At 38.5% G+C, this 72,089-nt stretch overlaps 1 protein-coding gene across 3 annotated transcripts; it reads right to left on the bottom strand.

Annotated features, from left to right (window-relative positions):
* Positions 1–3,536: 3,536 nt before the first annotated feature.
* LOC116905679 (coiled-coil domain-containing protein 7-like) lies at positions 3,537–55,309 on the bottom strand. Of its 3 annotated transcripts, XM_032908661.1 has the most exons (15): positions 55,037–55,309; positions 51,646–51,747; positions 46,384–46,467; positions 42,829–42,849; positions 42,537–42,569; positions 41,723–41,874; positions 31,531–31,592; positions 30,145–30,201; positions 27,958–28,033; positions 20,624–20,654; positions 20,175–20,264; positions 16,079–16,158; positions 12,980–13,034; positions 5,584–5,769; positions 3,537–3,578 (listed from the first exon to the last, which is right to left on the bottom strand). In XM_032908661.1, the coding sequence occupies exons 1-15, from the start codon at positions 55,307–55,309 to the stop codon at positions 3,537–3,539; spliced, it is 1,344 nt and encodes a 447-aa protein (XP_032764552.1). The 3 variants fall into 3 exon arrangements, with proteins under 3 accessions (XP_032764552.1, XP_032764553.1, XP_032764554.1); XM_032908662.1 differs by lacking the exons at positions 46,384–46,467; positions 51,646–51,747; XM_032908663.1 differs by lacking the exons at positions 3,537–3,578; positions 5,584–5,769; positions 12,980–13,034 and having other exon boundaries at positions 16,075–16,158; positions 41,726–41,874.
* Between the last annotated feature and the right edge of the window lie 16,780 nt (positions 55,310–72,089).

Below are 72,089 nucleotides of genomic sequence, written 5' to 3' on the forward strand. Positions count from 1 at the left end.
CTTCTTGAGCTTCATGTGTTCTGTGAATTTTACCTTGGTAATTCGAGCTTTTGGGCTAATATCCACTTATCAATGAGTGCATACCATGTGTGTTTTTCTGTGATTGGGTTACCTCACTCAGGATGATATTTTCCAGTTCATCCATTTGTCTATGAATTTCATAAAGTCATTGTTTTTGATAGCTGAGTAATATTCCATTGTGTAGATGTACCACATTTTCTGTATCCATTCCTCTGTTGAAGGGCATCTGGGTTCTTTCCAGCTTCTGGCTATTATAAATAAGGCTGCTATGAACATAGTGGAGCACATGTCTTTGTTATATGTTGGAGCATCTTTTGGGTATATGCCCAAGAGAGGTATGGCTGGGTCCTCAGGTAGTTCAATGACCAATTTTCTGAGGAACCTCCAGACTGATTTCCAGAATGGTTGTACCAGTCTGCAATCCCACCAACAATGGAGGAGTGTTCCTCTGGGAGAACTACATTTTAATAGCTTATTTCATAATTATATCTAAATTATCCTTCTATGTTGGTCCCCAGCTGGCTTTGCTGTGCATGAATTTCATAACTAGAGAATATTCAGCATTTGAGAGTAATAAAAAGTACATGTTGAGTGAATGGTAAATTAATGAAGTAAACTTATCAGCTAATAATTCATAGAGAAAAATCAGCATGGAAAACTTTTTCTTTTTTTTGTTTTTGACATTTCGTGATTTATAATGTTTATGTAGTATTTGGTAGCAGAAGTTTCCATGATAATAGCCATAGTGACAAAGGTTGGATGTGTAACTCTTAGAAGTGAAACACAAAGAAGTTGTTTATATTTTCATGTCTTAAACATGTAAATTTCACTGTAAAACATTTAAAAAACTAACAATGCATATATGAGAGGCAATAAGCTATTAAAATATGTTGTCTAATTAATTATTTGTCACTAACTCATTCTCTAAGTCAAAATAAACTGCTAATATTGGCAAGAGCAGAAGAATGTTTTTTTATTGCAAGCAATGCCACATATCTGCTGAGGTGGGAATCTCCTTCTGCTTCTGTTCACTCTGGAAAGGTCGAGGGTCTTCCAAAGTACTTCAAAAATTCTATTTGGCTCTAAGGAGTAACACAAAATGAAAGTTGGTGAATAATACTGTCTGCTGTGTGCTTAAAGGTTTGAATTTTAAACCTATTTAGCAATATTTAAAATGTAGCTGTTAATGGGTAATTCTATAAACTATACTAAGCAAAAACGACCTATTTCATGAATTATTTCTCAGCGTTGCCATTCATTTAGATCCCCAACAAAACAAATTTCTAGACTTTTCCTTGTGCACCTTATGCAGACTCTAAAGAAGTTCATGAAGGCCTCAAGATCTGTCCATACGGAAACATCTATTATAACATTGCCTGGTAAAGGCCAACCCCATTCCCTCTGAAAATAAAGACCATATAACTCTCAGTCTAGCCAAACATGCTGCACCCTCTCTGATGTTCTACACCACACTCACACTTACCTGTTTTACTGCTCATACAGCAAGGACAATAGCTATGTCTCTGTTACCCTTTTACATACCTTGCACCTCAGCAGACTTTTTGCATGACATAGAGTTTCTACATCAAAAACAAACTGAATGAAAAATAATTACAATAATCTTCTTGGAATTATACAATGGATTCTTCCCTGACAATATGCTCCATATTACCTATCAGCCCCAGTGATCTCTTGTTTCATTCACTGGTTTTCATTATGAGTCTCAAATCTGATGAAAATGAATGAGAGTGTAACATTGCCAGGAAAATTATTTAAAGTCATACAATCAGGTGAGTAAATGTTTGCTTTTTTAAAGTAAATTTATTTGAGACAGGATCCCACTCTGTAGCCCTGAATGGCTTGGAACTCCCTATATCGATCAGCCTGACCTTGAGTACACAGAGTTCCTTCTGAGAGCTGGGATTAAAGGCATGGAGAATTGTGCCCAGCCTGGGGCTGCTTTACTAATGCCTTCATTCAGACTAGAGAGCCGCCATATGATACAGTTTTTAAAGTCCACGTCTCTGTTCTCCAAGATGTGCTTTACTAAGGTAGTCAATGGGTTCATTAATAGCACCTCAAGACTCAATGTTAGAACAATATTAAATATTACTAATTTTTTTCAGGTGACATATGCAGACAGTGCCGCATTTCAAAGGCCTGCAGGCTACCATGTTTCCTTAGGGAAACCATAGAGCTAGTTCACTTACCACAATCCAAGCATGAGTATGACAGCCCCCTGCTTTATTTCTCTTTCCACATAGTTCTTAAGCTGGGTAGGAATCCATGAGGAGTTTATTTATCAGTTCTTTTTCTTATGGCATTACAATATTATAATGCTGACCAGAAAATTTTAAATGTAAAAGAATAAATTAGAAACCCTTTCCACAGTTAGATAACAAGAGAAAGGATAAGAACACACACACACACACACACACACACACACACACACACACACACACACACAAAAACATTAAAAACAAGGCCAAATACTTGCAATAAAACATAGAAGCCTATATGGCCAGGCATTCTCTTCTATTTTCTGCAAGGTAAGCAACGTAAAAATTTTATGTGTGAAGTTTTCTATAATTAATGGGGAATAAAGCACTGACAGTGTATTTTGACTCAGTAATATAGTAACCTAACTCCTCTGAAAGAATCTACTTCCCTTAAGCAGTCTGCTGGGAGCACTGCCCCCTACCTGAAACAAGTCTGGTAACAATCACAGTGTGACCATCAAAAGAGACTCAAGAAGGAAAACTGTAATATTTATTTGGGAATCGAACAACTCAACTGGTTTCACGTTCCCCATATGCACCAAGATGTGAACAGCTGGGACAACAAGTTTTATTGAGTTGTTTGTAGATTTATGTCCTGTAGTTTGATAACTAAATTAAAAATAAGACTCAGCTGACCTCAAAAGCAGTATTACAGAGCAATAGAGATAAAACTGCATGGTATTGGTACAGAGACAGACAGATAGACCAATGGAATAGAATTGAAGACCTAGAAATGAATCCACACACCTATGGTCACTTGATCAAAGGAGACCAAGGGAAGCCCTTGGTCCCTGCGAACTGAGGCCCCAGTGAACGTGATTGTTGGGGGAGGGGGTAATGGGGGAGTTTGGGAGGGGCCCATATAGAAGGGAGGGAGGGTGAGGGGGATGTTGGCCTGGAAACTTGGAAAGGGAATAATAGTTGTAATGTAAATAAGAAATACACAAGTTAATAAAGATGGAGAAAAAGAATAAGACTCAGTTATCACTTTAGAAATCTAATCATATTTTAAATCTAACTCTTAATTTAAAGCTATTTTAAACTTTTGAGTTTTTAATCCCCCCTAATTTCCAATTTTTGACATCTAAAGTTTCAAACATTCTGAATTTAAAGTTAGTTGTCCAAAGTAATAGCACAAGAGCAAGTGATGATATAAACAAAGATGCAGTTTGGTATTTCTACACTTAGATATATAACTAATAAAACTATGAAAACACAGAACAAACACAAACTGTTTTACCTTTCACCAACTGACCTTTTACTCTGATCAGATGAGGTCTGTAATAAGATAAAATTAAATTTACATATAACAAATATTTGGACAATGTTTTAAACGAGTCACATAAAGATGTTCAAGGTAATTTTCCTGCCCCACCCCACGTTATTTTTCTTGAGATGGGTTCTCTCTATGAAGCCTTGGTTAGCCTGGAACTCACTATGTGGACCAAACTGTCTTGAATTACAGAACCTATCTGCCTTGGCTTCTCAGGCGATGGCATTAAGCGCGTGCATTATTATGCCAGGCATCAGGATGGTTTTCTTAACATGAGAATCATATAAGACAAATATGTTACAAAGACTGAGAAATTATAGGATGAGATTAAGGAAGAGCTGGCCCTGAAAATGTATTTCTTAATTAAAAGTCTATAGGGTATAATTAATTATATTGTTACAAATATAATAAAATAGATTTTTATGAGATAAAATTATTTAAATTTATCTATATTATTTTAAATACACTTGCTATAGTTTATTATGCTAATGCACTAGCAACATATATTTTATTTATTTTAACAACATATATTTTAAAATATATTAAGAATGTATACTCGAAAATTTATTGAGGTATCTGATTAAACTGAAACCTGTGCCCAACAAGTGTGATTTTATTAATAGACAAATTCCTTTAAACAATAACAGGCGTTTTTCTGTAACACAGATGTTGACACTCAGTGTCGCTGCAGGCCTGAACATCATATAACTTCGCTTCTTTCATACGAACTTTCTTTACCCACAAACAGCAGGACTTTTGGCAGTTCACCAAAACGGTTTCCTTTCTTCGACACTGTGCTAGTCTGCATCTCTAATCTTCCTTCACCTGTTCTAGCAATTCATCGTTTGTTTTCTACATAATTACAGACTTACACATTAGTCCTTAACCTAAAATCTTAATCTTCCACGGCTCCTCCTGATGAGTATTTTAAGCTAAACTGCTCAATCTGTGCTCAGTTTAAGAGTTTTCACAATCTCACTCACTCTGCTTTCAGCATGCAGCCTCTCAACTGATGGGCGTGCTCTCAGCCTGGTATTCATGCCAGGGATGGAACCCTCTTGGGTATAGATTTGCCATAACCAAAATAAATGCAGAAGATACGGTAAGATTGAGGACATGTCACTTCCGAGATCAAGCATGTCTCTGTCTCTTATCTCTCTGACTTTGCCTCTTCATTGTTGCTCTCACAGCTTTTGTAAAATTGTGAACACAGTGTTTTGTGGACAGGCGTCTGTGGTATTTTCTCGTTACTGTTACAAACTTCAGCTGTGTGCACACCTGGATCCTAGATCACAAATCTGAGGTAATCGTGTTTGCTGCCTAGGCCATGAAGTTCCTTGGGAATTTATTATGCAGCCCACAGTAACTGACTGGATTGGTACATTTCATTCTTCATCTCTTTCTATAACCAGAAAACTTTTAGAAAATAGGGGGAAACGAGTATGAGGGACAAACTAGGAAGAGCCTGAACACAGCAGAATACATAGCACTTTCCACTGACTTACAGACGACCGGTGTGGCTACAGGGGAAGGTACACTTTAGTGTGCACTGTGACCATCGCCGTGAGATATGCACAGAGACCTGGGCGCTAATCAAAGAGGTTCAGATCCCTGGAAAGGATCAGACCCTACAAAGCCTGAGTTCATGAAAGCCTTTTTGGGTTAGGGAAGGGTAAAGCTTCTGAATCCACAGTGCTAGGGGAACAAGATGAAACATTCTTTAGGACTCTTCTCTATAATTTTGTGTTTATATTGAATTTTATCCATTTTAAGCAGAATATCTTTAGTTTTAAAACCTTATTTTCTTCCTGTTCTCAAATAAATGCTTAAATCATCACCCAAAATGGACAGCTTCCAGTTGTTATTTAGGATGACAATGAATCCATACATCTAAAGAGTAAAAATTAAAACTCCGAATAAATGGAAAATAACATACAAATAAAGTAAGAACGATAGGAAAAACTTTCCTGTAAATCAGATACTGACTGGTTTGGTCAGTGTCTGCCTCACCTGATCCTGCCTCTGTCCACCGGACTGTGAGTCACTCTTCTTCAGTAGGGAATCTTTTGAATCTTCAACCTTAACCTTTGATTTACTTTGAGCCCGGTCCAGTTTTGTTTTGCTCTTCCCCTCTTTAGGCACCGCTGTCTTTTGATTTAGGGCAAGGTTGAGTTGAGACTTACTTCTTTCAGTTTCCTGATTGTGAGAAATCAGTTTGTCAGTTTTAAGTCACATCTCCCCCTAAAAGCACATACATCAGGAGTCTGTGCACACTGACACCTGCATTCTCTCTAACGGACCTGGTAAAGTTAAACTATACCATCAGATACAACTCAACAGGTTTACAATTAGAGTTATTAAAAGCTTTTGCATGTTGGAAAAATTTTTTTAAAAAAGGCTTCTACTTTTATCTTATTAAAACAAAGCCTAGACATTTTCTCAAGTTGCCATTTTCAAGGCTATGGTAAACAACGGCACCCTAAAAAGATCTTGAAGTGGGGGTGCTTACAAAACCAAGTATCAGAATTTGAAAAAGAAAATTCCCACCAAAAAACCTCTCCTATCAAATAGAAAAATCACTCAATATTCTCTGTTATGTTAACGGATATACATTTTGATGACACATATACTATATTATGCTATACACATATAATATGGTCTTTTTATTCAAGATGTCATATTTTTACAAAAAAATACATAGTCACAAGATAGGTAGCAGAATGTATTTAGTAAAATGACATTTTAAAGTTTTCAAATATTTTACCAGTGAACATTTGGCTATTTTAAGCCTTTTTCTATTAAAATTCATTATACCTTAATGGAAGGTTTTTGTGAATTTTCTTCTTTAGGAAATACTATTAATAGTAAACTTGATAAATGAAATGGTTTCATTTTCCCAAGACTTTCACTGAGTATTTCCTTTCAAATCCTTTCAAAGTCCTTTATTTCCTTTCAAATAAGTAACAATTCATGCTGATATAATAGAAATATGGGAAAGATTACTTTGGCATATACCCACAAGCATTAAATATATCTGTAACTTAGTCTTACAAAATTGTAGGTGAGAAGTACCTATTGTTCTCTAAAATTTAATAATCAATGAGGTATATATATATATATATATATATATATATATATATACATGTCTGTGTTTCATTAAGCATGTTTGTTTTTAATCACAGTTTAGCTGTTTGGGTTTCTTGTGTATCTCAGGGAAGTTTATAAGATATCTTCATATAAAATATTTGATACTAACTATATTGTATATGTACCTGGGCAGGAGTCCCAGACTCACGGCTTTCCTAAGCCATGCAGAGCAGCTAATATTTGTAATAGAAAACCTAGGCCGTTATGACTTGCAAACCAGAGATGGAGGGGGAGGACAACTCAAACCATCATCTACAACTTGAGCACTGATTGCCCTTACCAAAGCCTCAGGATTTACGTTACAGCAGCCACACGGTAGCTCCTGAGTGACTGTGACTCCAGCTCCAGGGGCTCTGGCACCATTTTTATCTTCTGAGCCATTGCATGCACATGACACACAGGCAGACACACAGACAAAACATCCACACACTTAAACTAAATAATGTAAATTAAATTAAAGCTGTAAACTCAAATTTATCTTTTGGGTAATAATCCTCAGGAAGGTTTGCTTTATCAGGATGTCTGGTCTTTTGACATTGTGATATTTAGTTTTTGTCATTTTGACACAAACTAGAGTCACCTGGGGAGAGAGAGCCTCAGCTGAAGAAATGCCTCCATCACATGGGTCCGTGGCCATTCCTGCGGGGCACTTTCTGGATTAATGGTTAATCCAGTAGGCCTCAGCCCATTGAGGGTGGTGCCACCCCTAGGTAGGAGGTTCTAGGAAACTAGCAGAGCAAAAGCAACAATCAAGACAGAAAGCTGTTCCCTCCATGGCTCCTGCCTTTGTCCCTGCTTGAGTTCCTGTCCTGACTTCTCTCAATGGTCAGGACATGTAAGCCAAATAAACCCTTCCCTTCCCAGGTTGCTTTTGGTCAGTGTTTTGTAACAGCAACAGAAAGGAGACTGGAAAGACACTGACATGACATTGTCATCACATTCACAGCTGTCCTGGGGTGCAGACAACTCACACCGGTCACTCTGTGGCCAGAAAATAATACAATTCTCAATTATCACCAATGTTCATTTGTAACTCTGGTGTTCTAAAACAATCAATACTGTATTAGCCTATCTTTTCCATAAATGCTTACTCTGTGTGACTATTTTACCTTCTATAAGAACATTTAGTACTAAAAGTTGTTAAGTACTCTATGTCAGATTAATTTAAAGCTTCCCTGCTTTACATTCAGCACCAGAAGTGGACGTGCTTTCATCACTGAAATCTTACAGTATACCTTCATTTTGGATGAGGATAGCTGCCTTAATTGTACTTCTTTTTACATCACCGAGAGTCTTGTCCTTACATATTACAGGAGTTTTCTTATGCTGAAAAGGAATTGCATTTGCCTTTCTGTGCTGATTTCTTTATACTTATGCATCGACTTGCGAAACATGATAATACAGAACTTTGAAACTGGGAAATTTAAGTTTCTTCACTCTTCATCTATGCACCTTCAAAGAACTACTTGTTAATTCGTTAAATGTTATCCTACATCATTTTAATTTTTTGCATTACATTTTCTCAATAATGTAATCAAATAAACATCTTGGATAAAAAATCTATTGTTTTTCTATTTACTCTTTCAGTGTAAAGTTCAGTTTCTTTGTTCATAGCTTCTCTTTAAAATTATAGAATTAAAGAATTGTCTTATATTTTTAAATAAACTAAAAATAATGTTTTATATAGAGTAAAACAATACTTTTCTATATTCATTCATGAAATGTTTATATCTCATTTTAATTTTTGTTTGGCTGGAAATAGGGAAGGAGCAGAATCAGACAAAATACTCATTGTATTAAATTTAATTGGAAGGACAAGGGCCAGTTCTTCGTTCCTTCTTCCTTATCCATGTGTATGGGCTTCTGAGTGAGGGAATGACTGAGTGTGGCTATGAGCACATCTGTGTGCATTGCCTGTGGAGTGCACTAGAGGGTGGCAGATCCCTGGAGCTGGGGATAAAGGCTGTTGTGAGCCATCTGGCATGAGCTAGGAACCAACCTCCAGCATTTTGCAAGAACATCATTCGCTCTTTGTGTGTGTGTGTGTGTGTGTGTGTGTGTGTGTGTGTTTCTTTTTTAAATTAAGTTATTTATTGCCTCAGACCAGCCATAGGACCAGATTCAATCACAGGCAGCAATGGATGATATTGGTGGGTTCCTGGGCTGGGGGAGGAGGGAGAGGGGGGGAGAGAAGAGGCTAAACTAGGTCATTTTTTTCTCTCTTCAACCCTTTTCTATTCTAAAGCCAAAAGACTCTGGCTTCTGGTAATTAACTCCTGTTGATAGCAAGAGAGGATTAAGAAAAGAAGTCTTATTAGTTTCTCTGAGGGTCCCTTGGTGGGCTTAGGCTAGAGGCTTGGAGTTCATTCATGAGACAGAGAAAAAGTAAAGGAAGAAAGGCAGAATCAAGCACACGCCTAGACGTGTACACACACACACACACACACACACACACACACACACACACACACACACACTTTGTCCAGGCCTGACTGCCTGTCTTAACAGCTCCACAAGTATTAATGCATACTCACATACACATATACCTAGACACAAGTGTATGTGAACACATATAGACTCTCTCTCTCTCTCTCTCTCTCTCTCTCTCTCTCTCTCTCTCTCACACACACACACACACACACACAGCACATATATTTATATATACATTTGGCTAATGGGGAAAAGTTCTACTATAAAATTACCTCATAGATCAATGTTACACAAAAGGGGAGTTACAGAGGATGCTGACAGCAAGTTCAAAGCAGTGTTTCATTCTATAATCTCATTATAAGTTTAAACAGTTTGACATAGCCTTGCTTTACCATAGTGCACAGCTGTGGCTTCATTCTTGGATCTGACCTAGAATGAATGTTTTTTCTCATTACAAATTTGTTTCAGGCCTACTTCCTTATCCTAGTGCAATTGACCTGTGATGCATGAAGATTTACAGAGCTCTATTTACAGCTTTATTCTATAGGGGGCTGGAGATTACTTGTATCAACTTAAGAGTTACTTGTATCAATTTAAGACTTCTATAAAGTCATCAGAAACTGTGAAATCACATATAATCATCTCTATAAGCATTACTGTATGAGAGTACATCTTCATGTTGATCTGCAGGAAATTTGCCCAATGCCCGGGAATCATTGGACTATGAACTAGTGACACGAACAGGTGTATCAGCAGCAAAAAGCAATCCTGGGTTGAAGCCTCTAAGGACCCTATGTCTCAGGGGTCACCCATTGCAGGTCATGCCAAACTGTGGGCCATCTCCAGAAAATTCACTTGCAAGCCTTAGCCTTTCCTAGATGGCTTCTGACAACTTATTTACTTTACATCCTGCTCACATCTTCCCCTCCCTCCTCTCCCTAGTCCCTTCCTATAACCTCCTCTCCCTCCCTTCCCCCTTCTCCCCTTCTCTTCAGGAAAAGAGAGGCCTCCCATGGATATCAACCAGCCTTGGCATATGAAAGTGCAGTAAGACTGGGTGCATCTTCTTCTATACAGGCTAGAGAAGGCACCCCAGTTAGGAAAAGGGGATCCAAAGGCAGGCAATACAGTCAGAGACAGCATTCTTTTTTTCCTGTTCTTACTGTTATTTATTTAACATCCCAATCTGAGCTTCCTCTCCGTCCTGTCCCGTCAGTCCCTTCCCCACCCATCCACCCCTTTTCCCCTTCTCCTTAGGAAAGGGAGGCCTCCCATGGATATCAACCAGCTGGGCATATCAAGTTGAAGTAAGAATTGGTGTCTATTAAAACCAGACAAGGTAGCCCACTCACAGGGCATTTTTGATATGTGCAGAAGCTGCTTTTGAAACCTTTCTAATCCATGGCTGTTACTGAGATTGTATTTATTTCTTCCCTTTTCATGTACCAAGAGCCTCAGTGTGAGACAACACTCTTAATCACTGAGTCAACTCTCCTGCCTCTGATTAGTATTTTTCCTCCCAATAGATTGTGTATCGGCAGTTTGAAAGAGTTTGCTTTCTTCATGAAGACTTATTTTCTTTCTGGATTGCTGTTCTAGATATGAATAAATATTATGTCTATTAATTTATTTGCATGTATAAACGACTATGTGCAACAATGTATTATATGTATATGTGTGTGTGTTGTCATTTGTGTACACACATACACACACACACACACACACACACGTATACAGATAGTCACTCAGTATACAAGAGCAGAGCATTCATTTAGAAATTCCTAACTGGGCATTCTCTTAGCTTGCTGCTAAGACCCTCATCTCTAAAGCTGAGTTCAGTTGTTCCTGAAGGGTTTTATTCTCACTTTCAGGGCTTCTGCTTCTTTCTAGGAGTTAAAGAGCGTGAACAGTATTCATTCTGGTACTTTTCAGATTTAGTTTTTTATGGTCATTTGCATGTCTCAAATATACAGATTGCCAGTATGATGATCTGAACACATCTAACTGCTGAGTTCTCCTATGCAGTGGTGGATACAACTTGAAGCTATATCTTCCTGTTGATTTCCCACACTCAAAATTACCATGAATCTTGCACATTAGAACGACTATAAATGAAACATTTTCATTTCATTTTCCTTGGGTCTGAAATATGTAAGTGGAAATGTTTGAAGTATTGTTAGAGGAATCTCCAATTTTAGCATCTAATATAAATTACACATTAAGGAAATCACAGTGGATGAGAGTTTGAGAACTATATCTAAAGCTCCATGTATGGTTTCTGTTTGTCACAACAAGCTCCTTGAGGACAATCTGTGCCACATGTAACCCTGTGCACTACACAGAACAGAAGCACCAACACTCATGTGTGAACAAGGGTAAGTGGCCCATGGAGGAAAAGAAGGTCTAGATTACTGTTTTTGGGCTTTCATTTTGAGAGTAAGGCTTACTTGAGCCATAGCAGGCTCCCAAAAGCTTACAAAAGCCTCTGTTTCTATAATTTACAAACAAGGGCACTGTTTGGGACAATCCTAACCATGGAAAGGCTAAGTGAAAAATCACATAAAAGAGGTAACTGAAGACAAGAACCCAGTAATCTTGTATAAAATCTGTCCAAGCCTCCCTGTAACCTATGAACCACACACACAAAGTAAAGACTCAAAACAACCTGGCAAAATCTAACAGGATTTAAAAAAGTCTGGATAGGTACATAGTTTCCGCTCACACTCAATCATGTTCATGATATAATAAAGGAAAAATACCAGTCATCAAAGGGACATAGTAGATTCTGGAGTTTCAACACCATATTACAATATCCATGAAAAATTATAGTAAACTAAAAAAATGTACTTACTATTATCAAGTTAAAAGAAACCAAGAAAGATACCCGAAGACAACCCTGATTTTAAAATGATCACAGAACACTTTCAATGCAGCCATCAGACAGTGCCCAATGTCTGTGAAAGAAGTGACAGTGATCTCACCAAACACAAGCTGCAATAAATGTCCCAATGTTTACAACTGTAGCATCCACAATTATATCCTGGTTATAAAACTGAATGTATGGACAGAATAGCAAGTTAGATAGGACAACGAAAAGGTGAAACCACTTAGATCTATCAATGAAAATATGTAAATACAGAAATAAACCTTTTACAAACATATAAAGAATATGTAGAGTGACATCAGATTTCTACCACCCAAGGAAGTGTATTTTCATACAGGAACAGAAAGAAGCAAAAACATGTTTGGCAAAAGTTACATACTCAAGATGCTGAGCACATGTCGACTTAGTGTGCTAAGAACAGTCATGTGCCATGCAACTAAGCCAAACTGTTGACAAGCAATGAAAAGGAGAAAAGAAGAAAGGACTCAAACATCACACAGGAAAATGACAATTTGAAGGCTGTATCTCATGAGAAAAAACAGTAAAAATTAGAAACATCTTTACAGTGTATAACACTTCTAAGTTTTGTTTTAAAAGGTAATTGTTTTAAGAAAACATTTGAAAACTATATTATTCCTATTGAAGTATGAGGGGAAACACTATCTACTAAAACAAAACCAAGTAACAATGAAGAGAAAAAGCAAACCTCTAATCACTACTCATGAATCTCAGTAGGACCTGGAAACTGGAAAAGAAATGCACAGCAAAGAGGCCAGAAATTTAGTTAGGCTTCTGATGGACTCAGCCACCTCTGAGGACAGCAGAGTTCCAAAAGGGCAGGTGAGCCATCGAAATGGAGCATTTATGATTCAAATCAGAATTGGCATGCAGAAGACAATTTTAATGAATTATTACAGAAATAGACTCAGGGAGAATATATCTTACTTGGATTTCAGCCAGTTCTTCAAATGATTGAAGTTCTCCATTTGGAGATATCTTCCTGTAATTAAAAATATTTTAAAAATTTTCATGATATTTGAAAACACATCCATGCGTTACTTTCCCAAAGACTTGAGATCATTTAAAATCTTAAAACATACCGCCACACACAATCAGAGAGACAGAGACAGAGAGACAGAAACAGAGAGCAAGGGGAGAAAGGAAAGAGGAAAAGAGAGAGGGAAAGGGAGAGGAAAAGAGAGGAAGAGGGAGCTCATTACATAGTTTATGCTTGAAGGTCAGAGACAATCTTTTTTTTCTTTTTAAAGAAAAGAAACTATCTTTTTTATTTCTTTTCTTTTTTTTTTTCTTTTTTTTTTTTTTTTTTTTTTTTTTGCTTTGTGTTTGAGGCATTGTCTCTTGTTTCTTCCATTGCACTATATACATGACCTGTTCCTGTCCCCATCTCCCTGTAAGAGCAATGGGATTATAGACACTACATCTGGCTTTTATCCAAGGATCAAACTCAGGTTATCAGGCTTATGCAGCAAGCACTTTTACCTGCTAAGCCACCTCCTCAGCCTCTCGTACACTACTCACTGCTGCTGCTGCTGCCACTATTACTAGTTATTACATCACATACACACTACTTAAAATAGTCACTGGCTCCCTATGGCCTAAGTGATAGACAAATGAATAACTTTTCTTAAGCCAAATTTTCACTGCTATGATTGAAATGTAAAGTGACTGAGATTTTGAAAGTATACTGGTCATTTTTCTTCCCTGAACACTTTTCTTCTTCGAAGGACAAGTTTTGTATCTAATAAAATTCTTTCCAGAAACTAAAGCCCTCTATAAACACTAAATTCATAGGCTTATTTAAAAACTTTATTTTAAATAACATATACCAAACAAATTTAAATTACATGATCAATTTGTACTTATATTTATGTATTAAAACCACTTTATAATAATTTATTCACGTAAATGGGTAATTATTTTTATAAAACTAAACATAGTTAAAGCCTGCAGAAGGAAAAGAATAAATTCTGGAGAACTGACTTAGGGAGTCTGCAAGCTTAGAACATTAGCTGGTAAGGAAGAGTTAACACAAGTCTTTCTCTGCTACATTTGTTTTAAGATTTCAATCTGATATTTTAAAATGATTTTATTTATTTACAATCCAAAAGTTGCCCCCCTTCCTGTCCCTCCATAGCCGAGTACTTCATCCATCTCCTTCCTTTCCAACCAGGCAGCCCTTCCCAGCCCCGCCCTGACATTCCCCTACACTGGGGGGGGGGGCGTCCAGCCTTGGCAGGACCAAGCGCTTCTCTCCCATTGGTGCCCAACAAGGCCATCCTCTGCTACATATGCAGCTGGAGCCATGGGTCTGTCCATCATTGGTTGGTATTGTTGTTCTTATGGGGTTGCAAGCCCCTTCAGTTCCTTCAATCATTTCTCTAATTCCTCTAACGGGGGTTCCGTTCTCAGTTCAATGGTTTGCTGCTAGCATTCGCTTCTGTATTTGTCAAGCTCTGGCAGAGACTCGAAGGAGACAGCTATATCAGGCTCCTGTCAGCATGGACTTCTTGGCATCAACAATATTGTCTGGGTTTGGTGGCTTTTATGTATATGGGCTGGATCCTAGGTGGGGCAGTCTTTGATATTTTCTAGTTCCATCCTTTTGCCTATGAATTTCATGAAGTCATTGTTTTTTGACAGCTAAGTAGTACTCCATTGTGTAGATGTACCACATTTTCTGTATCCATTCCTCTATTGAAGGACATCTGGGTTCTCTCCAGCTTCTGCATATTATAAATAAGGCTGCTATGAACATAGTGGAGCATGTGTCTTTGTTATATGTTTAGGCATCTTTTGGGTATATGCCCAGGAGAGGTATAGCTGGGTTCTCAGGTAGTGCAATGTCCAATTTTCTGAGGAACCTCCAGAGTGATGTCCAGAATGGTTGTACCAGTCTGCAATCCCACCAACAATGGAGGAGTGTTCCGCTTTCTCCCCAGCATCTGCTCTCACCTGAGTTTTTATCTTAACCCTTCTGCCTGATGTGAGGTGAAATCTCAGGGTTGTTTTGATTTGCATTTCCCTTATGACTAAAGATGTTGAACATTTCTTTAGGTGTTTCTCAGCCTCCAGGGACTAAACCACTACTGAAAGACTATACGTGGAATGACCCAGGGCTCCAACTGCATATGTAGCAGAGAATAGTCTTGTTGGGGCACCAGTGGAAGGGGAAGCCCAAGGTTGGTCCCCCAGGCATATGAGGAGGATAGATGGGGAACACCTGTATGGAGGAGTAGGATCGGAGGGGATGGGGGATTATGGACAGGAAACCAGGAAGGGGAATAACATTTGAAATGTAAGTAAAGAAATATATCTAATAAAAAATTAAAAAAAAAGAATTGTGTTGGAATGTTGATGGGGATTGCACTGAATTTGTAGATTGCTTTTGGCCATTTTTACAATGCTAATCCTACTATTCCATGTGCACAAGAGAACTTTCCATCTTCTGAAGTCTTCTTTGATTTCTTTCTTCAGGAATTTCAAGTTCTTGTCACACAGATCTTTCACTTGTTTGGTTAGAGTTACACCAAGATATTTCATATTTTTGACTATTATGAAGGTTGTTGTATTCCTATTTATCATTTGTATAAAGCTAGGCTTCTGATTTGCTTGAGTTAATTTTATATCCAGTCAATTTGTTGAAGTTGTTATCAGCTGTAGAAGTTCTTTGAAGAAGAAAGTTTGTTAGGGAAGAAAAATGACAAGTACATTTTCAAAATCTCAGTCACTTTACATCGAAAAGTTGGCTTCAGAAAGGTTATTCATTTGTTTATCACTTAAGCCATAGGCATTTAATGACTATTTTAAGTAGTATGTAATGTAATAAGTAGTAATAGTAGAACCCGTAAAGGAACTCTTCCAGTTCATTCTCTACCTCTAATCCTGTAACAGTTCCTTGTTCTTTCCTTTTTGACTTTTCTGTCCTGATTTAAAACTATATATTTGTTAATATTATTTAAAACTTCTCTTAGGTACATTTTTACAACCTTAGTAAGGAAAAGATTACATAACTTCTTGCTTTACCTTTCTGAATCTTTATCTTTTTTCTTTTCTGATTTTCCAGTTTTCTTGGTTCGATCTTCTTTGGTTGTAGACTTTAACCTCTGCAATTTTGAACATGTGAAAATAAGTTATAAGAGGTGGCCTGTCTCCATCTGCGCCCTATCGCTAAGGATGTCTTACATCCTTCCACACCCAAATTCTGCCTAGAGAGAGGTGGTCTCCCAGGAGTGCTCTCACTCCAAAGTACAAGGTGAGACCCCACTTTTGTTCCAATGACTGTCCAAAGAGGGACTTCCAGGAACACACAGGGCACAGGGACCAAGGAGCAACCTGGGAGAGAATCCTTCTAGCTTCTATCTCTGTCCAGAGCTAAGACTGTACCACAGCCCTCCACAACCCAAATCCCACCTAGACAGAGCTGGTCTCCCAGGAGTGCTATTACTCCTAAGATCACAGGCTCACAGGCCCACAGGAGAGACAAGCTCCAGTCAGAGAAAGCAAGATGAACAACACCAGGGATAACCAGAAGCTGAGAGTCAAGACCAAGAACCTAAGCGACAGAAATCAAGGCTACTTGATATCATCAGAAACCAGTTCTCCTACCACAGCAAGTCCTGGATAACCAAACACACTGGAAAAGCAAGATTTGGATTTAAAATTCCTTCATGATAATGATAGAAGACTTTAAGAAGAACACAAATGACCCCCTTAAAGAAATACAGGAGAACACAGGTAAACAAGTAGAAGCCCTTAAATATGAAACACAAAAATACCTTAAAGAATTGCAAGAAAACACAATTCAACAGGTAAAGGAATTGAACAAAACCATCCAGGATCTAAAAATGGAAATAGAAACAATAAAGAAATCACAAAGACAGACAACTCTGGAGATAGGAAACCCAGCAAAGAGATTAGGAGTCATAGATGCAAGCATCACCAACCGAATACAAGAGACAGAAGAGAGAATCTCAGGTGCAGAAGATACCATAGATCCTCCTGCCTCAGTTTCTCAAATTGTAGAATTGCAAGTAATATATCACTATGCCTGCACAAAATATTCTTGAACAACTTTGCAGAATCAAATTGCTTTATATATGAATGTAGAGAAATAATTTTAACAATTATTAAAATTATAGATAATAAAGGTAAAGGCAGTATATGATTATTTTATATTAAAAATCTCAATATACAAAATGTACTGTAATGGTAAACTTATCACAAGTTAAACATAAGGTGAAATAATTCCTTGAAAATAAAATGCTGAAGCCAGGAGGTGGTGGTGTGGGTCACACCTATAATCCCAGCATGTGGGAAGCAGGGGCAGGCGAATCTCTGTGACTTCAAAGTCAGCAGGGTCTGCAGAGCAAGTCCTAAGACAGTTATGGCTACACAGAGAAACCTTGAAAGAAAACAAAAAACTAAACTAAAACAAACAAACAAACAAACAAACAAACAAAAAACAGAAACAGTGGTGCACTTAGGAGGCAAAGACAGGACAATCAGGGATTTATAATCATTCTCAACTACACAGTAAGTTTGACACTGTGTCAAAACAGGAACATTAACAATAAAATCACAGCAATGAATTTTAACAGGAACTATTATATCCCCCAAATAATCTAGTACGCTTTTGAAGATGTTTCCTACAAAATTCATACACAGTGTAGGCTAGTAAAATACTTAATAATGAGAGGTTGCCAACAGAAAATAATTTCTGCTTTCTCCTCCAGTATCAAAGAAATATCAAGTAACCAACAAAAGTGGGTTCAAGAGAATTGTGTGGGACACAATGGTCCAGGCATGATATCCCAGCAGTTGGGAGATTAAGTCAGGTGGGTTGAAGTGAGTTCTTGGCTAGCCTGCAGTACAGTATAAGAAAAAGCCTCCAAAATTCCAAAAGAAGAGTGTTTTAACTATACATATAATGATTTAGCTGTTTCATCACAGTTTACCTTGTCTGACTCTTGCCTGTAGTTTGCATTTATAACATGAGTAAAAATGGTAAGAAGACAAAACATAAAGGGAAGCAGATTTTCTTATATCATTGGCACTGTACTAATTTCTACTCACACTGGTTAGTATAGTTAACTAGTTATAATTGTAGTTGATATAATTAACTAGTTATAAAGAACACAGAATGCATTTAAAAGACTTGGGGTTTGCAGATTTAGTGCAGTGGTAGTTTTTGCCTAACAAAAACTTGGTTTCAGTCTTCAAATTCAAGGGTTGGAGGGGGACATGTGACAAAAACTTTGACTCTTTCATTTACTAACAAATTTATAAAGTTAAACATTTGCCATGTGAATGTTTTTCATGAAGTTGAGAAGATATCAGAAGATGAAAAGATGAAAATGGCCATCCTACCAAAAGCCATCTACAGATTCAATACAATCCCCATCAAAATTTCAACACAATTCTTTGTGACCTTGAAAGGAAAATACTCAATTTCAAAAAACAAGAAAACAAAATCAAAAAATTAGAATAGCTAAAACAATTTTGAACAGTAAAAGAACTTCCAGAGTCAACTCACCATCCATTTGAAGCTGTCCTACAGACAATATGATAATAAAAACTGCATGGTGTTAGCATAAAAGCAGTCACATTAATCAACGAAATCAATCCACACACCTATGGACACCTGTTTTCTTTTTAATAAAGAAGCCAGAAATAGGTTCCATTAGAAACATTAGAAACAAAAAGGATTTCCAACAAATGGTGTTGGTCAAACTGGTTGTCTGCATGTAGAGTACTGCAAATAGATACATATTCATCACCTTGTACAAAACTCAAGTTTAATTGGATCAAAGACCTCACTATAAAACCGGACATGCTGAATCTGATAGAATAGAAAGTAGGAAATATTCTTGAATGCATTGGCATTGAAGACAACTTCTTAAACAGAACATGGGTAGCACAGGCACTAAAACCAACAATTAATATATAGGATATCATGAAACTGAAAAGCTTCTATAAGGCAAAGGACACTGTCAGGAGCCATCAAGGAAAAGCTAAGGCTGGCAGGTTACTTCTCAGGAGATGCTCCACCATCTTTTCATGGTCTGCTATGGGTGAGCTCTGAGATGCAAGGTTCCAAGAGACTCCATCTCATCTGAATTACAGAGTAAGAGAATAGTGCTTATTTAAGCACTAGTAATACAATTATAATTAAAATTGTAATAAAATTATAGAATTATCAGTCTTTGGCTTTTGTCCAATGCTTTGTTGGACAAGTACCGTTTAAAAAAATGTCAGGGCAGGGCCCTGGCAGGACAAAACAGCAGCCTATAGAATGGAAAAGATTTTCACCAACTCCACATCCAAGACAGGGCTAATATCCGAAACACATAAAACACTCAAGAAACTAAAACAAACTAAACAATCCAGTTAAAAATGGCATACAGATCTGAACAGATAATTCTCAATTGAGGAATCTTAAATGGCCAAGAAATGTTTAAAGAAATGTTCAATATCCTTATCTATCAGGGAAATGCAAATCAAAATGACTTTGAAATTCTATATAACACCTGTCAGAATGGCTAAGATCAGTAACACAAGTGACAGCTCATGCTGGTGAGGGGCAAGGGAACACTGCTCCATTGCTGGTGTGAGTGCAAACATGTACATCCACTGTGGAAATCAATGTGGTGGTTCCTTATCCAGTCTTGATATGAGGGCTTATGCCTACCCAGTCTTATTGCATCTTGTCATGCCATGTTTGGTTGATATTCCTGAGAGGCCTGCTCTTTTCTGAAGGGAAACAGAAGAGCAGTGGTTCTGGAGAAGAGGGGAGGTGGGGAAGGGAACAGAAGGAGTAGTGGGAGGGGAGGCTGCAGTTGGGATGTATTGTATGGGAGAATAATAAATAAAAAGAAACAGAAGTTAAAATAAAAAATAGATGTTTTTTACAATGATTAAGCTGTTTCTGTTTTATCCTTATGAGTTTGATAGTTAATATGGAGATTTATATCATTAATTTATGCTATTTAAATCAGAGCATCTATGAATTATGACCATAAAACATGTCATAGAACAAATAAATATCACTTTGATTCCCATCTCTATGATACTAAGCTTTATTTGATACTGCATGTCATTTTTATGTGTTACATGTACCAACCTCTATTTCCTTCAGCTGTTGTATTTCACTTTCCAGCAGGCTTTTTTCTGATAATAATATTTGGTAATTAGTTTCCACCATTTTATATTTCTAAAGACAAATGTAAATATTCCAATTAAAATTGAAGTAATTCAATACTTAGATATTAATTTAAGACTAACCTCACTAGAGCATTAAAAGAGAATGGGCCAACAGGATTCATTTCTAAGCTGCCATTGGTATTGATATATCTAAATACAACATAGATTCCAGCTTAATATTTCAGAAGTGTTTCTGAATGACCATGATGTTGATAAAGTGAAAAGAACATGCGATCCCTTCTAGTTCACAACCTGGGTAAACTGAGTGAGTGCTTATCTCTAATTGCAATGAGAGAAAATGGCCATTTCTAGAGTGTCTTCAAAATTCAAGGGCAAGGTACAATACCAAATTAAGAATGTTATACTTACAGCCTCAGCTTCAGTCTGATCATTTAAAGCTCTGAAAAACAGACCAAAAGTAACTATGCTATATTAAATATATACATTTTCAAGTTATAGAACACATTTACATTTTTTAAAAAGATTTTTACCAAGTGTCCTTTTCCTAGTCTCGCAACCTACTGCAAAATCTAGACTCCTGCGAGGATTCTTCCTACACATATCCACCAACAGTGCCCTGTAATTAACATCCCTTCAGTCCCAGCACACATGAGACAGAGACAAACAGATCTCTGAGTTCAAGGCCAGCCTGGTCTACAGAGCAAGTTCCATGACAGCCAAGCTTAGGCAGGGAAGGAAACCATGGAAAACAGAATGTTGGTGAAGATGTAATTGAATGAGGGCGCTATATTCCAGCCCCAGCAAGCAGCAGAACTTGGCAGCTTCAGCCACGTGATTCTGTCTTTAGAACCAAAGGTAGGAGAAAGCAGTTATGGAATCTCAGCAACTAAGGAAAGCCAGTAAGGTCAGGCATGTAGCATGGATGTCCCCACATGGAGGCCCAGAGAGAACATTGTTTGAAGCTCTGGAGGTGAAGGCTTGATTGTCTTGGACACCCGAAGAGGTTAGATTTGCCAGTGCCAGGACATACCTGCCAAGGAAAGCTGCTAACAAGGAGGGAGAACAGCCTAAGAGGAAAAAATGTTGTTGCATTCAACAAAGCTGAAAGGTGTCAACGAGGGTGCAGAGGGTACCTGGAAGAGAATGGGGGACAAGAGGTGCGAAGAAGGACGCCAAGACAAGAGTCTGATCAAGGTGACAATTTTATTTTTCCCCAAGGCTGAATTTATATCAGGGGTAACGGGGGGGGGGAGTGGGAAACATTTACGCAGGCCAAGGGCACAGTATTCGTGTGGTCAACTGATGTCAACAGGATGTCAGAAAGGTCACAGGTTTGTTATATCATTAGTCAGCAGGATGTTGGTTTTTCAGAAAGGTTACAGGTCATCACATTGGGCATCTTGACATCAGATGTATTTCTCGGCAAGGTCAGAACTTTATCATATCATTATTCATCCTGACCACCAGATTTGTATTAGTCTTCTGCAGCTGGCTGGGGATTTTCCATGAACCCAGTCATACTTAACTCTAACCATAATATTAACATCAAAAATGGAGGGTTTCAAGGGCATCACTCCCAACAGAAAGGAGTTGGAGATCTGGAGAGAATTTTGACATCAGACATGGAGATGCAGAGTTTGGAATTTCTCTAGTTGGTTTTCAGTCTTGCTTTGGTCCAGTATTTCCTCACTATGCTCCTTTGCCTACAGTTTGGAATGATTATGTACACTTTGTATCCTCTGTATATTGTATGTGATTTATTTTTATTTTTATATTAAGGGGGTTACAGAAACTTTGAACTTTGGACTTTTAAATATTGTTGTGGTCATGATAGACCATGGGGACTTTTGAAGTTGGACTAAATGAATTTTGCATTATGTTATGGCTACAAGTTCATGGGGACCAGGGAGTGTAATGTGGTGGTTTGATTAGATATTCCTCTCCACCCCCTGCCCCAGACTCATGAGGTTGACTCCTTGGTCTATAGGAAAAGGTACTATTAGGAGGTATGGCCTTTATGGAAGAAGTATGTCACTGTGGGGGTGGGCTTTGAAGTTTCTTGTGCCCAAGCTATGCTCAGTATGACACACAGTTCCTTTCTGCTGCCTGCAGATCAAGATGTAGAACACTCTGCTTTTTCTCCAGCACCATTTCTGCCTCAATGTTGCCATGCTTCTTGCTATGACAATAATGGAATAAACCTTTGAAACTTAAGCCAGATCCAAAGTACTGTTGTCCTATATAAGAGATGCACGGTCATGATGTCTCTTCATAGCAATAAAATCCAAATTAAGACAAATACATGTATAAAGTCAGCTGTTTTATCTTTAAATTACATTTTTATTATTTAAACAATTTTTATTTATTTAAAAAATTTTTTAAAATCTTTATTAACTTGAGTATTTCTTATTTACATTTCTTTTTTTTTTCATTTTTTTTTTATTAACGAGTATTTCTTATGTACATTTCAGTGTTATTCCTTTCCCGGTTTCGGGCAAACATCCTTCCTCCCCCCTTTCCTTATAGGTGTTCCCCCCCACCTCCCCTATTGCCGCCCTCCCCCAACTGTCTAGTTCACTGGGGGTTCAGTCTTAACAGGACAGGGCTTCCCCTTCCCTGGTGCTCTTACTAGGATATTCATTTTACCCTATGAGGTCAGGTCCAGGGTCAGTCCCATGTATAGTCTTTGGGTGGCTTAGTCCCTAGAGCTCTGGTTGCTTGGCATTGTTGTACATATGGGGTCTCAAGCCTTCAAGCTCTTCAGTTCTTTCTCTGATTCCTTCAAGGGGTCCTGTTCTCAGTTCAGTGGTTTGCTGCTGGCATTCGCCTCTGTATTTGCTGTATTCTGGCTGTGTCTCTCAGGATCGATCTACATCGGCTCCTGTCGGTCTGCACTTCTTTGCTTCATCCATCTTGTCTAATTGGATGGCTGTATATGTATGGGCCACATGTGGGGCAGGCTCTGAATGGGTGTTCCTTCAGTCTCTGTTTTAATCTTGCCTCTCTATTCCCTGCCAAGGGTATTCTTGTTCCCCTTTTAAACAAGGAGTGAAGCATTCACATTTTGATCATCCGTCTTGAGTTTCATTTTGTTATAGGAATCTAGGGTAATTAAAGCATTTGGGCTAATAGCAAATTATAAATGAGTGCATAACATGTATGTATTTCTGTGATTGGGTTAGCTCAATAAGGATGATATTTTCCAGGTCAACCATTTGCCCTGAATTTCATAAAGTCGTTGTATTTGATAGCTGAGTAACATTCCATTGTGTAGATGTACCACATTTTCTGTATCCATTCCTCTGTTGAAGGGCATCTGGGTTCTTTCCAGCTTCTGGCCATTATAAATAAGGCTGCGATGAACATAGTGGACACGTGTCTTTTTATATGTTGGGGCATCTTTGGTATATGCCCAAGAGAGGTATAGCTGGATCCTCAGGCAGTTCAATGTCCAATTTTCTGAGGAACCTCCAGACTGATTTCCAGAATGGTTGTACCAGTCTGCAACCCACCAACAATGGAGGAGTGTTCCTCTTTCTCGCATCCTCGCCAGCATTTGCTGTCACCTGAGTTTTTGATCTGAGCCATTCTCACTGGTGTTAGGTGAAATCTCAGGGTTGTTTTGATTTGCATTTCCCTGATGACTAAAGATGTTGAACATTTCTTTAGGTGTTTCTCAGCCATTCGGCATTCCTCAGCTGTGAATTCTTTGTTTAGCTCTGAGCCCCATTTTTTAATAGGGTTATTTGTCTCCCTGCGGTCTAACTTTTTGAGTTCTTTGTATATTTTAGATATAAGGCCTCTATCTGTTGTAGGATTGGTAAAGATCTTTTCCCAATCTGTTGGTTGCCGTTTTGTCCTAACCACAGTGTCCTTTGCCTTACAGAAGCTTTGTAGTTTTATGAGATCCCATTTGTCGATTCTTGATCTTAGAGCATAAGCCATTGGTGTTTTGTTCAGGAAATTTTTTCCAGTGCCCATGTGTTCCAGATGCTTCCCTAGTTTTTCTTCTATTAGTTTGAGTGTGTCTGGTTTGACGTGGAGGTCCTTGATCCACTTGGACTTAAGCTTTGTACAGGGTGATAAGCATGGATCGATCTGCATTCTTCTACATGTTGACCTCCAGTTGAACCAGCACCATTTGCTGAAAATGCTATCTTTTTTCCATTGGATGGTTTTGGCTCCTTTGTCAAAAATCAAGTGCCCATAGGTGTGTGGGTTCATTTCTGGGTCTTCAATTCTATTCCATTGGTTTATCTGTCTGTCTCTGTACCAATACCATGCAGTTTTTATCACTATTGCTCTGTAATACTGCTTGAGTTCAGGGATAGTGATTCCCCCAGAAGTCCTTTTATTGTTGAGGATAGTTTTAGCTATCCTGGGTTTTTTGTTATTCCAGATGAATTTGCAAATTGTTCTGTCTAACTCTTTGAAGAATTGGATTGGTATTTTGATGGGGATTGTATTGAATCTGTAGATCGCTTTTGGTAAAATGGCCATTTTTACTATATTAATCCTGCCAATCCATGAGCATGGGAGATCTTTCCATCTTCTGAGGTCTTCTTCAATTTCTTTCTTCAGAGTCTTGAAGTTCTTGTTGTACAAATCTTTTACTTGCTTGGTTAAAGTCACACTGAGGTACTTTATACTATTTGGGTCTATTATGAAAGGTGTCGTTTCCCTAATTTCTTTCTCGGCTTGTTTCTCTTTTGTGTAGAGGAAGGCTACTGATTTATTTGAGTTAATTTTATACCCAGCCACTTTGCTGAAGTTGTTTATCAGCTTTAGTAGTTCTCTGGTGGAACTTTTGGGATCACTTAAATATACTATCATATCATCTGCAAATAGTGATATTTTGACTTCTTCTTTTCCCATCTGTATCCCCTTGATCTCCTTTTTGTTGTCTGATTGCTCTGGCTAGAACTTCAAGAACTATATTGAATAAGTAGGGAGAGAGTGGGCAGCCTTGTCTAGTCCCTGATTTTAGTGGGATTGCTTCAAGTTTCTCTCCATTTAGTTTAATGTTAGCCACTGGTTTGCTGTATATGGCTTTACTATGTTTAGATATGGGCCTTGGATTCCTATTCTTTCCAGGACTTTTATCATGAAGGGGTGTTGAATTTTGTCAAATGCTTTCTCAGCATCTAATGAAATGATCATGTGGTTTTGTTCTTTCAGTTTGTTTATATAATGGATCACGTTGATGGTTTTCCGTATATTAAACCATCCCTGCATGCCTGGGATGAAGCCTACTTGATCATGGTGGATGATTGTTTTGATGTGCTCTTGGATTCGGTTTGCCAGAATTTTTGTTGAGTATTTTTAAGGTCGATGTTCATAAGGGAAATTGGTCTGAAGTTCTCTTTCTTTGTTGGGTCTTTGTGTGGTTTAGGTATAAGAGTAATTGTGGCTTCATAGAAGGAGTTCGGTAGTGCTCCATCTGTTTCAATTTTGTGGAATAGTTTAGATAATATTGGTATGAGGTCTTCTATGAAGGTCTGATAGAATTCTGCACTAACCCCGTCTGGACCTGGGCTCTTTTTGGTTGGGAGACCTTTAATGACTGCTTCTATTTCCTTAGGAGTTATGGGGTTGTTTAACTGGTTTATCTGTTCCTGATTTAACTTCGGTACCTGGTATCTGTCTAGGAAATTGTCCATTTCCTGTAGATTTTCAAGTTTTGTTGAATATAGGCTTTTATAGTAAGATCTGATGATTTTTTGAATTTCCTCTGAATCTGTAGTTATGTCTCCCTTTTCATTTCTGATTTTGTTAATTTGGACACACTCTCTGTTTTTCTCGTTAGTCTGGCTAAGGGTTTATCTATCTTGTTGATTTTCTCAAAGAACCAACTTTTGGTTCTGTTGATTCTTTCTATGGTCCTTTTTGTTTCTACTTGGTTGATTTCAGCTCTGAGTTTGATTATTTCCTGCCTTCTACACCTCCTGGGTGTATTTGCTTCTTTTTGTTCTAGAGCTTTTAGGTGTGCTGTCAAGCTGCTGACATATGCTCTTTCCTGTTTCTTTCTGCAGGCACTTCTTATTTACATTTGATTGTTATTCCTTTCCCGGTTTCGGCAAACACCCCTAACCCTCCCCTCCCCTTCTATATCGGCTTCCCCTCCCCATCCACCCCCCATTACCGCCCTCCCCCCAACAATCCCGTTCACTGGGGGTTCAGTCTTGGCAGGACCAAGGGCTTCCCCTTCCACTGGTGCTCTTACTAGGCTATTCATTGCTACCTATGAGGTTGGAGCCCAGGGTCAGTCCATGTATAGTCTTTGGGTAGTGGCTTAGTCCCTGGAAGCTCCAGTTGCTTGGCATTGTTGTTCATATGGGGTCTTGAGCCCCTTTAAATAATTTTTAAATTGAAATATATTTGACCATATTCTTCTCCTCCCCCAAATCCTTTCAGACCTACCTGACTGAACTTTAAGTTCTTGTTGAAAAAAACAAACAAAAAATTAATACAGCAAAACTTGAAAACTAAGAAAACAAAATAAAACACCACTGAAAATAAAAATAAAAACAAAACAAATGAACAAAATTAAATCAAATTGTAACCAATTATAAGCACAAACAAAAAGCTGTGGAGTTCATTATATACTGGAAGACTACTCCTGAATATGAGACCTGCCATGGAGTGGTTGATATACCCTGTGTTACTCTATTGGAGATAGTTCCTCAAATACCCTTTGATTTTAGCCATCTCTAACCATATTACCTCCAATAATTCCTTCTCCTTACTATCTCCTGACTTGATCCTTCCATTCCAGCTGCCCACATCCATACAACAGAAATCAGTGGGAGGGCATCTCAGGGATATGGGAGGTATCCAGGAGTCTATGGAGGTGACCTTAGATGAGCCCTCTACCAGCTGGGGATATGGAGCCTTAAGACTCCATCTTCTGTAGCCAGTTTGGACTTGCAGTTGGAAGGAAGAAGGTACTAGCTCCATCCACAAAACCTTTGACTCAAAGTTTGTCCTGCCTATAATAAGTGCAGGGATAAAGATGGGGCAGAGATCCAGGGAATGTCCAACTAATGACTGCCCAACGTGAGACCCACCCCATAGGACAGAGCCAACTCCTAATATTATTTATGGTAATGATGTGCAGACAAGGAGTTAGCATAGCTGTCTTCTGAGAACCTTCATCCAGCAGCTCAACAAAACAGATGCAGAGACCCACAGTCAAACAGTAGATGGAACTCAGGGTGTGGAAGAGTTGGGGAAAGGATTGAGGGAGCCTGATGGATTAAGGACAGCACAAAAAGACTTAAAGACTAAACAAACTTGGGCCTGTGGGGGCTCACAGAGACTGAACTTCCAACCAACTAGCACTCTGTACATTTGTAACTTGTTCTTCATGTTGGTTCCCTAACAATTAGAGTGGGGAACTGTCTCTGACTCTGTTGCCTGCTTTGGATTCCTTTCCCATAGCTGGACTGCCTTCTCTGGCCTCCTTAGTCCTGCTGGGACTTGATGTATCAGGGTAGGTTGGTACCAATGTATGCCTCCTCTCTTCTTTGAAGAAAAGGGGGTAGGGAAAATGGGGGAGGGAGAGAAGAGGAAGGAGAGCTTTGATCAGGCCATCAGGCCCTAAAGTTAATTAATTAATTAATGAGTTAAAAAAGGTTAGCTTATGATGAAGACCTTATTTTTTTATCTATGTTCTCAATGTTTCTATTCTATGCACTCAATTTGATAAGGTGAAAATAAGAAATAATATTTCTAAAGCTTACTTCTGTAACATAGTTGTCTGATTTTCAAATACTTTCATCATCACAGATACCCGATTACTCATTGAAGAAGGAGTACCTATTACAGAATATATAAAGGTGTTATAATGACTGAAGTTATATGACCACACAATTCACTGATATGCATAAGAAAACTAAATAATCACAGGAGGAGACATGATTATTTCAATCAGATTTACATTATTTTACTTTTTTCCATTTACCATTTCTGGCTTTCAATACAAAATTTCAATTTTCTATTTGAAATAAAGAAATATCAATAGAAAATACCTGTGATACAAGGCATACCCAGAGTATGGGGGGCGGGGTAGGCAAGTATGAGCACAGGATTTCAGATATAGTATATATATTTAAGTTATCAGGCAGGAATTTTTAAAAAAATTATTGGATATTTTTATTTACATTTCAAATGTTATTCCCTTTCTTGGATTACAATCCCTCTCCCCTTTTTATAAGTATGTTCCCCCTCCCAAACTACACCCCTTCCTGCCTCCCAGCCCTGACATTCCCCTACACGGGGTGGGGGGTGTCCGGCCTTGGCAGGACCAAGGGCTTCTCTTCCCATTGGTGCCCAACAAGGCCATCCTCTGCTGCATATGAAGCTGAATCATGGGTCTGTCCATCATTGGTTGGTATTGTAGTTCTTATGGGATTGCAAACCCCTTCAGCTCCTTCAATCCTTTTTCTAACTCCTCCAATGGGAACCCTATTCTCAGTTCAACGGTGGGCTGCCAGTATCTGCCTCTGTATTTGTCACGCTCTGATTGAGCCTCTCAGGAGACAGCTATATCAGACACCAAACCCAGACCCTACTGCTGATGCCAAGAAGTGCTTGCTGACAGGATTCTGATATAGCTGTCTCCTGAGCTGCTCTGCCAGAGCCTCACCAACACAGAGGTAGATGCTCACAGCCAACCATTGAATTGAGCATGGGGTCCCCATCAGAGGAATTAGAGAAAGGACTGAGGTAGCTGAGGGAATTTGCAACCTATAGGAAGAACAACAATATCAACCAAACAGACCCTAAAGATCTCCCAGGGATTATACCACCAACCAAAGAGTATACATGGAGCAACCCATGTCTCCAGCCACATATATAGCTGAGGATGCCATTGTCAGATACCAGTGGTAGGAGAAGCCCTTGGTCCTGTGAAGGCTGGTTGCCCAATGTAGGGGAATGCCAGGGCAGGGAGGCTGGAGTGGGTCGGTGGGTGTGTATGGGAGCATCCTCATTGAAGAAGGGGAGGGAGGATGGAATTTCCAGAGGAGAAATCGGGAAAGGGGATAACATTTGAAAAGTAAGATATAAAATTTCAAATAAAAAAAGAAGTCTCCAGGACCTCAGAACTGTATTGTTTGCACATAACACTGCAACCCAAGCTTCAATGCCACTACCACATCACTGAAGTTTACAGCCCAAGGATCTGATGCAATTTTTGTTGCATGTGTGCTTGTATACAAGAGCCCAGATTTGGGGCCAGTCTGACAAAACCTGCAATGCAGACATCAGATGCAGCAGGAAGATCTCCACTGAGGTTGCTGAGAAAGCAGTAGCTAGAATACAGCAGCAGCTGGATCTCACAGACCCAGCTAGCCCATAAGAACATGTGGTACAGAAGCCAAATCTGTGTAAATGTCATAGATGCTTCAATGCTGGTGCTACTGTCATTATGTTCATATTGCAAGTTATATTTCTTACCAACACCTATCTTCCTGCTACAATTTCCCTTGGGTGAGAAATACACACACACACACACACACACACACACACACAAACACACACACACACACACAAACACACACACACACACACACAAATTCAAACAGACTTTGCTACCAAAAAACACAATAGGTCCCCATGCAGGTGCTTATATACTGCATATGAAGACTCCTGAAATCATCACTAGTACAGACTACAAAAAGAGCTCCAAAGACAGTGAGCTGTTGTTTGAAGCCAACCTGGGATACCTGACACTCTCTCTTAAACACAAACAAATAAACAAACAGAACAGACAAAACCTTGAAAAAAAGCATCAAGAATGCAGAGGTTTCTTAACTATGGTGGTCTGAAGGAGAATGTTCCCACAGGCTCATGCACACTTGGTCCTCGGTTGGTGGTAGTAACTGGGAGGTGTTAATGTGATGAGATTTAAATGAATGGCTGCTTACCTGACTCAGTTTCAGAAAAAGTTTGAAGTTCTATATCTGAATGGGATTTTATGAACTCTGAAATAAATACAAGAATTCACCATTTTATATTTTATATACAATTCTATCCACTAATTGGGTTCATAGTCTACATTATTAATTTTAATGTGTCACCCAAAGGAAAGACAAAAACAACAGCTTCTAATACCAAACACTTGCAATCAGGCACATTGGCTGTGATGTCTGAATGAACGCGGATAATAGCCACCCACTGATACATCATTTTCCCTCTAAAACATGCTTTTCTCTTTCTTGTGTGACACCAGGGATCAGGCCCAGGTCTTGGGGGATAGGCAGGTGCTCCACAACTGTGCCACACCCCCCCACTACTTGTTTTTCCTTCTATTCATCCCTATTGGTTGAAAGTAACGTGAGTATCCCATCACCTTTCCTTTGCCTTCAACAATCAAGTTTTGTCAATTGTATGAGGTAAAAAGATTCTAAACTGTGCATTTCACTTTCTTTCATTAGCGATCTAAGTTGTATTGATTACACATTTAAGCTGCATTGTCATTTCAGTATAAAAGATCTTTAACAATTCCCTGTTTAATACTAAAAGTGTCCAAAGACTTTCGTCCTCCAAGCATGGCCTGTCAAATTAGTGCTGCTTATCTTCTCACATTCTATTTTTCCAGTTTTAATTCTCAAGTCAATGCTGGTTTTTCATCTTATTGCCATCTCAAATGGCCAATATTTTCCTCCTTCACTCAAATAAGCCCTATTCATCTTTTAAGGTTGCACAGTATTTCTAACTTTCCTGAGATGAAACGATTTGTAGGCTACATCAACTTCAGGTATTACCACACATTTGAATGGTCCATAATGTGTTCTTTCCTTGAAATCTCTAAACTTTATGGAAGCAACAACCAAGTCATAACAACATTCATCTTTTACAAATATTTGTTTTATGTGTTTGAATGTTTTGCCTGCTTGTGCCCTCTATGTGTGCAATGCCTGTGTTAGGGTTGGTCTGTGGCTGTTGTGTATTCAAATGTTAAAAACTGACTCCCAAGACCTGGTTGCCCACAACAAGGAGAGCCTCACATATACTAAGCGATGCTATGTCATCTTGCTTCATGAGTTAATAAGTCAATAAAAGTCTAAGTCCTGTGATTGGGCAGTAGACAAAGGTACGTGGGTTTTCAATTACCTCAGTCAGGGTGGCAGATAGAGAAGAGAGAGGAAGAAAGTACACACAAAAGGGGGAAATCACTATGAGAGGAGATGGACCATGAGCAAGTGGCCAGGGGAAACAGCAAGTAATAAGGGATTTATTGAAGGGATGTAAGTTAAAATTAAAAAATATATTTATGAAACTATGAAAATTAAGCACTTATAAAATATTACCTTCAATTTCCTTTTCTATAAGTTCATAAGTTTTCGTTGGTTCAGCTACAGCCTCTTTTTCCCTGTTAAAAGAAACATATCTTCATATACATTCAGAGTTAAGTTACATGCTTAAAGAACTGTAATTTACAGACTAGACATACGAAGTTTGTTAATTAAAAGTTAGCATATCAGTTATCTGTCACTCAGTACTAAGATAAATTCTGTCCTATAATAAAAAGCACAAATTCTATAAGTTGTGTATTCCAAGAATGTAACTAAGTACACCAATAACATTTAGAACTAGAATAACTAAAACAAATCAGTAGAAACTGCTAGTACATTATCACTTGGTCTAGAGCTAAGACCACAAGCCCGAGAGTGAGACAACCTGCTCCAAACCTGTAACTATGTGGCCTGGAGCCACCTTCTGTGCCTCTCTCTGCTCCAGGGTCCTCATCTGTTAAAACTTACACATACTAATGCCTTTCTCATAAGGTAGCTACAGGTCTCCCAGGATTTTCTAGAAAAATACCTTGTATAAGAAGACACTTAAATATCAAATATAAATATTAATATGTGGTTCTAAAATATTCCTGCCTACAAACAAGAAGCTCAAATACATTTATAGAAGCCTCTACACTGGCATATTTTATTATGTACATTATTAAGTAGTGACACAGTAATATTCTCTCCATTCCTGTAAGTCAAGTCAACAATATATAAAAAGCACATGAAGAGATTGCATACTGAGTATTATCTTCTTCCCAGTATAAGTAGTTTTTCTTTTAATAATACAAAAGTGCTGTATTCATACTTGATGAAAACAAGTATAAGTACAATTCTAGATGTGGTTTGATAACTTTTAAATAAGTATTGAGTTTGCAACTATGACCCATTTGAACAAACTCAGACATACCAGACCCAGAAACACAATGTTCTGTCTCATGTGTGGTTTCTAGCTACAAATCTTCATATGTGAGCAGACAGCGTGGAGTAACAACTAACACGAGAAGAGTCTAAAAGAACCCTAGGCATGGTAGGAAGGGAGTGAGAAGAAATAGCAGGACACAGGTGATATGAAACAGGAAATGAGAAAACACTAAAGGGCTTCAACTAGGGTGGAGGGGCAGGAGGGAAATGCAGATGGAGAAAGACAGATGCAGAACTATTACCCGTAAGATTGTTTGATAAAGCCTCAAGGAATCATTATTTTATATTTATCTAAAATCTTACAAAACTCATATAAGTATATATGTATACACTATCTATCAATCATCTATTTATTTAACTACCTTCCAATCTACCTATCAGGAAGTTATGCCACTTGGGTGACAATGATCCCCACAAAACCATCGACTAATGGAGATCCCAGTAACCAGGCATGAAAAATCACTTGTTAAATAGTTGCTCAGGGTAGTTTGAGTGACTCCTAAAGCAATAGAGACTGTCTATAGCCTTTGGTTACTTCTTGGAGTTGACGGTAGACACCTATTGCTGAAGAAATGCCATACTACAGACAGACACAGGTCTCAAATGGTTTGAGCTGTATCTGATCTGAAAGCTTCCTTCTTGCAATCTAGCTTATAGTACCAGAAAATACTTTACAAGCTTCCCAGCAAAAAAAAGCAATTGAACAATTGAACCACAACAATGAAAAATATACCAAGAAATCTGTAACAATGCATTAATGATACCCACGTGTTGGTAACCAGCAGCTGTCTAACTCAGCATAAAGCCCATTCAACAGTAAGGAAATCAAGCCCTGTCAAAGACCAGCTTTAACATCCAGCAGAACAGAGAGAACCAGAAAAATGGCTGGACTGAAAGCTGGTAGTAATTAACACTCTTAAACTATTCTGGGACCACTCGCACACGCACACACACACACACACACACTCACTCACACACACTCACAATCACACACGCGCGCGCACACACGTGCACGCATATGCATGCACACACAAGGACATGCTCATGCATGCTGGATGAAAAGAAAAGAGCTCCACTTCTCTTTTATTTTTCTTTCAGCCATTTATAGCTTCCCAAACAAAAGTTCTCTATGTAAGAAATAATTTGTCTCACAGATAAAATGTTCCACAAGAGGAAGTCACAGCAGAAAAATTGATTACATGGTTTTCTAAACATCTTTATTTTTCATAAGTTCATGGTAAGTTTAAAGTAATAGCCCATGTCATAGGTTGATAAGCTTTAAAGGAGTTACAGCAGAATTGCTTACATGTCTTTTCACTAAGAGGCATTTCTGACTACTCATCCCTTATCATTTTTTAAGCTTCATAAGTTCATTATAAATTTAAAGTTGATCATCTCTGCTCCAAATGCAAGGGCACCCACATTCATAAAAGAAACTTTACTAAAGCTCAAAATACACACTAAACCCCACACAATAATAGTGGGAGACATCAACGCTTCACTCTCACCAAAGGACAGGTCACTGAAACAGAAAATAAACAGAGACACAGTGAAACTAATAAAGGTTATGAACCAAATGGATTTAACATATCTACAGAGCATTTTATCCTGAAACAAAAGAATATACCTTCTTTTCAGCATCTCATGGTACCTTCTCCAAAATTGACCATATAATTAGTCATACATAAAACAACCCTCAACAGATACAAGAAGATTGAAATAATCCCACGCACCCTATCAGACCACCATGGCCTAAAGCTGGTCTTCAATAAGAGCAAAAGCAACAGAAAACCCACATACATGTAGAAACTGAACAACTCTTTACTCAATGATAATTTGGTCAAGGATGAAATAAAGAAAGCAATTAAAGACTTCTTGGAATTTAATGAAAATGTTGATTCATCATACCCAAACCTAGGGACACAATGAAAGCAGTGCTAAGAGGAAAATTCATAGCACTAAGTGCACTGGTAAAAAAAACGGGAGAGATCTTACACTAGCAACTCTTTTTTAAAATTTCTTGTTAATTTTAATGAAATCATTTAAAATATATGACAGATCTATGAAAATGGCTTTTTAAATTACAATTGTTACAAAGACACAAATAGTATATGCGCTCATAAAATATATGAATAAAACCTTCTGAGTTCATTTACAACCTCTCTATATATTATGGAAAAAATAACCATAACCAGTTAAGGCCTCATTTGCTCAGTAAGCTAATTCTCCAGATCTAAGCAATCATTAATTTCTTGTAGTTATTTTTCTTGGCATGGGACCTAGCAAGATTGCTCCTTCACACATTGCCTATCTTTTACTGTTGTTATTGTTTGGATCTTTTTTTCACAGAAATCACATTAAAGAACAATGAGTACAACTTTGCTATTGTTTCTAGGAACTATAATCTCACAGTAGACTTCCCAGACCTATGGCTTAGAACAGTATTACTGTGTCCTCTTGATGATGCTCCATGATCTTTAGATGCAGAAGCTATGTTGAAGATACAGTCAAAGAGATCTGACAATCCATGACTAATTGTTTGCTCTCTGTATTTGACTGTTATTTTTTATTTTTTCATTTATAACTTCCCTTTTCTTTTTCTTTCATTGGATATTTTTAAATTTACATTTCAAATGTTATTCCCTTTCCTCGGTTTCTCAGACATAAGCCCCCTATCCCATCCCAGTCCCTTCTTCTATAAGGGTGTTTCCCTCTCCATCCACCCCCTTTCCTGCCCACCGACATTCCCCTACACTGGGGGGTCCAACCTTGGCAGGACCAAGGGCTTCTCCTTCCACTGGTGCCCCAACAAGGCTAACCTCTGCTAAATATGCAGCCGGAACCATGGGTCAGTCCATGCATACTCTTTGGGTAGTGGTTTAGTCCCTGGGATCTCTGGTTGGTTGGCTTTGTTGTTCTTATGGGGTTGCAAGCCCCCTCAGCTCCTTCAATTCTTTCTCTAATTCCTCCAACGGGGATCCTGCTCTCAGTTCAGTGGTTTGCTGCTAGCATTCGCCTCTGTATTTGACATGCTCTGGCTGTGCCTCTCAGGAGACTGCTATATAATAATCCTGTCAGCATGCACTTCTTAGCTTCATATCAATCTTATCTAGTTTTTGTGGCTGTATATATATATATATATATATATATATATATATACCCATGTGGGGCAGGCCCTGAATGGCCATTCCTTCAGTCTCTGCTCCAAACATGCCACCATATCCCCTCCTATGAGTACTTTTGTTCCTGCCTTTCAAGAAGGAGTGACGCATCTGCACTTTGGTCATCCTTCTTGAGCTTCATGTGGTCTGTGGATTGTACCCTGGGTAATTCAAGTTTTTGGGCTAATATCCACTTATCGGTGAGTGCTTACTATATGTGTTTTTCTGTGATTGAGTTATCTCATTCAGGATGATATTATCTAGTTCAATCTATATGCCTATAAATTTCATAAAGTCACTGTTTTTGATAGCTGAGTAACATTCCATTGTGTAGATGTACCACATTTTCTGTATCCATTCCTCTGTTGAAGGGCATCTGGGTTCTTTCCAGCTTCTGGCTATTATAAATAAGGCTGCTATGAACATAGTGGAGCACGTGTCTTTGTTATATGTTGGGGCATCTTTTGGGTATATGCCCAGGAGAGGTATAGCTGGGTCCTCAGGTAGTGCAATGTCCAATTTTCTGAGGAACATCCAGACTGATTTCCAGAATGGTTGTACCAGTCTGCAATCCCACCAACAATGGAGGAGTGTTCCTCTTTCTCCACATCCTCGCCAGCGTCTGCTGTCACCTGAGTTTTTGATCTTAGCCATTCTGACTGGTGTGAGGTGAAATCTCAGGGTTGTTTTGATTTGCATTTCCCTTATGACTAAAGATGTTGAACATTTCTTTAGGTGTTTCTCAGCCATTCGGCATTCCTCAGCTGTGAATTCTTTGTTTAGCTCTGAGCCCCATTTTTTTAATAGGGTTATTTGTCTCCCTGCAGTTTAACTTCATGAGTTCTTTGTATATTTTGGATATAAGGCCTCTATCAGTTGTAGGATTGGGTAAAGATCTTTTCCCAATCTGTTGGTTGTTGTTTTGTCCTAACCACAGTGTTCTTTGCCTTACAGAAGCTTTGCAGTTTTATGAGATCCCATTTGTCGATTCTTGATCTTAAAGCATAAGCCATTGGTGTTTTGTTCCGGAAAATTTCCCCAGTGCACATGTGATCGAGATGCTTCCCTACTTTTTCTTCTATTAGTTTGAATGCATCTGGTTTTATGTGGAGGTCCTTGATCCACTTGGACTTAAGCTTTGCACAGGGTGATAAGCATGGATCGATCTGCATTCTTCTACATGCTGACCTCCAGTTGAACCAGCACCATTGCTGAAAATGCTATCTTTTTTCCATTTGATGGTTTTGGCTCCTTTGTCAAAAATCAAGTGACCATAGGTGTGTGGGTTCATTTCTGGGTCTTCAATTCTATTCCACTGGTCTATCTGCCTGTCTCTGTACCAATACCATACAGTTTTTATCACTATTGCTCTGTAATACTGCTTGAGGTCAGGGACGGTGATTCCCCCAGAAGTCCATTTATTGTTGAGGATAGTTTTAGCTATACTGGGGTTTTTGTTATTCCCAATGAATTTGTGAATTGTTCTTTTTAACTGTGTGAATAATTGGGTTGGAATTTTGATGGGGATTGTATTGAATCTGTAGATTGCTTTTGACAAAATGGCCCTTTTTTACTCTTTTAGTCCTGCCAATCCATGAGCATGGGAGATCTTTCCATCTTCTGAGGTCTTCTTCAATTTCTTTCTTCAGAGGCTTGAAGTTCTTATCATATAGATCTTTTACTTGCTTGGTTAAAGTCACACCGAGGTATTTTATATTATTTGGGACTATTATGAATGGTGTCATTTCCCTAGTTTCTTTCTCGGCTGGTTTCTCTTTTGTGTAGAGGAAGGCTACTGATTTGTTTGAGTTAATTTTATACCCAGCCACTTTGCTGAAGTTGTTTATCAGGCTTAGTAGTTCTCTGGTGGAACTTCTCTGGGATCACTTAAATATACTATCATATCATCTGCAAATAGTGATATTTTGACTTCTTCTTTTCCGATCTGTATCCCCTTGACCTCCTTTTGTTGTCTGATTGCTCTGGCTAGAACTTCAAGAACTATATTGAATAAGTAGGGAGAGAGTGGGCAGCCTTGTCTAGTCCCTGATTTTAGTGCGATTGCTTCAAGTTTCTCTCCACTTAGTTTAATATTAGCTACTGGTTTGCTGTATATGGCTTTTACTATGTTTAGGTATGGGCCTTGAATTCCTATTCTTTCCAGGCCTTTTACCATGAAGGGGTGTTGAATTTTGTCAAATGCTTTCTCAGCATCTAATGAAATGATCATGTGGTTTTTTTCTTTCAGTTTGTTTATATAGTGGATTATGTTGATGGTTTTCCATATATTAAACCATCCCTGCATGCCTGGGATGAAGCCTACTTGATCATGGTGGATGATTTTTTTGATGTGCTCTTGTATTTGGTTTGCAAGAATTTTATTGAGTATTTTTGCGTCGATATTCATAAGGGAAATTGGTCTGAAGTTCTCTTTCTTTGTTGGGTCTTTGTGTGGTTTAGGTATAAGAGTAATTGTGGCTTCATAGAAGGAGTTCGGTAGTGCTCCAATTGTTTCAACTTTGTGGAATAGTTTGGATAGTATTGGTGTGAGGTCTTATATGAAGGTCTCATAAAATTCTGCACTAAACCCATCTGGACCTGGGCTTTTTGGTTGGGAGAACTTTAATGACTGCTTCTATTTCTTTAGGAGTTATGGGGTTGTTTAACTGGTTTATCTGTTCCTGATTTAACTTCGGTACCTGGTATCTGTCTAGGAAATTGTCCATTTCCTGCAGATTTTCAAGTTTTGTTGAATATAGGCTTTTGTAGTAGGATCTGATGATTTTTTTTTTTTTTTCTTTTTTTGGAGCTGGGGACTGAACCCAGGGCCTTGTGATTGCTAGGCAAGCGCTCTACCAGTGAGCTAAATCCCCAACCCCCTGATGATTTTTTGAATTTCCTCTGATTCTGTAGTCATGTCTCCCTTTTCATTTCAGATTTTGTTAATTTGGACACACTCTCTGTGTCCTCTCGTTAGTCTGGCTAGGGGTTTATCTATCTTGTTGATTTTCTCAAAGAACCAACTTTTGGTTCTGTTGATTCTTTCTATGGTCCTTTTTGTTTCTACTTGGTTGATTTCAGCTCCGAGTTTGACTATTTCCTTTATTCTACTCCTCCTGGGTGTATTTGCTTCTTTTTTGTTCTAGAGCTTTTAGGTGTGCTGTCAAGCTGCTGATATATGATCTTTCCTGTTTCTTTCTGCAGGAACTCAGAGCTATGAGTTTTCCTCTTAGCACAGCTTTCACTGTGTCCCATAAGTTTGGGTATGTTGTACCTTCATTTCCATTAAATTCTAAGAAGTCTTTAATTTCTTTATTTCTTCCTTGACAAAGTTATCATTGAGTAGAACATTGTTCAACTTCCATGTATATGTGGACATTCTTTCCTAATTGTTGTTATTGAAGACCAGCCTTAGTCGGTGGTGGTCTGATAGGATGCATGGGACTATTTCTATCTTCCTGTATCTGTTGAGGCCTGTTTTGCGACTGACTATATGGTCAATTTTGGAGAAGGTGCCATAAGGTCCTGAGAAGATAAATCCTTTCTTTTTAGGATGGAATGTTCTATAAGTATCTGTTAAGTCCATTTGGTTCATAACGTGTTAGTTTCTCTATGTCTATGTTTAATTTCTGTTTCCATGATCTGTCCATTGATGAGAGTGGGGTGTTGAAATCTCCTACTATTATTGTGTGAGGTGCAATCTGTGCTTTGAGCTTTAGTAAGGTTTCTTTTATGTATATAGTTGCCCTCGTATTTGTGTGCTTCTCTTCTTTTGGTTTTGATGCAAAAATATTACTTTCTTGCTTTTTCTAAGGTGTAGCTTGCCTCCTTGTGTTGGGCCTTACCATTTCTTTTTGTAGGGCTGGATTTGTAGAAAGATATTGTGTAAATTTGGTTTTGCCCTGGAACATCTTGGTTTCTCCCTCTATGTTAATTGACTGTTTTGCTGGATACAGTAGCCTGGGCTGGCATTTGTGTTCTCTTAGGGTTTGTATGGCATCTGCCCAGGATCTTCTGGCTTTCATAGTCTCTGGTGAGAAGTCTGGTGTAATTCTGATAGGTCTGCCTTTATATGTCACTTGACCTTTTTCCCTTACTGCTTTTATTATTCTTTCTTTGTTTTGTGCATTTGGTGTTTTGACTATTATGTGATGGGAGGATTTTCTTTTCTGGTTCAATCTATTTGGAGTTCTGTAGGATCCTTGTATGTTTATAGGTATCTCTTTCTTTAGGTTAGGGAAGTTTTCTTTTATGATTTTGCTGAAGATATTTATTGGCCTTTTAAGTTGGGAGTCTTCACTTTCTTCTATACCTATTATCCTTAGGTTTGATCTCCTCATTGTGTCCTGGATTTCCTATATGTTTTGGGCTAGGAGCTTTTCCCATTTTGCATTATCTTTGACAGTTGTGTCGATGTTTTCTATGGTATCTTCTGCTCCTGAGTTTCTCTCTTCAATGTTTTGTATTCTATTGGTGATGCTCGCATTTTTGACTCCTGATCTCTTCCCTAGGTTTTCTATCTCCAGGGTTGTCTCCCTTTGTTCTTCCTTTATTGTTTCTATTTCCATTTTTAACTCCTGGACGATTTTGTTCATTTCCTTCTCCTGTTAATTTTTTCCCAGTAGTTCTTTAAGGGATTTTTGTGTTTCCTCTTTAAGGCTTCTAGTTGTTTACTTGTGTTGTCCTGCATTTCCTTAAGGGAGTTATTTATGAACTTCTTAAAGTCTTCCATCATCATGATAAAATGTGATTTTATATCTAGATTTTGCTTTTCTGGTGTGTTTGGATATCCATTGTTTGCTTTGGTGGGTGAATTGCGCTCTGATGATAACAAGTAGTCTTGGTTTCTGTTTTTTCAGTTCTTGCACTTGCCTTTTGCCATCAAGTTGTTTCTGGTGTTAGATTGTCTTTCTGTTTCTGATGGTAGCTTGACCCTCCTGTGGGCCTCTGTGTCACCACTCCTGGAGACCTGTTTTCCTGTTTTCTTTCAGCCAGTTATGGGAACAGAGTGTTCTGCTCTCAGGGATATAGTTGCTCCTGGCAGCTGCCTTTCAGCTCTCTGTGAGGGCAGCAACCAGAAGGGTCCTGCTCTTACTGCTCCTAGACCCCTGTGCTCAGGGGTCACAGATGGCGCTTGCTAACTACATTCTAAATCTTATCTTTATACTCATAGATAAATATAACTATACTTCTTGTCAAAGAAGCCATTTTTAATAGCAAATGGAAACCATCACAGTAATCCACAAGTGGACAAAATGTGTAGATCAACAGATCATGGGCAGCCTATCCCCAACAGATACATCTGCATTGTAGCTCTTGCATCAATTGCTCAAAGAACTTCTCAGGAAAGGGGGTGGAAAGATTGCAAGAACCATAATAGCTGGAAGTCTGCTGTGAAACAGTGTATCCTAGAAATGGCTGCATAAACAAGACTGGAGAACAAGGGCAATAACAACAGACATGCTAATGTGGAAGGTGGAAATGTTTGCAGGGTCCCACCCTTAGACAAAGAATTACAATTTTTGACTGCTCAGAAAAGAGATAAACCCCCTTTATTAGCTGTCCAATGAGAAATGGTCAGTCCTGAAATTCTGTGTAGACAAAAACAAACTCAGCAGGTTGTAATTATGAATTTGTGCATACATATACATACACATATATATGCGTGTAAAAATAATAAAGGGAAAGAGGCTATTAACTTGAGGGGGTGCATGGGAGGGCTTCTCAGAGGGACTGGAGGGAAGAAAGGGGGATGTGATTTAATTCTATTTTAATTAAAGTATTTTTAAAGTACTCAGAAACAAAATTATAATCCAGATGTTTTAAAGATAGGACTATGCAACAGAAGTTTTAAATAATATCTATGTACAACTATTGAGTACTTAAAATGTGTTTAGTGTCACCAAAAAGCCAATTTGCTTTACTAAATTGATTTTGAATCGCCACATGTGACGATTGTCCACTGCACCAAACGACACCATCTTACACACTATTAAAACTTTAAATCAGAAAAACTGTAACTAAGCATTCAGATACCGTTTAGAAGTTCTTTGTAAAGGAGTAACATTCATTTAGTTTATATCTGATTTTAATTCAATTAATTATTATAATTCACTCACGGCTCATTAGACTTCTCAGACACCTTACGCTCCCTTAGGCGATTTCTAATTTCTTCAAATTTACGTAAGAGCTTCGCAATTTGTGTAATGCCCAATTTGACGAACTTATCTGATGGAATATCTCTTTGTAAATTACTTTGGTCTTTACTTATCTAAAGTAGAAAAATTAATCAGTTACTAAATATCCATTTTAATCTCATGCCTTAAGAGCATTTCATTATTTTCTTTATCAATTTGAATAAGTTTATCAAATCAGAATAATTCTGAACCATCCCTGAAGCTACCTTGGAAACTATTCTTTCATGCTTAAGGGAATACATATATTCTATCCCAAAGCAGAATTGAAAGTCTTCACAGAGACCAGTTATTCTAATCTAGTTTTTAAAGTATTTAAAAATCCAAAATGCAAAAGATATCATTAAAAAACAGAATACAGTTTGAAAAAAATCAATATAGTTTTATTTCTTCTTATATTACAGACAATTTTTAAAAACAGGAGAAATTTTAAGTTGATAAATTCCCACCACTTTTATGTAAATTAGCAAAAAATGAATGAAGTTTACATTATTCTTCAGGAGAAAAAATGATTTAACAAATCTGTTCTTTCCTGGATTCATACAGAAAACTCATTTGCATATTACTGATAAACATTTTGCTACCAACTAATTATTTTTCAACCTAAATCAAAATATTACTTTATAATCAATGATTATGGACATCATTATTGAAAGTTGATTTATACATATTTTACACTGATTTTCAAATGAGTCAAATATTTACTAATATAATTAACAGTTAAGAAGTTATATTTTACCTCCTCCATTTGGTTGACTTGTTGCTGAAACCACTTCATAGAAAAAAAAAAAAGGAGAAAGTTAATGAACATGTGTCTGTGACCCTGTATCTGCCAAGCACCAGTCCTAACTCACATGCATCACACAGGGTTCAGAAGTGGGTAGAGTAACATACAACTGTGAGATAAACTTAAAAATATCTAGCAGCAACCAGGGAATGCTGTGATCTCAAAACCTAGATCATCTTTGCTTGATATGCATTCTTCTTTTTACTTTTAGTTACTTTAAGCTGCAATGAATTGAAATACATACCTTGTAAAGAGACTCTAAAATCTGGAAAACAAAGTTTTAGAAAATATATTTAAAGATAAAATAAGTATCATGTAATACTTATAATTTACAATAATAAATTTGCTAAAATTACTGTGATTCATAAATCTGTAGTTCCAAAGTTATAAAAATTTAGTGGTTATGGAGTTTAGTCCATCTTGAATATACAACTACATCCAGAATTAAAAAAAATAGTTTTTCACTCCCTATGACTATTTTGAGAAATCCCCAAATGATTCACATCTAATAGTTTGTTCATGAAAAGAAGTTTCCAGAAGAGAGTCATGCCTGTGTTATATATTGTAGAAGAGAGTTTTAACTGATTGAAACATAAATGACAGTTGAGATGTGCAATTTCAGAGGGAAATCACCTTGGGCTATCTCAGCCTCCAAATTGCCATTTATTGTCCACCTCTGTGTGACCTAATGTTCTTGTGATTATTAGATCAATCAGTTTCCAATGTACAGACAAGATCCATAAATTCCAGCACCTGAAACGCTAAGAATATATCAGTTAGCATCTGAGGGCTACAGCAGAGGGCTACACTGTGCCATAATCTGCCAACCTGATTTTCCTAGAAGAGTATTTGAAAATTGCTTGATTTATAATTTTCTTTGTTCTGTTAGTATAAAAAGTTCATGCATTATTCCAAGACTGTTTTTGAGGCCATTGTAAATACTGTTCTCCTGTTTTCTTTCTATGTATGTTTGTCATTTGTATACAAGACAACAAGCTACTGATTTCTGTGTCTAAATTTTGTGTCCATTTATTTTACTGAACATGTTTATGAGTAGAGGTTTATTGGTGGAATGCATGGTTTTTTTTATATACAGAGTTGTATCATCTGCAAATAAGGACGCTTTGACTTCTTCCTTCCCTCGGCTACTGAATCAGATATTTAGTGGGGCCAGCATTCAGCTTGTGACTTTAAATGACTGCTTTTCATGCTGAAGTCTGAGTTGAGCTAAATTGTGCTTCATGGAGCTGGAGCTTCAAGCAACCGTATGAAAAGCTTCCTGAAGAGAGGATTGCATGTTTACCCTAATTACCATTACGTTGTGTGACAACACATCATGAAGAAGACAACTTATCAAGGAAAGGGTTAGAATACAAGATGACGGAGCAAAGGCATTGTGTCAGGAACAGCCTAGAGTGCACATCTTGATCTGAAAGCAACAAGAAGAGAAATCACACTGGGAATGGCCTGAGGTTTTTAAGTTTCAAAGCCACCCCTGTGACATGCTTTCTCCAACAGGGCCATAACTCCTAATGGTTCCACCAACTGCGAACCAACTTTTTAAACATGGCCTCTATGGGAGCCACTTTCATTCAAATCACCACATTCCACTTCAAGGCCCTGAAAGATGTGTGTTCATATCATAATGCAATATTTGTTTATTTTTCAGTTTCAACACTGTTGAATAAACTCAGACTTTAATTTTAATATAGTTAAGTTAAGTAGACTTTTCTATTGTGGTTTGTATTTCCCTCTCGTTATGACTTCTATTTTGATGACCCTGGAGCTTACCAATTGGCTAGAGCAGCAAGCTCCATGGATCCATCCATCTCCATCCCTCATCCCAGTATAAGGCTTATAGATGTGCACCAACCAGATATTATGTAGATGTTGGGGATCTACCTCAGATCCTCATGCTTATGCAATAGGCAGGCACTTTACTTCTGGGTTCTCTGCTTGTTCTACAGGTCTATAGTTCCATGTTCATATGGTAAAATATTGTTTGGATTAATGAAAACTTTGAGAAAAGTTTTGAAATATTTTTCTCCCATTAGAAACGGACCCAAAATAATGTTAGAGGTATTTAAAAAGGTAAATATTTAATTGGAAAATATAAACAAAAAGCAGTAAGTACATTTGTATCAGATAAAGTAACATGCAAAGCAGAAGCACAGAATAGAAGCCACTGAGACAAAACAGTCATTAGGAATTATGAAACACACGACTAAAGGAGGAAAAGGGAGATGGGGAAAAGGCAAAGACAAATTGAAGTGGAATTTAGTGGTTTCTTTAAAAACTCAGTTGTGTCACCTGATGTTTTTCTGGAAGCTGTCTTGTGGGAAAGCATGCAATATTTTACTGAAAACAGACATGTGATGCTTAGAAAGAATATAAATAAAACACCACAGTGAGAGAGGCTCTTGCATCACTAACAAAATCAATGCTTTCCTGGTCTTCCCTGATCTTTACTGGTCTTGAGTTTATAGAGAGAAGCACACCAACTTCTCCTGTTACTCTGGCTGACTCTGGTCACTTCTGGGAGGCCTTGCTGTTTCTGCTGGATTGTCCTGTTGCTATTGATTCCTGTTTGGCATTTACTATTGGGCTAGATTGCTGTTATCTTGATAGGGAAGGGTGGAATTGCCCCAGAACCTATTTCTAAACAGACCACCATCCCTTTTCCTAATAATCTTCTATTTCCTCTACCTTTGTTCAGTGAGGTAGAAGGAAGGTTGAAGCGTTTAAGAACCATAAATAGATTTTGAAAAGTCTAAGCCTACAACAAATGATGTCAATTAAAGAACATTACAAATGAAGTTGGACATATCTATATATTACAGGATAAAAAGTACATGATGTTATGTATTATTAACTATATAGTGTATATTGAACACACACTAAATGTTGACCAGTCCAAAATGTCTTGTAAATATAATGACCATGGTATGTTTTAAAACTTAAAGTACACTTGGAAATAAGGAAAATGTGATATTATTTAAAAAATTTAAAAAGTTTCATTTTTATTTTCTGTGGTTTTCTCTTAAGAATGTTTGCGTGTATATATTACATGTATCCCTGCAGAGGCCAGAAGAGTGTGTTGAAGCTCCTGGAACTAGAGTTACACATGAGTGTGAGTGACCATGTACCTACTGGGAACCAAGTCTGACTCTTCTGCAAGAGCAACAAATACTCTTTTTTTTTTTTTTTTTTTCGGAGCTGGGGACCGAACCCAGGGCCTTGCACTTCCTAGGTAAGCGCTCTACCGCTGAGCTAAATCCCCAGCCCGCAACAAATACTCTTAACCACTGAGCTGTCTATCATGCCACACATTATTTAATTTTTTTTGGAAAATTATACATATATATATATATATATATATATATCAACAAGGGGAAAATTATAATATGTAAGGAAAAGCAGAAAGTCAACCATATCTATGCTAATAGTATTTTTACATACTGGGAATTAGTACTATGATGATCCTTTTTTAAAAAAATATTTTATTAATGATAAATTAGCATTAATCCTAACATGATTTTGATAATACAGGTTTATTTTAAAAATAAAAATATAGTATAGAGATCATATTTGAAAATACTGTATTAATATTGTATTTAAAGAAAAATCCACAGATATGTCTGCATTGAGAAAAAAATAAAATAAAATATTTTCTAATGACTTTTTAAATTCCCTAAAGGACTGATTTTAGGCTAATATTGCTTACTGGACATCACATCACAGTTTCTACAATCAATACAAGCTCTCATAGTTTTCACCGGGCAAGACTTGGAATACATACATTACGTTCTTCCTTAACTGCTTCCTCCAGCTGAGCGGCAAATTGTGAACAGCACAACAAGAATGAATTCATATCATCACCAACCTTCCAAAAAGAACCACAAAACAGAGTTACTTTCAACTTTAAAGCTCACTTGTATATCCACTTATTTCTTAATCTATTTAAATGTATTTGGAAAATATTTTGGTTCTGTGTAATTTCTGCTGCTTCAAACTTGGGTAGCAAGAAGCCATGTTTTAAATGTTATCCCAACAAACCCTACTAGAAATTAATTGTGGAAAGAAGTATATCCTGAGAGTGATGACACAGTATGTTTTCCTTTTCTCATATATACAACTGCAGAGACTCGAGCAGCCCAACCTTACTCTACTGCTTTTAGGATGGTCTAAAGAAAAGATCTCCTGTGTTATAGTATATAGAATTGCACACGTTAGAATGTAATGTACAATATGGATGAAACTAAGTGGTAGAGAAGTCTGGCAAACCCCAACATCACAAAAGTAGAAAAGAATGTGAACTACAATTTTTGTCTGTGAATATACTTGCAAAATCTGTAGCCTTTCAGTGTTATCTTCTAGTAGCCAATCATCAATACAGTGTGATGATTAAATATCTTCTGGTAGATATTTCTATATCAGAACCCAACCCATGTTAAAGCAATCTTACACACTTATTTCCAGTTAAGATTCTCACAGAAGAAGGTGCCCACTAAAGAATAACCATTAATATATTCATAGGAACAAAACTGATGAGACATATGCATTATTCCAGCACTTGGAAAGATGAGGCAGTCGGTTTCAAGTTTCAGGCCATATTGAACTCCAGAGAATATTCAAGGGAACTTAGCTTGTCTCAAAAAAATTTAAGGATTATTTGTGTATTTGTGTATATATGCATGCCATATTATCCAGTGGAGATCCAAGAACAGGAATGGATGTTCATGTGAGTACCAAAGATTAAACTCAGATCATCAGGCTTAATGGTAAGCATCTTTACCCACTGACCACCTCAAAAAGTTAAAGAAGTCATAGAGTGCTTCTCACTCATACTTTTGGCTGAGATTTCAACCATTAGTATTCAAACAAACACTGGAAGAATCATCCTAGAGAGTTAAAAAATAGATAGAGAAGATTAACCAGTCACAAACATAAAGACAGTTCATTCCATTCCACTATTGCATTTAATTGCCACATACTAAAGATCAATTTGACAAGGTTTATAGTTTACCCAAATACATTACAACTAAATATCCAAAGACCACTACAATAGACAAAAGAAGCCAACAGAATTTACCAGATATGCTGAGGAGTGATAACGATAACTTCTGTACTATGCAATTTAAGCTAGTAGAGAGAGGATACAAGGATAATTTGGGATACATAATTGGCAGGACCAATAGTTTTCATGCCCTAGGGAGACTGAAGAACTGCTATCATAATATGAAATAGGCTACAGGAAAACAAAGGAGGTTGTAGGCAGAGGCCAGGGTCACTGAAATAAGTTCAGGAACTGACATCTATACAGATAAGGAAATCAGTAAGAATTATGACAATAGATGTAAGAAAAGCTGATTACCACATGCATACTACTAGTTCATATTACACAGTTTCTTTAAGACTAACAGAACTTCATTTTTGGTGCAAATAGTAACATTTATCTACTACTACTAATGATTATGATAGTAGTTAAAAATTTCCAGTTCCATAACAATGACTAAAATGTGTAGATATCCTGAAAGATGCACTAGTGGGACTTATATGCTATGGTAACCCAACACTATCTCATTTGACTTAAGGTCTGCTAAGTAGGACAGAATTTATTACCAGTACTGTAAATGTGGTCAACTCCCTGTGACTGGAGAGTTCATGGACTTAAAGGAGAACCATTCTAATCTCTGACTGCATCTAATCCATCTTCTTACATACACAAAGAGATAAAGCTCTTATTCCTCCTCAAAGAAGCTTATTTTGCAGCATGTAGGAGACCATCATAAAAGCCCACAACTGACTATAATGGAAATAACAACTGACTATGGGGTCTCACCTCCAGTCAATACATCTACAAAACAACCCTGATAAATAAAGCTTGAGGATCATTACAGAAGAGGGAGCAAAAATACTCTAAGGGCAAGAGTACCAGGATATCTGCTGTGAAATATCTTCCATATTGACAGGAAGTTGTGCCACATAAAATCTCAACAATATAGTCACCTAAACAAGACATGAAAAATGCCAACACCAGCTAATATGACAATGTAGATGAGGAAAATCTCACAGGGCCCTAATCCTAAATGAAGAGATACAGGCAATGAATAGATCCTGAGTGAGGGAAACTAATTTTTCTCCAGGGATGAGCCCTCTGAGAGGTTATTCTATTCCAAGTGATCTGCTCTAAAATCATTTACAAATGAGCAGTATTAAAGGAATTCAATGGGCTGTGTACAGGCCATTGTAGGTTTATTGTGTATACAAACATTTACATGTATACATACACATATACTATAAAATATTAACTAAAGATTAAGAAGCCATGAATTTCAGGGAGGGTAGAGTAGGAGTTGAAGGGAGAAGAAGGGAAAAATGTTGCCATTATGATAGTTACATATAAAATTCTAACAAAATTAATATAAAAAGAAATGACACCAAGTAAAAGGTACTGAAATAAATATGCCAAAAAGATAAAATAAAATTCCCTGCCTATAAGATAGGCATGCGTCCCAATGAGTTCAGTGAAATAAAACCACACTGCTGAAGAACACTGGTATGAATACCCCAAGAAAGGAGTCACAGGTCTCATTTAGCACTGAAATGTAAAAAGAAATGAGACACCTAACTCCAGTGCTACTGTCACAAAAGAAAAGAAAAGAAAAACTAAAAATTAACTTCCATAATCTTCAGTGAGGAAACAGAAAATGTGACAACATAAAATTTGAGGAACTGAATTCCACAGAACAAGTTCAAAAGAAACAAAGACCCAAAGCCCAACCTATCTAAAGTGGGCATGGGAGAAGCAGGATGGTCTTACCTACATACAATCTCAAAGCACTCTGGTATGGACAACAGAATTTGTGAGATGAAGAAAAACCAGCTGAGCATTCATCAGTCTTTTCAGGCTGTTGCACAGATTGCCTCAGATTTGAAAAGTTCCCTCCAGGAAGGAAGAAGGCAGCGCCTTAGACTCAGGAAGTAAGCAAAATTTAAACACTCAAGTGTCCCCTGAAACTTGGAAGATTGATCTTTCCTCAATGTTAGATACGCTCTAAGTATTTCTGGGGTGAGGGGATCTAATCCATAAGCTAAGTCTAGTTATGTGTGTAAGTCATGCAGTGACCAATGCTCTAACCACTACCTGATAGTACAGCACAGCTGTGTGACAGTGAAAAGTGGTTTTCCACTTCTCACACCAAGGGCAAATCACTAGGCTAAATGTTTCATAGAAGTATCTGGCCCTTTTTTTCTTTTTCACTGTGTTTTTAGGGCTAAGCCTGAATTGTACTTTTAGCCTTCTCTGAGCACAGCTACTGGAATGCAACAAGGTCCTCATTTTTACCACTATTATTTACTACAATGCCCAAACCATTGTGAGTCCAAATAAGGAACTGAAAAGCATTCAGACTGGAAGTCTGAATGAAAGAAATTAGAGTATCTGGTGAGGACAACATAATTATCCCTTCAATAAATCAGCATAAAGTTCTGAGAGTTAAATGATACAATGACTAATAACACAAGATCAAAGATCATCACAAACAACCACCATATGCCTGTCACTAATGTCAAATGTGTAGAAACTAAAGTTTTAAACATGTCATTAACAATTCTTTCAAACTGTAGGACAAACAAATCATGTAAAAGATCTATACAGTGTGCAAATTTAAATTGTGGTGAACAAGATTAAATACAATATAAATAAGTACAGTTATTAAACATATTTATGGGAAGGTTCACCCCAGGTGTAATATTATATAGCCCAAATCAATCCATTAAAAAACTAATTATAAAAAAGGGTAATATTTTATGTTTGAAGAGTAAAACTGGGGGCTGGCAATATGGTTAAGAGATGGTAAGAGGCAGGCCTGGCAATCTGAATTTGACCCTTGGAACCCATGTAAATGTGAAAGAAGAAAACTAACTCCACAAAGTTGTCCTCTGACCTTTATACATATGCTGCACATGCAGCTGTTCATACACACAATGTAAGAATGAGAAAATAAAGGTTAAAAACTCAACTGCAAACGTTTGGATGAGTCAGGTATATAAAACAGGGCTTGTGAGGTGGCTCAACTCTTAAGGGTCCCCAATGCCCTCTCAACAGACTGTTATTCAGTTCCCAGGACCCACATTGGATGTCTTCAACTTCCTGTCACTTTAACCTGATGTCTTTTTCTGAAATCTGTAGGCATCATCACATATGTGTACATTCATACATTCAGACATGCACACATTCACCTAAAGAAAAATTTAAGAACACCTTAAAAGATTAAAACAGGGGGCTGGAGAGATGGTTCAGTGGTTAAGAGCAGTGACTGCTCTTCCAAAGGTCCTGAGTTCAATTCCCAGCAACCACATGGTGGCTCACAACCATCTGTAAAAGGGCATGTCTGAAGTCAGTGACGGTGTACTCACATACATGAAATAAATAAATAAATAAATAAATCTTTTAAAAAAGATGAAAACATACAGGAAAAACAAATAAAACAACCAACCTAAGGAGAAACATACTGTGGTATTAATAGGTGAATTACAACAATTTACTAAATCTCAAAACCCTTTTTATTTCCTACATTAAAGTTTAGAAAAGAATTCTTTTTAAAACTTACATTTTATTATTTATCTGTAGGTGGGGCTCATGTTTGGTTGCTAAAGTATACACTTGGAGGTCAGAATACCACTTGCAAGAGTTGGCCCTCTCCCTCCATCATGTAGGTCCCAAGGACTGAACTCAAGTTGTCGGGCTTAATAGCAGGCATCTTTATCCACTGAACCATTTTGCTAGTGCAATGATCTTTCTTATAACCAAGGCAATCAAAATAACCAAGCTCATATTTAAAACTCACCATAGAAGCAAGACTATAAAGAGTAGATTACAGAGAGTTAAGACAGAAGGAATTGGCTGAGACTGAAAACATTAGCATTCTTCTGTCAAATGACACAAGAGAATCTTTGTCTAGATAGTGATCCATTCAAACAGTGTGTGTGGATTCCGAAGAAAAGAGTTAACCCCTTCCAGCACTTAATTTATTTCATTAACATTGAATACACCTACAGATACGTATTCTTCTTCTTCTTCTTCTTCTTCAGGTTTTTCTTCTTCTTTTTCTCCATCATCACTGTGAACTCCATAGGTGTTTTCCAAGGAAGAAACAACCTAAGAAAATGGAAAACAAGTTGCATTTCTTTATAGTCAAAATACTAAAGTAGTTACACTAAAATCTTACAGATGTCACTTTATTGCCAGTGGAACATAAGCTTTCTACTCTTTGACTCACCAGACATTGTCAGGTAGATACCCTGCTCAGTGGTGTTTAAGCCTGCTACCTCATCATGAGAACATTCCAAGGGTGTATCTTCTCTATGTGGATAAATAGCTAAAAGAGGTATGTGTCTGTGAATGGTGGAAGAAAGCAGAGTTTCATCAAAGTTCGATTTTCCTCTGAATATCACATTGAATAAAATAAATGTAAAGAGCTATACCACTCCTGGGCATATACAAGAAGGATGCCTATCATACTACAAGGGCAGTTGCTCAGCTATGTTTATAGCAGCCCTATCCATAATAGCCAGAAACTGGAAACAACCTAGAGGGCCATCAACTGAGGAATGGATAAAGAAAATATATAGCAGAAAAGGGCCTTGTCTGGCATCAATGGGAGGGGAGGCCCTTGGTCCTGTGAAGGCTTGGTGCCCAAGCGTAGGGGAATGCTAGGGTGGTAGGGCGGGAGTGGTTGGGTGAATGAGGGAGCACCCTCGTGGAGGAAGGGGGAAGAAGAGATGGAATAGGGAGTTTTCCAAGAGGAAACCAGGAAGGTTTGTAAATAAACAAAGTAACTAATTCCAAATTTTTTGAAAAAAGAAAAGAAAATGTGGTACACCTACAATATGAAATATTGTTCAATGATTAAAAGCAAAGGCATCAGGTTGGATGACTACAGAAATGACTCCGTGGTTAAGAACATAGACTGCTCTTCTAAAGGCCCTGAGTTCAATTCCCAGTAACCACCTGGTGGATCACAACCATCTGTAGTGGAATCTGATGCCCTCTTCTGGTCTGTCTGAAGACAGCCAGTGTGTACTCATAACATAAAATAATAAATAAATTTAAAATATTTAAAAAATACTTAAAAAATAAAAACAAAGGCATCATGAAATTGGCAGGCAAATGGATGGAACCTGAGAATATATATCATCCTGAGTGAGGTAACCCAGAGTCAAAAAGACACATATGGTAATTATTCACTTAGAAGTGGACATTAGTGATAAAGTACAGGATAACCATGCAACAATACACAGACCCAAAGATACTGGGTAATAAGGAGGACCCAAGGGAGGATTAATGATTCACACTCAAAAGTGGAAACTAAATAGTCATCTGAGGTGAACTGAGAAAGGGAACTGGGTAGGAGAAGACATGAGGAGGGGAAAGGTGATGGTGGTCAGGTATGGGATAAAGTGGGTGATAGATGCCTAGGAGTGAGAATGGAAATCAGGTTACGGAACATTTTTGGTGACTAGCTGGAGTCCTATGATGGGAGAGAATATGGGGAGTCTATGGGGATGACATGCTTAGATTCCTACAAGAGGGGAATATAGAGACTGAAATAACTACCTTCTATAGCCAGACAGGATTTCTAGAAGAAGGAGGGAGAACCTCAAACAACTCACAGACTCTTTACCCCAAAATATGTCTTGTCCACAAGATGTGCAAGGACAAAGATCGATCAGAGACTGAGGGAACAACTAACTAATACCTGCCCCAACTTGGAGACCATCCCATGTGAGAGAGCCAACCCCTGGCACTATTAATTATACTCTGCTGTGCTTGCAAACAGGAACCTAGCATAACTGTCTCCTGAGAGGCTTCATCCAGCAGCAGACTGAAGCCAATGCAGAGATCCAGCCAAACATCAGGCTGAGTCCAGGGAGTCCTGTAGAAGAGTGAGGCATAGAAGTGAGAATGTCAGAGGGGACAAGGACAGCCCCAGGAAGTCCTACAGAGTCAAGTAACCTAGTACCATGGAGGCTCACAGAGCTTGGGACACTAAGTAGGAAGAATGGAGGAATTTGATCTAGACACCCTACAAATTTGTAGCAAATGTACAGTCTTGATGTTCATGTGGTTGCCCTAACATTGGAACAGGGGCTGTCACAGTCCTTGATCTCCACCATTGATCCTCTTCTCCACTATTTGGACTGCCTGGTTGGACCTCAGTGGAAGACGATGTCCCTAGACTTGCTGGCACTAGATAACCCAGGGGAGGGCACAATGGGGCAGGGATTTCTAAAGGTGGGATTGTGAGAAGAGAAGGGAAGAGGCTGCAATCATGCTGTAAAATGAACATTTAAAATATTTTTAAAAAGAAATTTAAAGAGTAAAAAGCAAAATATTTCAAAAGACATTCTCCACAAAAGCAAACTGTGATCTAACAGGTGTCTTAGAAGTATGATAAACTATAATATCTTTAATTTGGTGTCTTCCCTCCTTGTGCCACTTAAAACCTATTTACAACTTGATTGTCAATCCTTATGTAAAAAAAAAAACTTGGGGAAATATCAAGTGCTATAGTCTGTCTTGCCCTTCTTGCTTGAAGTGCAGACAAGCATCACTACAGCTGGAATGGGATTTCAGATGCTCATACTCACAAGGTCCTACTTGGAATGGTGGCTTTAGTCTGACATTTAGAAATTTCATTTTCAGGAAGCTAGAAAGAGTGGTTTTTATCCCAGATAGTATGCTGTATGTTGAACTCCTGCTTTCCTTGGATTCTCAAATTCTAGTATGTGGTTGTCAGGGACCATGTGATGGTTTGTATAGGCTTGATCCAGGGAATGGCACTATTAACAGGAATGACCTTGTTGGAGTATATGTGTCACTGTGGACATAGGCTTTAAAACCTTTACCATAGCTTCCTGGAAGCCAGTCTTCTCCTAGATGCCGTTGGAATAAGAGGTGAAACTCTCAGTTCCTCCAGCCCCATGTCTTCCTGGATGATGCCATCTTTCTGCCTTGATGGTAATGGACTGAACATCTGAACCTGTAAGCCAGTCCTAATTAAATGTTGTCCTTTATATTGAGTTGTCTTGGTCATGGTGTCTGTTCATAGCAGTAAAGCCATAGACAGACCACTTTAAGGTATCATCACTCTGGATATTGTCTAATGACTTCCTCTGGAACACATTCTATATGAGTTTTCATGATTCACTGCCAGAGGAACTAAGAATGTCTCAGATAACTTGGGTCAGATAACAATCTATAGCCTTGGTTCCATTTTTCTTCTGATTTCTCTTCATGTGCAGGATGTAATAAATCTTAACATGGGAATAATGATATACGGAGTCCATTATAAATATAGCTGATTCTCCTGCTGCCTAACAGCAAGTCCCCCAGCTAGTGACCATAGTGGGAACTCTACCAGTAGAAGATCCAACAAATATCTTACCATCTTCAGGTTTTTGGCAATCCTCCTGACCATTTCAGCATCTGATACTAAGTCTTTCGTCATAGTTGATGGTATTGGCAAGGCATACCGTACAATTGACTCTCCTGTGGGTGGAGACCTGAGGACCATTGGTTCAATTTTTTCATATGTAGGCTTGGCATTATGTTTTTCTTTTGTCTTGTGTGATGAATTCAGTTTTCCTTTCTTATGAGGTAATTCTGGAACACCTGTTGACTTCTTACTAGTGGTCGAGAGATGATTTGCTCTCTTCATTTTTGTGGCTAATTTAGCTTCCAAGTTATATGCGAAAAATTCAGTACCTCCCTGTGAATAAAATGTTAGGACATTCAAAGGAAAACCCCACACTGTTCATTTAGTATATCAACAAAATTATTGATATTCAAGAAATTCATATACTATGTTGTTTTATCATTATGGTACTGTAGCAGGCTCTTCAGATGACATTGTTATGGTGTGAATACAACCAGTTCTGTACAGGCTCAAGTATCGGCTACTTGTTTTCCAAATTATGATTCTATTTTGTAGGATGAAAAGCTTTAGTGGGTATGGCTTAGCTGAAAGAAGCTGATAGATGAATGCTGACTTGAAGTTTTATGCCTAGTCCCCAATTTCCTCTGTTTTCTGCTTCCTATCATAAAGCTTTGCTTTACCATCGCCCAGAAGCATAAAGCCAAGTAACTACCTGCTGAACCCTCTGAAACCGTTATCCAGGTAGATAATTACCTCCAGTAGACACTCATCGTGAGATGATTTGTCACAGAAATATAAAAATAATTGAAATATACACCAAACCTCTTCTGGGAGGAGCTGACATTATATTTTTGGCCATTTTGAATGGCAAGCTAAATAAAAACGAAGTATTTAAACTCAAGCATGACAACAGAGTACTGAAACTCCCATTATTAAGTTTAAACACACCCTCTCCACACACTGTCATTCCCATTTTGCAAATGATTTCTCATCTCAGAGAAAGCAGTCACAGGAAAACTCAAAAGCTAGGAGGTATTATAGTTGGAAATTCAATAAAGACCAATTTCTCTGTATATCTTGCTTCTTTTCTATACTATTTGCTCCAAATGTTATAATTTTTGTGTTTAAATTTTATAACATTTTGTATGAGTAAGTGATGAAATAAGTGAAAATACTTAGGACTTGAAATTTTAGCACATGTATCCATTACTGTTCAGATAGATAATATTCTGGAAATAAGGCATGATACGTTTTGAAAAGCTGTTCAAGTCTTATTTGTGTGTGGGAGATTCAGGAAGAAGAAAGAAGGCAGAGGCAATAAATAAGGCAATGTTTTCAAAAAAGAAAAATTCGGTTTTTCTCCCTACAATGGATGTCTCAATATGTAACATTATTTTAAAAGTTACGGTGTGGTAAAGAAAATAGACCAGAAAGGTTTAAGCTTTCATTCATGAACGTTTTTCTTCTTTGCTACATGATTAAGACTAAGAACAATATCTCCTCCCACAGAATGTGAAAACCTGTGTCAGACCATGCTGATTGTGGATATGGTGACCTAATTAAGATATAATAATGTGGCTTTGTGGTCTTACACTCAACACAAATAGGCTAGTGATTATACATTATAAACAGATATATTTGGTGCTTTAAAAGATCCAAATGAAAATAGCACAAATAAAAATGGATCACATAATTGACTATTCCCCAAGATAGGTTAGTAAGATAGGAGATGAGATGGAAGGATATGATACACAGCACCAGGAACACAAAAGCAAAGCAATGCAGAGAAAATACGAAAGAAATGAAGAGCAAAACTAAGAGATAAACGAATTCTGTAAATACTGACAGACTGATAGGAAGAGATCCAAAGGAAAAGAAAGATGAAACAGATAGGGAAAACACTCCAAATAAAAATAAAGATGAATGTCTGAGACATAAAGTGTACCGGAATATACACTTTAAAAAGAACAGATAAGGGGCTGGAGAGATGGTTCAGCAGTTAAGAGCACTGACTGCTCTTCCAGAGGTCCTGAGTTCAATTCCCAGCAACCACATGGTGGCTCACAACCATCTGTAATGGGATCTGATGCCCTGTTCTGCTGTGTCTGAAGATAACTACAGTTTACTCATACAAATAAAAATAAATAAATACATCTTTAAAGAAAAGAACAGATAAAATATTCTCAGAAAACTAATAGAAAAGAAAACACAAAACAAAAGAGAAAGTACAAAATCTTACAGAAAATGGAGCATATCATTGAGACAATATGGGAAAATCAATAGTATCATTGAATATTTCTCTCTTATATTTTATGTAATTGAGTACACTGTCACTGTTTTCAGACCCATCAGAAGAGGGCATGAGATCCCATTACAGATGATTGTGAGCCACCATGTGGTTGATGGGCATTGAACTCAGGACATCAGGAAGAGCAGTCAGTGCTCTTAACCACTGAGCCACCTCCCCTACCCTGATTTAATATTTCTTCTCATAAGATTTTAAATGTTATCTAAATTTCAAACTCATTAAGGACCAACAAATAAACGTGGTTTAAAGAATAAACCAGCTAAGGAGCTGTGACTAGGTTCAGTGGTCCTAAGCTAAGAATGAACCAGCTAAGGTCTGGGACTAGAGTCCAAGCACCCTGCCATGACCAACTTAGTCAGAGCTCGTGCTGAAGGAACAAAGCCTGAATGAAGGCTCTAGTGGAGGTGGCTGTATAGGTTGTGCAGTTTGTCAGGGCTAGGATGCCCCAAACTAGGAACACATTAAGTTGGCCATGTGGTGGTCACCTCTCATCATCAAGAGTCAAAGCCTGGCCAGCAAGGTTGTAGTTTCTCCAGTCACAGGGTTGTTCATCTTAGCTTGGTGTTCTAAACTGGGCTCTTCCAAACGCAGGAGAGTGGCCACAAAAAGATGATCAATCCCAATCAGCTTCCTAACCTCAGCATTTTCTGGGCATTCAGGCAGTGTGAGGATTGTAGCAGCTGGGAGTTCTCTCCTGCTGTCTCTCAGGCCAGGGACCAGGGTGTTACCACTGCTTGCTCTGCAACCCCTCCTATATCTTATTCAAAAGCAAGCTTCTTTCCCTTCTCCATTGAGAGCTCTGTCTCAGCAATCCAAAGTGTGTCCTCCCCAGCTCCTACAGCGCTCCCAGTAGTAAAAGCCTGAGACATTCATTCTTGGCTTAGTTCTTTTCCCCTTTGGTAGATAACAACTGATCCTATCCTCTTAATTTAAAACAAAGGGATTTATCCATTCAGATCACCAACTCCTTGATCATGTCTGTGTGACTTCCCCACCCATCTGCGGTCCAGTTTCCCTGGGCTCCATTTTCCAGCTTCCAGGGAATCTAGTCAGTCTCACCCCTGAATGGGAGTTCAGACAGATCCAGTTCAGGATTTTCCCTCCTGAAAGGCAGCTCCAAGTCAACCAGACAACTGGATGTGAGGTAAGAACCTGGTATCTCTACTCAATTCTCCAAGAAGATGAAAAAGAATCACACAAAGCTCACTGCGATAAGCTACCCCACAGATGGTTCCTCTCTCTTTAATCCTGAGCCTCTGGAGTTGGCCACAGAACAACTCAAGAGAGGAAGAAGATTCATTCCCATGCAACTAGGAGCCATTCTTTTGTCAAGGAGGACTACTTACAGTTGTGCTGCAGGATCTGTTATCCCTTCTGTGCCTTCATCATCTTGAAGGTAAGTTGTGAATTGTATGCCATGTTGGGTTTGTGTGAATGCACTGTGCTCTTAAGGAGGATCTGGATGCTGTCAAGGAAGAGTAGAACAAAAAACAAATCTAAACGGGAAACCTCACCTTAGCAAACCCCAAACATAATACAGGAGTATTGAGCAAATGAAATCAACTTTAGAAATGAATGATGATCTGGGCTCTAATACAGTCAGGACCAGCATCGCAGAGATGAGTATGCAGATATTTCTGTTGAGTCTCAGTTAAGCATCTCAAAAACAGTGCTAATTTAGGTGCTTGCCCACCACTGGAGAGGGACTTCAAAAGAGTGCCATTTCCATTAGGAATGCCTTAAACAGTGTTCATCGTATTTTGGAGACAATATGGAAGACTAGATGTCCAGAATGGAATTTTGGCACAGTGATATGGAGAGTAACCTAAGTAACTAGGTTATTCCATTAACTTCGGCCACACCTCAACCTGACGAAAAAAATTTACCCACACAACAAAGTAATCTTGGCCTGAGAGTCTTGAATAACTCTGAGTGTAAAGTAGGATTTCTAAGATCTGAATTGTCAGCTTCTGCTTCTTTGTTCCTAGTCCCCATTTAATCCCAATTTCAAACTACATAACTCCTGTTGGGGATTTTTCTCAAATCTCCTTCAGGATTTATACACATGAAAAGTATTCAGCAGAGAACTACATTTCCCTTTAAATGTGCTCCAGTGGTTCTCAACCTTCCTAATGTTGCAATGCTTCAATACAGTTGCTCATATTGTGGTGACCCCCAAACTTAGAATTATTTTCATGGCTATTTCATAACTATAATTTTGCTTCTATTGTGAATTGTAAATATTTGATATACAGGATATCTGATAGGCAACTCCTATGAAAGGGTCATTCTATCCCCAAAAGTAGGATCTTGGGCTTTTTTTTTCTGTTTGTTTTGTCCTGTTCTGTCTTTTTATTATTCTATGTTGTTATCTTCTAGTTTTAGATGCAGGTTCATTTTTTTTTTTTATTAACTTGAGTATTTCTTATATACATTTCGAACGTTATTGCCTTTCCCGGTTTCCGGGCAAACATCCCCCTAATCCCTCCCCCTCCCCTTCTTTATGGGTGTTCCCCTCCCCATCTTCCCCCCATTGCCGCCCTCCCCCCAACAATCTAGTTCACTGGGGGTTCAGTCTTAGCAGGACCCAGGGCTTCCCCTTCCACTGGTGCTCTTACTAGGATATTCATTGCTACCTATGAGGTCAGAGTTCAGGGTCAGTCCATGTATAGTCTTTAGGTAGTGGCTTAGTCCCTGGAAGCTCTGGTTGCTGGGCATTGTTGTACATATGGGGTCTCGAGCACCTTCAAGCTCTTCCAGTTCTTTCTCTGATTCCTTCAACGGGGGTCCTATTCTCAGTTCAGTGGTTTGCTGCTGGCATTCGCCTCTGTGTTTGCTGTATTCTGGCTGTGTCTCTCAGGAGCGATCTACATCTGGCTCCTGTCGGCCTGCACTTCTTTGCTTCATCCATCTTGTCTAATTGGATGGCTTTATATGTATGGGCCACATGTTGGGCAGGCTCTGAATGGGTGTTCCTTCTGTATCTGTTTTATTCTTTGCCTCTTTCTTCCCTGCCAAGGGTATTCTTGTTCCCCTTTTAAAGAAGGAGTGAAGCATTCACATTTTGATCATCCATCTTGAGTTTCATTTGTTCTAGGCATCTAGGGTAATTCAAGCATTTGGGCTAATAGCCACTTATCAATGAATGCATACCATGTGTATTTTTCTGTGATTGGGTTACCTCACTCAGGATGATATTTTCCAGTTCCAACCATTTGCCTACGAATTTCATAAAGTCATTGTTTTTGATAGCTGAGTAATATTTCATTGTGTAGATGTACCACATTTTCTGTATCCATTCTTCTGTTGAAGGGCATCTGGGTTCTTTCCAGCTTCTGGCTATTATAAATAAGGCTGCTATGAACATAGTGGAGCACGTGTCTTTTTTATATGTTGGGGCATCTTTTGGGTATATGCCCAAGAGAGGTATAGCTGGGTCCTCAGGTAATTCAATGTCCAATTTTCTGAGGAACCTCCAGACTGATTTCCAGAATGGCTGTACCAGTCTGCAACCCCACCAACAATGGAGGAGTGTTCCTCTTTCTCCACATCCTCGCCAGCATCTGCTGTCACCTGAGTTTTTGATCTTAGCCATTCTCACTGGTGTGAGGTGAAATCTCAGGGTTGTTTTGATTTGCATTTCCCTTATGACTAAAGGTGTTTAACATTTCTTTAGGTGTTTCTCAGCCATTCGGCATTCCTCAGCTGTGAATTCTTTGTTTAGCTCTGAACCCCATTTTTAATAGGGTTATTTATCTCCCTCAGGTCTAACTTCTTGAGTTCTTTGTATATTTTGGATATAAGCCCTCTATCTGTTGTAGGATTGGTAAAGATCTTTTCCCAATCTGTTGGTTGCCGTTTTGTCCTAACCACAGTGTCCTTTGCCTTACAGAAGCTTTTGCAGTTTTATGAGATCCCATTTGTAGATTCTTGATCTTAGAGCGTAAGCCATTGGTGTTTTGTTCAGGAAATTTTTTTCCAGTGCCCATGTGTTCGAGATGCTGCCCTAGTTTTTCTTCTATTAGTTTGAGTGTATCTGGTTTGATGTGGAGGTCCTTGATCCACTTGGACTTAAGCTTTGTACAGGGTGATAAGCATGGATCGATCTGCATTCTTCTACATGTTGCCCTCCAGTTGAACCAGCACCATTTGCTGAAAATGCTATCTTTTTTCCATTTGATGGTTTTGGTTCCTTTGTCAAAAATCAAGTGACCATAGGTGTGTGGGTTCATTTCTGGGTCTTCAATTCTATTCCACTGGGTCTATCTGTCTGTCTCTGTACCAATACCATGCAGTTTTTTATCACTATTGCTCTGTAATACTGCTTGAGTTCAGGGATAGTGATTCCCCCTGAAGTCCTTTTATTGTTGAGGATAGTTTTAGCTATCCTGGGTTTTTTCTTATTCCAGATGAATTTGCAAATTGTTCTGTCTAACTCTTTGAAGAATTGGATTGGTATTTTGATGGGGATTGCATTGAATCTGTAGATTGCTTTTGGTAAAATGGCCATTTTTACTATATTAATCCTGCCAATCCATGAGCATGGGAGATCTTTCCATCTTCTGAGGTCTTCTTCAATTTCTTTCTTCAGAGTCTTGAAGTTCTTATTGTACAAATCTTTTACTTGCTTGGTTAAAGTCACACTGAGGTACTTTATATTATTTGGGTCTATTATGAAAGGTGTCGTTTCCCTAATTTCTTTCTCGGCTTGTTTTTCTTTTGTGTAGAGGAAGGCTACTGATTTATTTGAGTTAATTTTATACCCATCCACTTTGCTGAAGTTGTTTATCTGCTTTAGTTATTCTCTGGTGGAACTTTTGGTATAACTTAAATATACTATCATATCATCTGCAAATAGTGATATTTTGACTTCTTCTTTACCGATCTGTATCCCCTTGACCTCCTTTTGTTGTCTGATTGCTCTGGCTAGAACTTCAAGAACTATATTGAATAAGTAGGCAGAGAGTGGGCAGCCTTGTCTAGTCCCTGATTTTAGTGGGATTGCTTCAAGTTTCTCTCCATTTAGTTTAATGTTAGCCACTGATTTGCTGTATATGGCTTTTACTATGTTTAGGTATGGGCCTTGTATTCCTATTCTTTCCAGGACTTTTATCATGAAGGGGTGTTGAATTTTGTCAAATGCTTTCTCAGCATCTAATGAAATGATCATGTGGTTTTGTTCTTTCAGTTTGTTTATATAATGGATCACGTTGATGGTTTTCCGTATATTAAACCATCCCTGCATGCCTGGGATGAAGCCTACTTGATCATGGTGGATGATTGTTTTGATGTGCTCTTGGATTCGGTTTGCCAGAATTTTGTTGAGTATTTTTGCATCGATATTCATAAGGGAAATTGGTCTGAAGTTCTCTTTCTTTGTTGGGTCTTTGTGTGGTTTAGGTATAAGAGTAATTGTGGCTTCATAGAAGGAATTCGGTAGTGCTCCATCTGTTTCAATTTTGTGGAATAGTTTGGATAATATTGGTATGAGGTCTTCTATGAAGGTCTGATAGAATTCTGCACTAAACCCATCTGGACCTGGGCTCTTTTTGGTTGGGAGACCTTTAATGACTGCTTCTATTTCCTTAGGAGTTATGGGGTTGTTTAACTGGTTTATCTGTTCCTGATTTAACTTTTGGTACCTGGTATCTGTCTAGGAAATTGTCCATTTCCTGCAGATTTTCAAGTTTTGTTGAATATAGGCTTTTATAGTAAGATCTGATGATTTTTTGAATTTCCTCTGAATCTGTAGTTATGTCTCCCTTTTCATTTCTGATTTTGTTAATTTGGACACACTCTCTGTGTCCTCTTGTTAGTCTGGCTAAGGGTTTATCTATCTTGTTGATTTTCTCAAAGACCCAACTTTTTGTTCTGTTGATTCTTTCTATGGTCCTTTTTGTTTCTACTTGGTTGATTTCAGCTCTGAGTTTGATTATTTCCTGCCTTCTACTCCTCCTGGGTGTATTTGCTTCTTTTTGTTCTAGAGCTTTTAGGTGTGCTGTCAAGCTGCTGATATATGATCTTTCCTGTTTCTTTCTGCAGGCACTCAGCACTATGAGTTTTCCTCTTAGCACAGCTTTCATTGTGTCCCATAAGTTTGGGTATGTTGTACCTTCATTTTCATTAAATTCTAAAAAGTCTTTAATTTCTTTCTTTATTTCTTCCTTGACCAGGTTATCATTGAGTAGAGCATTGTTCAATTTCCAGGTATATGTGGGCATTCTTCCCTTATTGTTATTGAAGACCAGTTTTAGGCCGGTGGGTGGTGGTCTGATAATATGGGATTATTTCTATCTTTCTGTACCTGTTGAGGCCGTTTTTGACCAATTATATGGTCAATTTTGGAGAAAGTACCATGAGGAGCTGAGAAGAAGGTATATCCTTTTGCTTTAGGATAGAATGTTCTATAAATATCTGTTAAGTCCATTTGGCTCATGACTTCTCTTAGTCTGTCTACGTTTCTGTTTAATTTCTGTTTCCATGATCTGTCCATTGATGAGAGTGGGGTGTTGAAATATCCTACTATTATTGTGTGAGGTGCAATGTGTGTTTTGAGCTTTAGTAAGGTTTCTTTTACGTATGTAGGTGCTCTTGTATTTGGGGCATAGATATTTAGGATTGAGAGTTCATCTTGGTGGATTTTTCCTTTGATGAATATGAAGTGTCCTTCCTTATCTTTTTTGATGACTTTTAGTTGAAAATTGACTTATTTGATATTAGAATGGCTACTCCAGCTTGCTTCTTCTGACCATTTGCTTGGAAAGTTGTTTCCCAGCCTTTCACTCTGAGGTAGTGTCTGTCTTTGTCTCTGAGGTGTGTTTCCTGTAGGCAGCAGAATGCAGGGTCCTCGTTGTGTATTCAGTTTGTTAATCTATGTCTTTTTACTGGGGAGTTGAGTCCATTGATGTTGAGAGATATTAAGGAATAGTGATTATTGCTTCCTGTTATATTCATATTTGGATGTGAGGTTATGTTTGTGTGCTTTTCTTCTCTTTGTTTTGTTGTCAAGACGGTTAGTTTCTTGCTTCTTCTAGGGTATAGCTTGCCTCCTTATGTTGGGCTTTACCATTTATTATCCTTTGTAGTGCTGTATTTGTAGAATGATATTTGTAAATTTGGTTTTGTCATGGAATATCTTGGTTTCTCCATCTATGTTAATTGAGAGTTTTGCAGGATACAGTAGCCTGGGCTGGCATTTGTGTTCTCTTAGGGTCTGTATGACATCTGTCCAGGATCTTCTGGCTTTCATAGTTTCTGGCGAAAAGTCTGGTGTGATTCTGATAGGTCTGCTTTTATATGTTACTTGACCTTTTTCTCTTACTGCTTTTAATATTCTTTCTTTATTTTGTGTGTTTGGTGTTTTGACTATTATGTGACAGGAGGTGTTTCTTTTCTGGTCCAATCTATTTGGAGTTCTGTAGGCTTCTTGTATGCCTATGGGTATCTCTATTTTTAAGTTAGGGAAGTTTTCTTCTATGATTTTGTTGAAGATATTTACTGGTCCTTTGAGCTGGGAGTCTTCACTCTCTTCTATACCTATTATCCTTAGGTTTGATCTTCTCATTGAGGCCTGGATTTCCTGTATGTTTTGGACCAGTAGCTTTTTCCACTTTACATTATCTTTGACAGTTGAGTCAATGATTTCTATGGAATCTTCTGCTCCTGAGATTCTCTCTTCCATCTCTTGTATTCTGTTGGTGAAGCTTGTATCTATAGCTCCTTGTCTCTTCTTTTGGTTTTCTATATCCAGGGTCGTTTCCATGTGTTCTTTCTTGATTGCTTCTATTTCCATTTTTAATTCCTTCAACTGTTTGATTGTGTTTTCCTGGAATTCTTTCAGGGATTTTTGCCATTCCTCTCTGTAGGCTTCTACTTGTTCTCTAAGGGAGTTCTTCACGCCTTTCTTGAAGTCCTCCAGCATCATGATCAAATATGATTTTGAAACTAGATCTTGCTTTTTCTGGTGTGTTTGGATATTCGTGTTTGCTTTGGTGGGAGAATTGGGCTCCATGATGCCATGTAGTCTTGGTTTCTGTTGCTTGGGTTCCTGCGCTTGCCTCTCGCCATCAGATTATCTGTAGTGTTACTTTGTTCTGCTATTTCTGACAGTGGCTAGACTGTCCTATAGGCCTGTGTGTCAGGAATGCTGTAGACCTGTTTTCCTGTTTTCTTTCAGCCAGTTATGGGGACAGAGTGTTCTGCTTTCGGGCGTGTAGTTTTTCCTATCTACAGGTCTTCAGCTGTTCCTGTGGGCCTGTGTCCTGAGTTTACTAGGCAGGTCGCTTGGGGTAGGAAGGTTTGTCTTACCTGTGGTCCTGAGGTTCAAGTTTGCTCGTGGGGTGTTGCTTATGAGCTCTCCGCAGCGGCAGCAACCAGGAAGATCTGCGCCGCCCTTTCCGGGAGCTTCTGTGCACCAGGGTTCCAGATGGCGTTTGGTGTTTTCCTCTGGCGTCAGAGATGTGTGCAGAGTGCAGTCTCTTCTGGTTTCCCAGGCGTGTCTGCCTCTCTGAAGGTTTAGCTCTCCCTCCCACGGGATTTGGGTGCAGAGAACTGTTTATCCGGTAGGTCTCTTCAGGTTCTGGTGGTGTCTCAGACGCAGCGGTCCTGCTGCTCCTGGGCCCTCCTCTATGGGAACCCAGAGGCCATATACAGTTTCCTCTTGGGCCAGGGATGTGGGCAGTGGTGGGCAGTGTTGGTGGTCTTTTCAGCTCTGCAGTCTCAGGAGTGCCAACCTGACCAGGCGGTGAGGACTCTCTCCCACGGGGTTTGGGAGCAGAGGGCTGCTTTGGGCCAGGATCCGAGGGTTTGCGACTCCCGGTAAACACTGTAAGTGCCCGGTCCTAGAGGAATTTTGCCTCTGTGTGTCCTGAGTTCACCAGGCAGGTCTCTTGCAGCAGAAAAGTTGGTCTTACCTGTGGTCCCGAGGCTCAAGTTTGCTCGTGGGGTGCTGCCTATGAGCTCTCCGCAGCGGCAGCCCCTCTCCCCTCTTTATGGGTGTTTCCCTCCCCACCCTCCTCCCATTGCCGCCCTCCCCCCAACAATCACGTTCACTGGGGGTTCAGTCTTAGTAGGACCCAGGGCTTCCCCTTCCACTGGTGCTCTTACTAGGATATTCACTGCTGCCTATGAGGTCAGAGTCCAGGGTCAGTCCATGTATAGTCTTTAGGTAGTGGCTTATTCCCTGGAAGCTCTGGTTGGTTGGCATTGTTGTTCATATGGGGTCTGGAGCCCCTTCAAGCTCTTCCAGTTCTTTATCTGATTCCTTCAATGGGGGGTCCTATTCTCAGTTCAGTGGTTCGCTGCTGGCATTCACCTCTGTATTTGCTGTATTCTGGCTGTGTCTCTCAGGAGAGATCTACATCCGGCTCCTGTCGACCTGCACTTCTTTGCTTTCATCCATCTTGTCTAATTGGGTGGTTGTATATGTGTGGGCCACATGAAGGGCAGGCTCTGAATGGATGTTCCTTCTGTCTCTGTTTTAATCTTTGCTTCTCTATTCCCTGCCAAGGGTATTCTTGTACTCCCTCTTAAAGAAGGAGTGAAGCATTCGCATTTTGATCATCCATAATTCAAGCATTTGGGCTAATAGCCACTTATCAATGAGTGCATACCATGTGTGTTTTTCTGTGATTGGGTTACCTCACTCAGGATGATATTTTCCAGTTCCAACCATTTGCCTACGAATTTCATAAAGTCATTGTTTTTGATAGCTGAGTAATATTCCATGGTGTAGATGTGCCACATTTTCTGTATCCATTCTTCTGTTGAAGGGCATCTGGGTTCTTTCCAGCTTCTGGCTATTATAAATAAGGCTGCTATGAACATAGTGGAGCACGTGTCTTTTTTATATGTTGGGGCACCTTGTGGGTATATGCCCAATAGGTATAGCTGGATCCTCAGGTAGTTCAATGTCCAATTTTCTGAGGAACCTCCAGACTGATTTCCAGAATGGTTGTACCAGTCTGCAATCCCACCAACAATGGAGGAGTGTTCCTGTTTCTCCACATCCTCGCCAGCATTTGTTGTCACCTGAGTTTTGATCTTAGCCATTCTCACTGGTGTGAGGTGAAATCTCCAGGGTTGTTTTGATTTGCATTTCCCTTATGACTAAAGATGTTGAACATTTTTAGGTAAAAATCAAGTGCCCATAGGTGTGTGGGTTCGCTTGCCTCAATTCTGTTCCATTGGTTCATCTGTCTGTCTCTTAAAATGCCAATACCATGCAGTTTTTATAACTATTGCTCTGTAATACTGCTTGAGTTCAGGGATAGTGATTCCCCCTGAAGTCCTTTTATTGTTGAGGAAAGTTATAGCCATCCTGGTTTTTTTGTTATTCCAGATGAATTTGCAAATTGTTCTGTCTAACTCTTGAAGAATTGGATTGGTATTTTGATGGGGATTGCATTGAATCTGTAGATCGTAAAAGCCACTTTTTAAAGAAGGTTGCTTAGAAATTTTTTCAGGATACTCATATTCCTCTTAATGTGGGCTCCACGGGAATTTTGGGTTGAAATTCGAGTTAGACAAGCAACTTGTTAATGACAGGTGTTGTTAAAAGGGTGATTAAGTTCGTTTTTAGAAAGAAGAGGGTAAAGAGATTATTTGAATCACGTGGGGATTTTCATCCATAGTTCAGAATTTAGGGAAAATTAGTCACGAACTCCAAAAAGGGAGTAGTGATAAATGTCTGTAACACCAGGCAGAGTGAATAAAGACATATATTATAGAAGTTATTAAGGTTAAAAAAAATCTGTGGCTCCAGGATGGATATAATCTGGGCTAAAGTCCTGATTTTTAAGTTGCTTATTGGTATTAGAATTGACAGAAGGTGTTTAAGTTTGTTTTAAGGAGAGTACAGAGATTACCTGAATCACATGGGGATTTTCATCCATGGTTCAGAACTTAGGGAAAATTTAGTCAGTGACTCCAAGTAGAGTATTGTGATCTTTACAAGTGATTAAGGTTAAGTAAAAATCTGTGGCGCCAGGTAGAGAGCTTAACAAATGGATATATTTTGGGCTAAAGCCCTGGTTTGATACATTGCTTATTGGTATTAGAATCGATAAAAGGTCTTTAGTTTGTTCTACGAATTACCCCGCGTTAAAGACCATATGGCTCCTTAATGCCGGCTAGCGAGGGTTTGTGGTTATTTTTGATATTTGCCATGACAGGAAGCTCAGATTCTCTTAACGTGGGCTCCACGGGAATGTTGCGTTCATTTCCTGATATCATAGAGTACACAGCCTATCAGGCTCATTGTTGAGGTCACTTTCATTTTTAAAAACTTGTTTAATCTTCATAATGGGTGTGACTTTGAGTTTGATGGTTATATTGTTAGTCTGGGAGAGAGTGCAAGATACAAGCTTTTCTGGTTACAGATTAAGAAACACAGTACATTGAGAGAAAGATTTTGTCTTTGTGTTTTGAAAAAGTGTGATTAGGCTCTGGAAACCTCACAGAGCCATACTGATCAGATTTGATAGAGTTAGACCGCCTGAAACTTGTCTCGAGAGTGGCATTTTACAGAGTGTGCCTACTTGGATTCCTGGTCTCAAGGACTTTCAGCTGGGTCCAGTCAGGACACATCCTGCTACAACATTTGCTTCATTCTTCCTACCCCCTACGCAGGATATCACAACGCCCATGTACAGCTGAAGAAGTTATGGGGGAGTCGTCGCCCCAATTCCCAGGACTTTTGGGGGGCTGAATGTGGTTATTCTAAAGTTGTTTTTGTGAGGAATTTAAAATTGGTTCAAATTTAACAGGGAGGAATTAGCTAGATTGAGTTGTACAGTCATAATCTCATTTGGTAACTAAGCTAAAATCATATCTTTGCTTTGGTATAGAATTTATTTGTCAAAAACGTTTAAGAGTACAAGGTTCAGAGCCAGTCCTTCTGTGATGTCATTACAAACGTCTGAGTTGATTACATATGTGAGTTAAGGGCCAATGAGCAAATTCATGGCTCTGCCTTGTGAGAGTACTTTCAAGATAATCTTAAGACATAAAGACAACAATCCAGATTGTCTTATATAGACAGATGGTTTTCAAAAACGTCAGAAATCCACAATATTTGAGATTTAAAGTTATTTATCTTTTGTTGTGACATATCTGCACCTAACAGTTCCACTTTGGCAGATTTAATGAAGAATTTGAACATCTCTGCCTCCAGGCGAGGCAATACTTTGTGGCTAGGCAGCCACCCGGACTAAACTGCCTGTTTCATCTGCAGGCTAATACTGTCCAGAAGAGAAGAAATTATGCAGAATAGTGGACTGATAAACGCTGCCCCAAGAGAGGGTGATCAGCCCTTCAAAATCTGCATTTCAACATTCTGTCAGTTGATTTTGGGCCAGAAGGCCGAAGACCTGGGCTCACATGCTGCTAACAGGGGACTGTGCTGGTGGAGATTTGTCTTTACAACTTCTAGGTTCTGGAAGCCATGTTAGGCTTCCTATGTGTATAGGAATTTGGTCATTCTCAGATTTCTGATGGGGTTGAAGACTGATTATAGTCTCATAGCCTATCAGGCTGTTTAACTCTGAAAATACATCTACAGGTAGTGTACAGGCTAGCCAATATATGATATAGATTTTAAGCCTTTCTTAAGCTGGAATGGATAACTAAATGTTCTGTTTAACTGATAGTAGTGTTGGACTGGGTGTTAGATATATTTTATGCTTTTGATTACACAATGATAGTAGTTGTGCTCAGCTTATAGATGAGAGCAATGTTTTTTTATATTAGACAAAAAGGGTGAAATGTGGGATGATGTCACTGGTGAGGCAGGTACAAGCTAGAAGGAGGCTTGTCATTGGACAAGACGGAAGGATGTGTGGGAGAAACATTTGAAGGAAGAGGAGGAGACAGGAGGGAGAGGGAGAGAAGCTGTGGCAAGACAATGTGGCAGGTGGCATTAAGATTCCTCGCTGTAACTTAACAGGTTGTTATGAATGTTTTTAAGGGATGGATGTGTATTGGGCTTTGTATGTTTAGGTGTGCAATTATGTCTTATCAATTTGGCAAAAGGTTTGCCTGTTGTGGGTTCTTTCATGTAGTGATTTAAGTGTAGGAAAATATGCGGCGGCTAGAGAGTCTGGACCCCTACAGAATTGGGATGTGAGCTTCTGGAATGGAAACCTGCCTTGGGAAGTAGATAGGTAGAGAGATTGCTGCCAGGCTCAGAGAGAGGCCTTTGGCAGTGTGATAGGGGATGGAGCAAAGCGGGTCAGAGGCTTTGATGACTGAGAATTAAGATATCCAGCAGATATCTTGGGGCACTCTGGTGTAGGCCTAGTGGGGATAAAACACAGCCCTTTATACTTTTGTATATTTTTACAACAACCGATGGTGAACTAATGTGATGGTAAAGAATCCACCAGCAATCCTAGGAGTTTAGAAAAAGTTGTATTTTCTAAGTAAGAGGAGGCCAGCGCCATGGTCAGTCATGTGATATCTCATGGATGGGAATTTAAACAAACAAACAAAGAAACAAACAAAAAATGGGTAGCAGCCTGGGCTAGCAGGCTGTAGGTCCCCTGCTGTGCGATAAGTAATGGCAGATCAGAGAGTTATAGATTAAAAGCCACTTTTTAAAGAAGGTTGTTTAGAAATATTTTCAGGATACACATATTCCTTTTAATGTGGGCTCCACGGGAATTTTGGGTTGAAATTCTAGTTAGACAAGCTACTTGTTAATGACAGGTATTGTTAAAAAGGTGATTAAGTTCGTTTTTAGAAAGAAGAGAGTAAAGAGATTATTTGAATTACGTGGGGATTTTCATTCATGGTTCAGAATTTAGGGAAAATTAGTCACGAACTCCAAGAAGAGAGTTGTGATAAATGTCTGTAACACCAGGCAGAGTGAATACAGACATGTATTATAGAAGTTATTAAGGTTAAATAAAAATCTGTGGCTCCAGGTAGAGAGCTCAACAGATGAATATAATTTGGGCTAAAGTCCTGATTTTTAAGTTGCTTATTGGTATTAGAATTGACATAAGGTGTTTAAGTTTGTTTTAAGGAGAGTACAGAGATTACCTGAATCACATGGGGATTTTCATCCATGGTTCAGAACCCAGGGAAAATTTAGTCAGTGACTCCATGTACAATATTGTGATGTTTACAAGTGATTAAGGTTAAGTAAAAATCTGTGGCGCCGGGTAGAGAGCTTAACAAATGGATTTATTTTGGGGTAAAGCCCTGGATTGATACATTGCTCATTGGTATTAGAATTGATAGAAGGTCCTTAGTTTGTTCTATGAATTACCCCGTGTTAAAGAACATATGGCTCCTTAATGCTGGCTAGTGAGGGTTTGTGGTTACTTTTGATATTTACCACGGCAGGAAGCTCAGAATCTCTTAACGTGGGCTCCACGGGAATGTTGCATTCATTTCCTGATATCATAGAGTACACAGCCTATCAGGCTCATTGTTGAGCTTACTTCCATTTTTAAAAAATTGTTTAATCTTCATAATGGGTGTGACTTTGAGTTTTATGACTATATTGTTAGTCTGGGAGAGAGTGCAAGATCCAAGCTTTTCTGGTTACAGATTAAGAAACACAATACATTGGGAGAAATATTTTGTCTTTGTGTTTTGAAAAAGTATGATTAGGCTCTGGAAACCTCACAGAGCCATACTGATCAGATTTGATAGAGTTAGACTGCCTGAAAGTTGTCTCAAGAGTGGCATTTTACAGAGTGTGCCTACTTGGATTCCTGGTCTCAAGGACTTTCAGCTGGGTCCAGTCAG

Source organism: Rattus rattus, chromosome 7 (genome assembly GCF_011064425.1).
Source record: "Rattus rattus isolate New Zealand chromosome 7, Rrattus_CSIRO_v1, whole genome shotgun sequence".
NCBI lineage: Eukaryota > Metazoa > Chordata > Mammalia > Rodentia > Muridae > Rattus > Rattus rattus.

What these genes read in the sequence shown, in the direction of transcription:
- LOC116905679 (XM_032908661.1), bottom strand. Translation starts at nt 55,309, where the DNA reads ATGAAGAGAGCAAATCATCTCTCGACCACTAGTAAGAAGTCAACAGGT. An exon ending in ATCAGACTGAAGCTGAGGCT is followed by an intron (nt 20,265 to 20,623) that starts GTAAGTATAACA and finishes ATTTGTCTTTAG; the next exon opens with AAATATAAAATGGTGGAAAC. An exon ending in AAGAACTGGCTGAAATCCAA is followed by an intron (nt 5,770 to 12,979) that starts GTAAGATATATT and finishes TCTCACAATCAG; the next exon opens with GAAACTGAAAGAAGTAAGTC.